Below are 63154 nucleotides of genomic sequence, written 5' to 3'. Positions count from 1 at the left end.
CCGAGACGGGGACGTAAACAACGGAAGTCCAAAGATTTGTCTTTCAAAATAACCTCCCTCTTTTCTCCCTAACACGTCAGGGTAACGTATACTCATTTAGGTGATGTTTATTTTGAAATGTGACTCCGGAAGTGTCCAGTTGAGCCCTGGCTGCCTTCACACTTGTTGAGGCATCTCAGCGCAGCTTTATCCCAACTTATCGTGAAGGCTATCGCGCACGGAGAAGGGCTAAATTAAATAAAACTTTTAGCGACATGTATAAAAGCCTATTTAAATATAAACTGGAAATTATTGAAAACGTCTACCTTGCTAAACACAGACGGGGTGGTGAGCTCGAGACCGGTTGTCTGCCGCTCCAGTCGTGGTCAGTGGTGTGGGTAGCACTGTCCCGGGACGGGCTGCGTGTCCCGGCTCTGCCAGCCGGTAGGCACAGCCTCTCATCCGCCCTCTGATTGGTCGGCTGTGCGCGAGCCTCTGGCTAATTACACGTCACGACGCAGCCAGGGGCCACAGCACTTTGAGAGGGCATCACTGTGACCCTGAACAGACATCACTGACACATGTGCACAGGAGCTTACTGCACTGTTTTTAATGCACACAGAGAGTTAGACTGAGTCTGTGGTGGAGAGTTTTATATTAACCTCATCATCCCTGTTTCACAGCAGGACAGTGATACTTGTGCATGCAGTGTCCCTTTACACTCTGGGCCTGTTTTTTTTTTTTTTTTTTTTCATGACAGAGGAAAAACTCCACATGAGCTTTGGATTAACTAAAAGACTCAAAAACTTAATTTTGGCACAGAAAAACTACTTTTATTAACATTTGAAACCTCAAATATGGACATTATCATCATTAGACAGGGAAATGTGTGCTCTATATCTATTAAACAATTACACAAGCATCTAGAAAATAACAGTAATCAACACAAGCTGGGTGATATGAGCGAAATTAATTAATATTGCTGTAATCAAAAGAAATTATTTAAGTATTGCTATGTAGATAGAGCTGAAATGCAAAGTCACACTTTATATAATCAAACTGATGTGCAACACACCAAATTGCAGGGAAATTACATCGAAAATATGATAACACAAACATTTTCTAATAATATTCCCTAATTGGTGTCAGATCTTGTTTTATGGAAAAAATTTTAATTAGCTTTTGCATTTCATTCATTCATTAAGACAACAAAATAGTGCACCACAGTAAGTCAGTGTCAGTATTTCATCACTATATGATTCTCCTGAAAGACAAGAAACAATATCAAATTATGGCTCAGCCTTAATGACATTAATATTACTTTTCAGCAAAACATGTTAAAGATACATTATTTAAAAGATAGGCTTAAAAAAAGTTTTGCATTTCATTCATTCATTAAGACAACAGAATAGTACACCACAGTAAGTCAGTGTCAGTATTTCATCACTATATGATTCTCCTGAAAGACAAGAAACAATATCAAATTATGGCTCAGCCTTAATGACATTAGTACTACTTTTCAGCAAAACATGTTAAAGATACATTATTTGAAAAATAGGCTAAAAAAAACTCCTATTATTTGGTATTAACATTGTGTTGCAATTAACAGGTGTATTGTGAAAAGTAGCACAAGAGGTTTTATTCTCTCAAGAACAGGACAAACAGCACAAGAGGCAGCATGGGAGACTTTATCCCAAACTGTCGTCACAGATGTGGGGGAGATGAAGTCCACAGTGGAGCGGTCTGTGTGAAATGAAAGCTCGCGCAAAATGAAAGTACAGCTGTCTGAGTTTACAGCCTTGGAGTCCAACATGACATCAGCTGTGCAGACTTGCGGCCCGTCCCGCCCACATTTCTAACATATTTCTGCTTCCTGACTGCAGAGTCTCCACAACCAGATGGATTAGTGATCTTTGTGGAGACGGAGACAGTGCACCTTTAAACATGTAGGCATTATTTCTTACAATTTTAAACACTTTTTTGTAGATGGCTCTGGAAACTAATACAACTGAATAAAGTTCTGACAAACTCTGAAAATCCCCTCTACCTCTGTTTCCTTGGCTCTTGCTTTGTTTCTTTGTGAACTTCTCTCCTTCACAGCCATTTCATGGTCACAGGAATATTATTGAGTCAAGTTTAGATTTTTTTTCTTGTATCCTAACTGTATGTATAGTTTTTATCTGAAATATTTTGTGTTCCCTTCTTTATGCTTGGCTGTTTTGTAATAAGCTTACACTCTGAGCTACATATGAACTATCCAATTTTAAGATGCGTATGACCTTATTAGTCAATGCCAAACCAAGAGCCAACACATAACAGATGCATGCAAAAATGTATTTATCTTTAAAGAGCATATTTTTTCACAAAACATACAATGTACCTTTGTTTAATAGCTTAAATTTTATCATTATGACAAAATCTGGTGTCTGTGGCAAATTTTCAAATTATGTCAAATTACAAAGTCTAATGTTAAGACCACATTTCACATCAACTCACTTTTTAAAATAGAGATATTAGAGGTTTACACAAATTGTGTAAACCTTGTATGAGGTTTACTCTGTACTAACATATCTGAAATGGGAATAAACAATTACTGGTGACTGAATTGTATTGTTTATCAGCTGCATGCCAATCAGTCATTTTTTTTGTATATGTGTGTGCTTTTTTTTTTTTTTTTTTTTAAACTTAAGCTTATCATAACCAACTTAATTAATGTTGTGATCTACTTCATTAGTCTTATTAAAGACATCAAACTGAAGTATATTAGTATGATTAAATGTCATTTTTCAAAATTCAGCTCAAACATGGAGCTATCCAAGTTTATTTTGTTTATAAAGTGGCCTTATTACCAAGTCTTCATTACATTAATATGTAATGAAGTATGTATGTATTTTTGGAGTGTTTTTTTTCACATGGGCTGCTAAAGAAATTATTATGCGTAAGTGAAATGAACATTATTCTAGGTTTTAATTTAAATATTTAAAAATAAATGTTCTGGTACATTCTGTAACTTGCTCTATCTGGCAGCTCAGTCTTTTGTTTACCAGTGGAAAAATAAATGGAGCGTTTTGCCTTACCGGAAGTGACCGTAGCAAAAGCGGAAGTGGTCGTGGGTGTTCTCTTAAAGGTTTGCTCCTCTCTGCTGACCCCCGGCAGTGCCAGGCGGCTAAACGGTTTTTCATCCAGGACACTGTTAGTCGACACTTCTGGGACCAAACTGTATTTTAGGAAACGTACTGTCGTGTATGCCAGGTAAGTGACAGAAGCCGTTAGCTAAACGTTAGCTACCTTCAGCTGCCACTGACTTTAGCTTACCTGCTAGCTAAAATCATAAACCTACTTAGCAAACCGCTGTTAGCTAACGCTGTCCAGCTTCTCCTGATGTAGCGTTCAGTAAAATGTGAAATATTTTAAAGTACGTTTGTCCATATCACATTCTTGAATGCCACTCGGGATTACAATGCGATAATAACCTTGCACAAGTTAATGTAAGTGACTTAAGGCTATTAGCAAGCTAGCTGTTAAGTTGCTACAATAACGTCAGTCACCTGGTATTGTTTTGATTGTTTGGAGTTGTGTTTGCTCAGGTTTTGGATTCTTTTATATGACAAGGAGTACATATGATTTGTTACTGGGTGGAGATTCTCTAGCTAATACACTCCTAGATACTTGTGACATTATTGAGTATATTTATAGATTGACGTGTCAGTCCAATGACAGGTGCCACATAACGTTAGCTAGCTAGAAAATGACAGGTACAGTGAAAATGTCCAGGTGAAGGCATAGTCTGCTACTAGCTCTTCGGTTTTACTAGGTGAAGTATCAAGCGAAATGCCGTTTTGTCCCTGTGATAATCACATCCAGAGGTGTGAAAAGCATAACACAACCAGACATGACATAACCCTCCCCGTCCCCCCCAACCCACCCATTCAACACAGCCAGGATGTTTGCTGCTGCATCACTGGGATCCTCCCCAGAGATCACATTCACTTTGTGTCCTGCTCCTCCCTCTCTCAGAAGGAGGGATGTGGAAGTAGAGAAACATTTACTCTAGAAGCACTTTAGTATCTCTATACTGGAGGTGTAACCAACTTAACTAGTAGTTATGGCGGCAAACAGGCGCATGTCTAATACCCCCCGGGTGAGTAGCAAGGACATTCAGTGTTAAAGTTAAATAGTTCTGTTTTACTTGACTTAATATGTTAATGCTCACCCTTGATCGGTTTGTTCAGAGGGAGTGATTAATTCATGATAAAAATGAAAGGATGGTGTTACTCACCATGTAGAGGATGTAAGATTCGCCTTGTAGCATTGTTCTGTGTACTTCATCAGATCACCATTTGTAACTGGTAAGACTGTAAGGAGGCTAACTCTAGATTACCTTGAAGATACCATGTTTAAACTATGCATACTGTTGTGCCCACTAATCCTAGATGGCATTGATTTTCCTGCAAAATTATCCTTCACTTTCACTGAAAGTAGGTAAGTCCAGTGTTATTGCGTTCATCGTAGAGCGGTGATCGGGCTAGTCTGGAAGCTTTTCTGCCCTGTGGATTAAACCCGGGCGCGGTGAAGTTCACATGCCCCTACAGCGCTGTAAAAGAATTATGTTCTGCTGCAGTCCCGGTTCATCCTGAATGAGCATCTTTGTATGAGCGAGACGGTATGATGACTTGCTTATAAGGATATCTGTTGTGGCCCGGGCCATATGACTGGGTGTGTGAGTGTGTTTATGTGCTCTGTGTGCAGCCTGAGGCCTCTCCTATCACTGATGATTGTTGACTCCAAATCCTGCTCATGATGGAGCAGGAGGAATTATGGGGTATGGCACCCAAAGCTGTCCACTTAAAAAAAAAAACAAAAACTCTTTTGCCACAGTGTTGTTTTTTCATGTCAGTAACAACAAATTGCTGTTTGTTTGGGTTTTCTTTAGGACTGCTGCTCATTTCTGAAAATATTTTGTCATGACATTTACCAGCTATGTTTCTCGTACATTCTTTTCCATACCGTTTCTTCCCCCTTTCTTTGTCTCCCTCCAGCTGAGCAGCCCAGCGGTCAGCAAAATGAGCAGCGGAGGAGCTGGGGAGGGTGGTAAACCTGCCAAGGTACACATTTAGGTACTTTCAGGAAACATCCAAAGGTAGATGAACGCCTGTCATCTTGTATCGAATGGCTGACGTCCTACTTCTCCTCTCCTAGGTTGGCTCTATAGTGGAGGTGATAGGAAAAGGTCAGCGTGGGACTGTTGCATACGTGGGTGCCACCCTCTTTGCCACGGGGAAATGGGTGGGTGTCATTCTGGATGAGGCCAAGGGCAAGAACGATGGCACCGTGCAGGGCAAGCGCTACTTCACCTGCGAGGAAAACCATGGGATATTTGTCAGGCAGTCGCAGGTAGGTGAAATAAAATAAACAAATAATAAATTAAACATATATGTGGATACACACTAAGGTTGAGTGATAGTGTACAGAGTTGTGATCAAATGACAACCTATCATTTAATTGGATTGTCATTGCACAAACCAGCATTTTAAACACAGTATACTGATATAATGTGGTGCAACTACTAGTTAACTTTACTCACGATGTGATGCTAGCCTCCAAAATGTTATGCAATGACAACAATTGCATATATTTTTGGAATGTTTAGGGTTTAACAGCCAAAGCGGGGTGTTTTCCTGCCAGGCATTGCTGGAAATCCTTTGTGTCATGCACAAGGGTATTTTTTAAATGATCATTTTCCTGACTACATCCTCTCTCTCTCTCTCTCTCTCTCTCTCTCTCTCTCTGTGTACAGCTCCAAGTGGTGGAAGAGGGCTCCAGTGCCACCTCACCAGACACTCCCGAGTCCGGCACAGCCAAAGTTCCCAAGCAGAAAGGTGGGATAGATTTATTCATGTCTGGAATTCCTGCTTTTGAGCAACATATGCTAGTACCATACATACCCAAGCATAGATGAATCTAGTTCCAGTTCAAGTTTCCATGTTTTCTGATATTCTTGTTCACGCTTGGTTTGAGTGAATAAATGAAATCAGTAAGGGCAACACTTAAGACTGAATAAGCCTTGCACTCAAACAGACATAATGCATTTTTGAAATTACTAATTAATAATGCATTATTCATTTCTCCTCAGACATTCCTGAGACTCCAAAAACAAGCAAACAGGTAAGCAAGCACAAACTGCAGCCTGTTGTTTTTTGTTATCTGACAGTAGAGTGAATGGTTGGATTCTCTTGGGTATGTGGGTGATGATGTTTCATTGTTTTTAATGTGCATATTTACCTTTAGACCTTTAGAGATGCTCTTTTATTGGTTTACTTTTGTCTCCATGGAAAGAGAAATGGGAATAGTATACCCTTTGTGGTGCAGCTGAATTGGTTTAATAGAGCTAGTCAGTCCAAGAAAAGTGGCTAAATTGATTTCATAGTAGTAATATGACGCTGTCAGTCTTTTCATCTTTTTTCTTTGCTCTGTGTCCATGAGCAGAAGTCCTTTGTTCCGATTACTCCTCTTTAATGCCTCTGATTCTCAGTTTCTTTCCTCTCCTCTCTCGTTTCTGTCCTCATTCTCCTTCTCCTTACAGTACGTGACAAACTAACTCTGTTCCTCTTTAGCTTCTCACCTTTTGATCTGTATTCTCATTTTTGTTCTTCTGAATACATTTTGCAGACACCTGTGACTCTAAAGAAGGTACAGCCATTGAAATCCAGCACAGTAGCCTTTGCTTTGGTTGTTGTTCATCACTTTTGAGTTGCATCTTTTTGTATTTAAGTGACAGGTCATTTACTTTTGCACGGGACATTTTGCACTTGTGTCACATTGATAGATGTAATTTTTACCGTAATGTCCTTTCTGTTTATCTTTAGTGAAATATCATTTTCCACTATTGACATTTTTTTTTGTTTTGTTGTTGTTTATGTTTTGTCACACTATTTATTTATTTATTTTTAATTTTTTGTTTGTTTTGTTTATTTCTTTTTGGTGAAGTCATCAGGCATGCTCACATTTAGAGGTAAAACTGGCATTGTGATGGTGTTTGAGTCATGTACAGTTTATCCACTGTAATGTTCTTGTAATTGCATGAGTTCACATTTTCAAGAATTGCTTAAGTCCTGCTGTTTATTCAGATGGTGGTTATTGTGACCACAGTCCATACAGCCCTTAAAGCTGTGATCAGTGGATGTAGACTAACAGTGAAAATGTTTCTTGTGCACTGCTAACCTCTTCCCTTGCTTCTCCACTGGACACGTGTGTGTGTGTATGTCTGTTTATTTGTGTGTGTGTGTGTGAATATGTTTGTGTATGTCAACGTCCCTTTGTCCTTTCTGCAACTCATCCCTCCTCCTCTCCTCCAGTCCTCTACCCGCCGCTCTGCCAAGGTGAGCTTGTCTACTGCAGACAGACCTGCAGGGCAGTCAGAGAGCAACAAGCAGACTGGGGCAAAACATCAGTTTTCTTTGAAAGTTTTCCCCTAGCTTTTAACCCTCTCCCCCCAGTATTGCGAAACCCCAGAAAACTTAGCAACAAGTTTAATGTGATATTGATGTTTCAAGTTTTAAAGAGAGTTGAAGTGTTTGGCAAGTGAACACGAGGCCACCTCTTTAAATGTTTAAAATCTTATCAAAGGTTACGCATTTTTCAGCACATACTTGAAATGCTCACTTGTGAGCTCACCATATCATCTGTCATCAGTCTTGTTCTACTGAACAAGACTAATGAACAGTAGAACAGTAGAACAAAGATTACAGACTAGCTGCAGCAGACACAAGAATGTGACAGAACAAGAAATTAGTGCTGATACAGTTTATCCTCTCTACAAGTTTTAATCTGTGGAGTACAGGATGTATACACATAAAATTCATCACATTATAATGCCATTCTATGTTGTTTTTTATGTGCTGTTAAACAAGACTAAAGATGTCTATAGGGACATGTTATTTTAGAGAGTTTATAACATTATCATAGAGATTGTAATCAAATTACATGAAAACTGCAATTAGTATGTTAAGAACTGCCAAAAATTCAGTGTATGACAAATTGATTATTATTTGCAATATTTAAAAACAAATATTTTGTCATGGAAAAATGATTTGATATTTACCATCTGAATATAGCAGGTGGTATTTTTTTTTTTTTACTATTAAGTTTGTGTTCATTAATTTCGTACAGAATGTGCATATTATCAAAAGAGGGTGTTGGGTAAAAATAACCTGGGAATTGTCTTTTATGAATAAGAAAACACTCTTGCACAGTGATTTCATTCCATAATGTCAAGCTAACCCTGCTGGTGAGTTTTATAACTAACCCCTGACTAACTGAGTCCTGCGTTCACACTGTGACAGTGGAGCACACCAGGCCGTCTTGTCTCTGCCACCTCCCTCCCTTCCCTCTTGATACGCTCTGCCTGCCGCTCCCCCTCGTTGCCCATGGTATGCTCTGTCTACTGACAGCACTTCATCTGTCCTGTCTTCACTGGGAGTGGTGAAATGTTTGGGCACTGAAAAGCGGGCAAGCTCTTGTCCTTCATGGCACAGATGCAGTGTTGTTCACATAAACTATGCTAAAGTAATAAACAGGGACAGTGGTGGTGTGATGTTTGGTCTTGGTGGTGCATGAACTTAGGAGAATCATTGTGTTCTTACCACATAAACAACTGCAGGTTTGCAAAGTTGATTTAGTAGCACAGCCTAGCTCTGAATTTTCATTCTTTTTCTGGGTTCAATGGAGTTGCGTGTTCACTGTGGGAGACGTTGTTCTGACAAATGGGTTGCATGTTGGCATTCCCGATGCTGGGTACTCCATGAAGTGGCAAGGACGCCTGTTTAATTTTCTTAGTGAGCTATGAGGAGTTTACTTCTTTATTTCTCACTTGTTTATTTCCCTCCCATCTCCTCCCTCTTTCTTATCCCTTCTTACCTCTCGACTACCCTCCCATTATTTCCTTGCCTCTTCCCCTCTGTTATCCCTCATCTTCTCCTTTTCTTTTCCATCCTGCACATTCCTTCCTCTGTGAGCAGACGCCCAAGAGCAGCCTTGCCTCCTCTCTGTCTGGTGATGTCAGCGAGGCGGGCCTGTCCTCCCAGGGTGCGCTGGCGGCTCCTGTTGTGCCCCAGCCGAGCGGGTCGCCTGCGGCACCTGCAACCCCAGCCCCCGCCACACCAAGCAAGGTGTGTTATACCAGTCTATATTTTACAGTGTTTTCAGCTGCACAGTGCATTTTAAAGCCTCCTTAGTGCAGTAAATCCATGACTTTGTGTTTGCTGAGCGCACTGTGTGACATTCAGAAGGTGATGGATGATCCTGGCTGTTCTGCTTTACTTTTGCTTCATCATGTTAAAAAAAAGTCTACAAATACCTAATGAAAGGTTGTTCTTTTGTCTCAATGTGAAATCCTTATTACACAGTATACCGGTTAATAGTCCTCAAGACCATTTTGTTTTATTTTTGTGTACACCATTTCATTATCAGTTTGTTTTTATTTCTCATTATGTGTATTTTCTTAATGAACCTATCCCATTCCATCCATGTTGTAACTGTGTGACCAGGTGGAACCTGCCATGTCCAAGCAGGTAGTGTTATCATCTAATGGCTGCACGTATGCTGATGGCATCTGGCATGAGTTTACTAATCACAGAGGCCACAAATGATGTCTTGTGCTACTCCTCAGCACTATGTTATGGTTTTGCAGTGCTCACACTGTGCTTCATGTTCTTGAAATTTATAGTCAGGATGCATGGTTTAACTTTTTGAGACAGTGGATATGGGAAATTCTGGGTGTGTGTGTGTGTGTGTGTGTGCAGGAAATGGATTATATTGCCTTCACTGCTACATTGCCCTTTTTTCTGGTCAGAGTGTGCTGTTGAGGCCCTCTATTTTCATCTGGGTAACTCAAAAGTTTAATCCTCATAACTGAGTCAATTATTGACAAATGATGGAAACTAAAATTCACACATTAATCACCTTATTCTGTGTTTTTGGTGGTGGGTTCAGATTGATGTGTGATATGCAGCCATGCTTGGGGAACAAATGACCTCAAACAAATCTGTTTAAGCCAGCCTATTTAGGCCGAGGTGCTGTGTCTCATGTTGTTAAGTTGTACCAACTGGCTGCCTCTTTCTGCTCTCCATCTTTACCCCCATTCCTCCTTCTCAGGAGGAGGAGTCACTGCGGGCCCAGGTGAAGGATCTGGATGAGAAACTCGAAACGTTGAAAATGAAGCGGACGGAAGACAAGGCCAAGCTGAAGGAGCTGGAGAAACACAAAATCCAGCTGGAGCAGCTCCAGGAGTGGAAGACCAAAATGCAGGAGCAGCAAGCTGACGTGCAGAAACAACTCAAAGAGGCCAAGAAGGTACATGAAGATCTATGGAAGATTGATGGTTGGTCTGAAGGACAGAGAGAAAGTTGAAAGAAAAGTCAATGAGGGTAAACAACAGGAAGCTGACTGGCTTTTAATGTAATACAGAAATGCGCCAGGGCATTAAGATGAGATGAAATTCATATGATCCCCATCTGGACACTTGGACTAAATATGAGGTATTAGAATGAATGCAACTGACAATTTCCATGTCATATTAAGTAAAAATGTATAAATGAAGTGTATTACATATGGAGACAGTATAAATTATAGCCTTTTGAAAGGGTTTTAAAACTGTAGCCGTACATCCCACTGAAATAAAGAAAATTAATTAAAATATGTACACTATAAAAAAAAAAAATCCAAATCAAAATGTATTCTGAAAGAAATGGGTGGAAAATTAAGAAAAAACAACAACAAAAAAAAAACACCTTACTGTGTATGCAATATATACATATAAATGGAAAGTAATTTGGGAGTATGTTGAGGGCAAATAACCTAATAACCGTAAAAATAACCTTGACAAACAGTGATTCAGGTTTTTCAGTCATACACTGTGTCCTCACTATGCCTGAGCAGCAGGCATAGAGCTGCTAACTTTGCTTGTTTCAGTCCGTTTAGAGGTGAAATGCCTCATTTAGAATTATTTTGTATCTCGCCCTCCCAGGAAGCTCGTGAGGCTCAGGAGGCTAAGGACCGCTACATGGAAGAGATGTCAGACACAGCGGATGCCATAGAGATGGCGACACTGGACAAGGAGATGGCTGAGGAGCGGGCAGAGTCGTTGCAGGTGGAGGTGGACTCGCTGAAGGAGAAAGTGGAGGAGTTGTCCATGGATCTGGAGATCTTGAAGCATGAAATCGAAGAGAAAGGTAAGTAAGACAGCCAAGACAGGGAGATTGCATCCTTCATGCATCTATAATTTCTCACAGTTTCGGTATATCTCTTTCCCTCTATTTCTCTGTGCTGTTCTCCTTCACCATGCCACTGACTCCCTGTCCCTCCTTCAGGCTCAGATGGAGCTGCCTCAAGTTACCATGTCAAACAGCTGGAGGAGCAGAACAGCAGGCTGAAAGAGGCCCTGGTCAGGTCAGTGAAACGTCTTTGTCTTAGACACAGGCCAAGAACGAGTTGTAGCCCCCCCTTTTTTTCCTCATTGTTTTCACACAAGAAAAGTAGCAGTACTTCTTGGCAGAGTTGCAGGAAGAGGGATTATTCTTATTAGTACATCAGGAAATTAACACTGGCTTTTTGTTTGAAGTGTAAAAAACACATTGAATACATAATATTTGTTTAAACTTTAAATGTGACACTTGATTTAAACCACACTGATGACCCAATTAGAAAAGAAGCCTGTGGAGGAATGTAGCCTAATTTTTGTTTCTCACTTTTTAATCACCACTCTCTGCTGTCATTTTGAGGGTACCATTTCAGATTCCTTTAGTGTACTTTTAGGAGCTAAGTGCTACAACATAAATTGCAGCACTTAATGGATAGATAACACAGCCTCCTAAAAGGGCTCCATGAACAATGGAAAAAAAATGAGGATTCATAGAATGGAGTTGATAGAAGTTGCATGTCAGATATTCTAAAAATATATTAGTTGCACCGCAGTGGACTAAAACAAAGTCCTCTTTAAACTCACCTGTCCTTCTTCAGGATGCGTGACTTGTCTGCATCGGAGAAACAGGAGCACGTGAAGCTGCAGAAGCAAATGGAGAAGAAGAACACAGAGCTGGAGACTCTGAGGAGTCAGAGAGAGAAGCTGCAGGAGGAGATGAAGCAGGCTGAGGTCACCATCGATGAGCTGAAAGAACAGGTAATGTCTGAGAGATGAGAGATAGAAGAGGTTTGTTGCGTGGGGCATCTTTCTAATGAGAGTAATGGGTGATAAAAGATTTGAATGAGATTCTGATCCTGTTTTCACCACACTACACTATCTTGGTATCAAAAAAACAAAACCTAGTAATAAAAGTTCAAGTGTAGCCTTTGACCCAACAGATTTAGATAACTTTGTTGTCATAATTGAGGTGTATTCACGTAGTGTTTGTGTGTGTGTGTGTGTGTGTGTGTTTGTACCAGGTGGATGCTGCGCTGGGGTCAGAGGAGATGGTGGAGACCTTGACAGAGAGGAACCTGGATCTCGAGGAGAAAGTCAGAGAGCTAAGAGAGACTGTCACTGATCTGGTGGGTGGACCAAAATTTTGTATGTCCTTTCATGATTCTTTATCTGTCTCTGTAGTGAACAATTACCAAAACTGAATGCAAAAGTTTAGTGAAAATGCTGTATCTTTAAGACAAACATCTGCTAAGTTTCTGTATCCTAAACAATACAAAGTATTTTCAGAAAGTGCTGGTATTTACAGTGAAGAGTGCAAAGGTCAGAGCTTTGTTGCTCCAACAACATTCTTGTGATTATATTACCACCGTGTAAGGTAGAAATGCTGGGAAAAGAAATGCAGTTACAGCTAAAAAGAGCAAGAGTTGATATTTTTTTTAAGTAAAACACCTCCCTTTAATTGGCATCTCAGTGTTCCGTGACCCCCCCTTTCTTCCTCCACCAATAGGAAGCCATCAACGAGATGAATGACGAGCTTCAGGAGAACGCCAGGGAGACGGAGATGGAGCTGAGGGAGCAGCTGGACCTGAGTGGAGCCAAGTGCAGAGAAGCCCAGAAGAGAGTAGAGGCCGCTCAGGAGACCATGGCCGACTACCAGCAGACCATCAACAAGTACAGGGAGCTCACCTCCAGGCTGCAGGTGGGTCGACACATGGAAACTCATACATACTCAAGGAAAGGATTGAAGGATGTACAAGAGACTACAAATCCTGGAAAAGTCTTCAGATATATTTTATAAACTCAAGGCATTAAAAGGTGCTGAGTACAGTGAAGTAAAGTATTTTGAGTCCTAAATGTAGCCTTAAAAGTCTGATAGTGGTTCGGTCTCTGGGTGCACCGTTTTTCTTTTGAGAAATCAGACCAGTCTGACACTAACATTGTTGGTTTATAATTTCTCTCACTGGGCAAATTGGTCTTGTGCTTCATTATTACTGACACTAAAAGTTCTTAAAGGCTTGAATTTAATTTGACTGAACTTGCTGATAAATGTGTTTATGCTTTTCTCTGTCCATTAGGAGGACAACAGAGAGCTGACCAGCCAGCAAAACGCCAACGCTGAGCAAGTTCAACAGCCTCCCGCAGAGCTCTTTGACTTCAAGATCAAGTTTGCAGAGACCAAAGCCTATGCCAAGGTGGGAGACAAGACATTCACCATCATGCTGAGTTGTTATTCAATGACAAATTCTTAACTTGTCATGGAATGAGGAGGGAAAGGGCCATACCTGGCTAAGAAACTGACTTAGTGTCAAATTACTTTTGAGCCTCTGAAAATGGGGTGACAGTGTATAAAATTGGCTGTAATTCCTAAATGCCATATTTTTGCTCAGCCCCTTAAATTAAAGCTGAAAGTCTGCACTTCAGTCACATCTTGATTACTCCATTTCAAATCCACTGTGGTGGTGTACAAGGGCAAAGTTATGAATATTGTTGTGAATACTGTCCAAATACTTATGGACCAAACTCTCTATATATGTATGGCCTGCCACTTTGGATCATTATTGTGATTGTCTGATTGGATTGGGTGTAATCTGTGTCTCCAGGCCATTGAGATGGAACTGAGGAAGATGGAGGTGGCTCAGGCAAACAGACAGGTGTCCCTCCTCACCTCCTTCATGCCTGACTCCTTCCTCCGCCACGGGGGAGATCACGATTGCATCCTGGTGCTTCTGCTCATCCCCAGGCTCATCTGTAAGGTATGAGTGGGTAGTAAGAATCCTCAAATCTGTTTTCGTCATCCAAATTACTTGTGTTGTACTTCATCAACTCTGTGCCTGTTGTGTCTGTGTATGTCTTTCTCACGCCTGCAGGCTGAGCTGATCAGTAAGCAGGCGCAGGAGAAGTTTGACCTGAACGGGAACCCAGTCCAGGGGACGGGGATGAGAGGACCTCCTGGAGAACAGCTCAGCTTCGCCTCAGGACTGGTCTACTCCCTCACCCTGCTGCAGGCCACCCTGCACAAATATGAACAGTAAGGACCTTGATCACTGATGTATCTGCACGAGACCGGAGCACAACAGAGATTCATTAACACTGGTGTTGGATATTAGGCTGGCACAAGGCTAAAATAGGGTATTGGTATCAGAAAATTTTTGAAAATTTGTTTAGAGTTGTGTGTAAGTCATGTGATTATCTTTATTTTTCACTCAGAAAAATATTTGATCTCTAATGAAAAACAGATTTTATTATGACATTGTATTTATTAAATGACATGAACTAATGATCTAAATTTGAGTCTTTAATATAAGTAATTAATTAGATTAAGTAGATGCTACAATTTTTAATCTGTGTTGATGTCTCTCCATCAGTATTTTCCCTCTGTAGGAATTACATACTTAAGTAGGGATTTTTAATTTAAAAAAAAAAACAAGAAATCTTGTAAATTTCAGGTACTTCACTGACATAATTATGGTGGAAATGTCAGCAAGTAATACATTTATCACATGCAAATTCTGAAAACCTAAAAAAAAGATACTTTACACTGTTTTTCCTTTTGCTTTTTTTCCCCCACCTATAATCAGATGTAACATAATTACCCATAAACCCTTAACCAAGATTAGGTAGCAGGTTCACTAGAGCGGGAGAATCTGATGTTTTAAATTCTTATACATTTCATTTACTGTGTAATGAAATGTGTGTGTCTGTTCATTCCACTCTTCCTTTGTGTGCCTGTAGGGCTCTCAACAGCTGTAGCGTGGAGGTGTTTAAGCGCATGGGGACATTGTACTCAGAGATGAGTGTCCACGAGCGCTCTCTGGATTATTTCATCGACCTGCTGCACAAAGACCAGCTGGACGAGACTGTTCAGGTGGAGCCGCTTACCAAGGCCATCAAGTACTACCAGGTAAACCAAGAAGCGGTTCTACAAATGGTGTATTGGCGTCTTATCTGTCTGCTAAAAACACATTTGTTACACACAGAGGTATACATACATAAAGTCAAGTCACCGGCATGCCTTGAGGTCTGATGTAGAGACCAGCCAGACTTAAGGTTTACAGTTATTTGCACTTGCTGATGTTACCAAGCACAATCAAATAAAACGTACACCCTTGAATTTACATATGCATGTACAGTACTCGGGGTCAAAATCACATCTTCCTCCCAGTCAGAGTACATAACATTAAAACACAGAAATGTAGCTATAACTCTCTGCTGATCTGTCTTCCAGCAACTGTACAGCGTCCATCTGTCAGAGCTCACTGAGGACTGCACGGTTCAGCTGGCCGACCACATCAAGGTACTTACAGCATTTACAGCAATTTGGTTTTCCACGTTTCCGTTTAATAGCAGGATTTTGAACACAGCACTCCCAGGAATTTGCTGATGGAGCCTCACTTATTCTTCATTTTCTCCTGCACTTTTCTGGTGTGTATCCCTATTTCCCACTCCAAATTACAATACAAACAGGTGAACATTAGTTTCTTTGCAGTTTTCATATTTTATCAAAATAAAGTTATACAATAGTCATGCAGGAATTCCCAACAGCGTGACCACTTTGAAGCTATCTGAAGCTTTGAAGCTATGAAGCTGAGAGTTTTAGTACATAACGAATCTTGTATACCAAATAATACATTTATATGGAAAAAAGCAGATCAGTTATTACCTCATAGTAATGGATTGACTTTTTTTTCTTGCCCATTTAACCTCCAGTTTATCCAGAGTGCGCTGGACTGTATGGGAGCGGAGGTGACCCGTCTGCGGGCCTTCTTGGCTCCAGGTCAGGAGAGCTCTGGCCTCTTTGTCCTCCTGAAGGACCTGGACACTTCCTGCTCTGATATCAGACAGTTCTGTAAGAAGATCCGACGCCGCATGCCTGGAACAGATGTGCTTGGAGTTCCTGCCGCTCTGAATTTTGGACCACAGGTGTGGCACACATTAACACACACACACACGTACTGCATTTATATGTGTTAGCAATCAATAAATAATCAATGATAAAACTACAGACATGGGATAGAATAGAATTAGGGCCACCGTGAACATGTTGTCCACATTAATGATGGATATGTTTTACTCACATGTGGTCTCACCAACGGCAGGTGTCAGAGACGCTGACAGAGTGCAGGCGGCAGCTGACCCGAGTGGTCGCTGTGCTGCAGGAAGTGGCTGCAGCCGGAGCTCAGATGGTCGCTCCAATGGCTGAGCATGAGGGACTCAATGCTCTCAAACTAGAGGACATCGCTTTCAAGGCTACGGAGCAGGTAGCCAGCAAGAAAAAGCTCCTCTCAAAAACACAGACACCAATGGGAGGAGGAAGGGAAAGATCCTAGAGAGAGGGAAGCGCCCTCCAGGCCACCAGGAGTGCAGTGGATGCCAAGTGGAAAATTATTAGCTCTAATGAAATACAGCCAAATAGTTAAATGAAAACAAAGCAAACTAATCCAATTAAAACCGAACAAACAATTACATGCACAGAATAATCACTAAAACATGGCTGTTGTAATTGTAATTGCAAATTTGTGGGTTGTATTCTCCTACACAGTTGAACCAACCACTTGACACGTACATAAGTGGCCACTTAGCTTTAATGTTCAAACGTTTTCACTCTCAGACTTTCTGTGTTTGCAGAATTGAGATTTGAAATGGTGTGCATTTCACAGTGGTCAATTGGCAGCATTACCAAACTATGACTAATGATAATAAATATTTCTTAGCATTTGTTTTAATCTCAATGTTGGATGGGGTTTACTGTGCCAAGAGAATTACCATTGTTTCACACTGTGCGTGACAGAGCATTACACTGAATACATTTTTATATAGTTTCTTTGACTGCTAAGGATGTGGCACTCACTGTATTTAGCAGACCACAATGACCTGGCACCAAAATAGGATAAAACTAGTTCAGTTGCAGCTGGTGATCGCTGATGCACGGTCCAGCTCCCCACTTAGTAACTAATGGCTGAAACAGTCATCAGTATGGATGCACAAATTGATTTGTTTTGTTAAGTGGGCACAGAGTTATCTTGTTTCAGATTGTGGTTCAGTCAATTGCCCTGTTGCACCATCTCCTGAGCCTTGTTATTTAACAGTGTGCATTTTTTTTGCTCCACCAAGATTTACGGCTCTCAGGGCCTGAATGCCCAGGAGTGTCTGCGTCAGTCCTGCAGCTCTGTCATTGCCACCATGAACAAGATGGCAACTGCCATGCAGGAGGGAGAGTATGACGCTGACAAACCACAGGGCAAGGTAATCATACTCTGTAGCTTTTTCATATTGCTGGATCACAGAATCTGGACCTGTATAATGTTTACAAAATATCCAAAAAAAGTAGGAACATCGGTGAAGCCTTTTATTCTGTTTTACAGATCTTTATCTTTTTGCCTTTCATCGCCCCCCTCTCTCTCCTCAGATTCCTCCAGTTGAGAGTCGAGCGGCTGCCATCAGGGCAGAGATGACTGATGCCGAGGGTCTGGGAGTAAAGCTTGAGGACAGAGAGACTGTAATCAAGGAGCTCAAGAAGTCCCTCAAGATTAAGGTATTGCATTCAGTTGAAGTGCTCTAGTTTTAAATCTGCCAGTTTGAAATGGAAAGAACCACAAGAGGCTGAAATAAACAGTCACTACTGATGTTGCTTTAAAAGCAGCATATTGAATTTTCCGGCCTGGCCAAAGTTCTTTGTTAGCCGTTTTATATTGACATGCCACAGAAAGGGATCTAACTATGGTCTGTTAAACAAAAATTACATCCCATCTACTCTCCTCTCCCTTCTCCCTCCCTCCAACTCGTCCCTCTCTCCCAGGGTGAGGAGTTGAGTGAGGCCAATGTCCGTCTGAGCCTCCTGGAGAAAAAGCTGGACACCTCTACCAAAGATGCTGATGAGCGGGTGGAGAAGATTCAGACCAAACTGGATGAAACCAACACACTGCTTAAGAAGAAAGAGAAGTAAGAGTTGTAAATGCAAGCAGAGAAGAGATGAGCAGGTTCACACATTTGTAGGCAGATTGTGGGCAGCTGGCTTGTGAAATATTTGTCAATTTATTTACCTTTCTTGTCCCTTCTTCTCCTCTTCAGGGAGTTTGAGGAGACGATGGACGCTCTACAGGCCGACATTGATCAGTTGGAGGCTGAGAAGGCAGAGCTGAAACAGCGCCTCAGCAACCAGTCGAAGATGACCATCGAGGGTCTCAGAGGCCCACCTGCCTCTGGAATCGCCTCCATCGTCCAGGGAGCCGCTGGAGGCAAGTTTGCTTGTTGTTTCTTTCTTGTGACCAGACTTGGAAAAAAAATTACATCCCAAGACAAACTCCTGCCATGGGAGTAGCAGATGGAGCAATTTGTTGCTGTGTCTCAGATTTAATACAAAAGTCCTTTATTGCCTCCAGCAGCTCTTCCTCCAGCCATGCCCGGGGTGACACAGATAGTGGACTCCCCTCTGCTCAGACAGCAGGTGGAGGCTCAGAGACTGGGCATCAAACACCTCAAGAACGAAAACAACAGACTAAAGGTACATATTTAGTCATAAACTAGTTTAACTTAGCTTCTGGACCTTCTTAGGTAATTTTCATCTATAACATCTTTTCTCTCCAGGCTGAGAAGATAAGAGCCCAGCTGGCCTCGCTGCCTCCGCTCCACCTGCCCAAACTGCCACAGATATCCAGAGAAAGCTCCTCACCTCCAGAGGGACTCAACACAGGCATCTACCGCAGGACTGATGAGCTGCTGGCCACACTGCTCAAACTCAGTGCCCAGGTTAAAGTGGTGGACATCACCGGCAAGACAGCAGGTGTGTGTGTGTTTATAGATTCAAACCCAAACCCAAACCCTTGCTGCTGTTCTCAGTCGTATGAAATAGTTGATGTTCTCGCTTTCTTGTGTTTCCTGTAGTCAGTGCCAGTGCGCAGCTGCTGGAGCAGACAGCTCGACTGCAGAACTTCAGCAACGCTCTGGACAAACTCAAGGTAACAAGTCTCTCACTCTCCTTTCTTTCACATGTCCCAGTCATCTTCAAGGAATTTTTGTAAACACTGCAAAATAACTCCCACTTAAGAAGTGGGAGTTAGTCGCGGAAAGTGGAAAAAACTGCCAGTGGGATGAGAGATATTTTCAGGACTTTTTAAAACTTTGGGAACAAGTATAAATATGTTGAAACAAGCTAGATAAGATAATCTGTTTATTGTCCACATATGGAAATTTGCCTTGGTAGATTAAGGCACATCAGTCCACTAGGATCACGAAGAGTCAAGGAAACTGTGGAAATAGGGATTTTCGCACCCCACCGGCAGATTTTAGTTTATTCTAAAAATCCTGAAGACCAGTAAAATGTCCTTCCTTGTCCATATTTTTTCCCCAGGTTTTCTGAGTGCTTTCCCACATTTTGCACATTATTGCTATTTTGCAAATGTACTATATTTTGATCTTTGCTACTTTTTGCTTTTCTTTTTCAGAATGAAGTAGCTGAACATGTAGTATCATATCAGCCAGGAGCAAAGGCCTCGTCTGACTTCGCCACCTTCCCTGTCTCCACCTTTGTTAAGGTAATACAATTTGTGAATAGGTAATTTGTGAATTTCCTTTGGGATGAATAAAGTATCTATCTATCTATCCACACACACACAGAAAAACTATTACAAGTGTTTTTACCTCAAATTTTCAAGACTTATCAAAGAAAATGTACTTTTCTCCTTGTAAAAGGGTGAGGTGACAGGTAACTGAAGCTGTCAGTGTGGAGATCAGTTTTAGTCTTAACTGCCGCCCCTGTTGTTTGTCTCGTCAGGCCAAGGAAGAGAAGCAAGGAGGAACCGTGTATGTGGGTCGTGTTGCCATCCCCTGCACCCGTGGACAGGAACAAGTCCACCGCCTTGTCCTATCACAGCAGCAGCTTCAAAAAGTGCACCGCCTTCTCATGGCCTGAAACGGCACGCCATTGGCCCATGTTGATGATTAACAGGGTGCCAGTAAAACACAGCACAATTTTTGTCCCCTTCCTCCTTCTTCCAACTTCTATTTCACTACAGCAATCTCCTCTGTTCTCCCTAGTGGTCTTCAATTTCTCTCAGGAAATTTTGTCCACCATTCGTGTCATTGTAACTGTAGCTGTTATGAACTCCATGCCAAAGAGACACAGCGGAGTGCTCTCATTCAGTACAACATTGGTCTAATCAGAATGCTGTTTGATAATTTCAAAGTTTCCAGAGTGATCTGACTCCTGAATGTCACGTCCTGTATGTCAAGTATACATTGTACAACAGTTGATTTGTGGAAGTCCAAATTTTGATAACTTTTTGAAAACAGAAAAAACAGAACAGAAAACCAACACCAAGTGGGTTTTTCGTGCACAAGTTGCCCTTTTTGTCTTCAAGCATATTTTTAAAATTGTAGATGATTTAGACATATGCAAGAAAGAACGGTTTCATAAGACATGTTAACTGTCAATGAGGAAATCTGCAAGCAGTGGTCAATTAGGAATGCTACAGCAATTTATATATGTAGGCTTTTGAGTATTTTAATTACATTCCTACCCAATTTTCAGTGACCTTATACCTTGTAGTACTGTTTAATAGTGTTTCTGAACTTAAGTGACATGCAACAGACAGTACACTTACTGATATTTTCCATATTTATCTGTATTGTGTACAAGCTGGCTCAGTTTACTGTTGTGCAAAAAACAAATGAATCTGGCATCTGCTACATTATGTCAGCATCTCCAAAAATCAGCAACTGTACTGTAACTTGTAGCAGTAGGGAAAAGGTCTCCAAAAACTCCCAAAGCCATAAGTTTGTAAACCAGAGGGCTACGTGTGAGTGTATATCATTTGTTTTATCGTCTTTATGCTTGATACACACTATCAAGACCTACAAATAAAGTTTTCTTCCCAAACTGTTGACTGCCTTCACTTTAAAATCTTATAGTAACATTGTTTTTGTTGAGAAATGGCAAAATTCTACATTTCATAAAAATAACGTGGACAAGCGCAAAAACTGATTTATAGTGATTTTCTTTAAGACTACATTCAACCATTTTGATGTTTTCTGTGAATTTACACTCATGATTTATGTCAAGTGGATACTCTACTCTGCAAATGACTGTAAACAGATGGCACACATCAAATTGGAACTTACCACTTTACTTTGTCAATGCAGGAAAAAATGCTGAGGGTAAAAAACAACAACAACAGTTTGTTATGGGTCTCCCATGACAAGGCACCACAATGAAACGCAAGTTAGAACTTTACTGTTTGGCTGATGTTAAAAGGAGTTACAAATTCAATAACAGTTGCAAACAAATCCTGGCATCCACATTAACAGAACACATGACAAGTACAGATAAAAAAAAAAAAGTCCAGTGACTCAAGACAAATCCTTTCAAATAAAAAAATAAAAATGTTAAATTAGAAAAGCTGAAAATCCAAACAAGCAAACTGTACCACCGGAGGATCTCTGAAGGTATCAGCCGAGTAAACCAACAAATTTAAGATTAAGTTAACTGCTTGGGTAATCTCTAAACTATCAAGAAACAAGAGATTAGCAAAGTGACACTAGTAGATAACATGAGTAGTCACGTCACAGCAGCTCATCAAACTAGTGCAACAAATGAGCTGTGAATCAGATAAATCGGAACAATTTTAATGCTGGACCAGAAACAGCAGTAAGAACTGAGGAATACATTAAATCCCTATGTAAGAGAAAGATTTACAGGCAGTCACGTCAAATAAACTTCACCTATGAGAGAACCCTGCTGGGAAGAAGGGAGGTAGCGATTGTCATCACAGGCTCATGATGAAGAACTTCAAAGGCCTTGCCGTGCTACGCTTAGAGCTGTTAAATCACTTTCTACCGTTCATTACATACCTAGTTTAGCTTTCATCTGCTCTACCACCTCATTACTCCCTTATTTTCATCTGAAAGCTGTTAAAAAATGTCACCTGGGTATCTGCTACCTTCACTTGCCTGCACAGTGGCAAATCAGTACACATGAACATGTATAGCTGAAGAACAAATATCTGTTGACCATTTTTCAGTCTTCAGCTGAGTGGCAGTGGATCTAGTAGTAGTGCCTACGGGCTGAGTGCTGTCTGGGTCTGTGGTATGAGTATGGAGGATAGTGGAGGTTGGAACATCGGGTCCTCGTCATGTACTGATGGTGCCCTGAAGGAGCGGGGTACGGCTGGAAGCGGTGGGATGATGTGTAGCCGGCACCTGCAGGAGACAAAAAACAGAGGGCGCAAGAGGCACCGAGCTCAGCTTCACAGCCTATTTTCCTGGAAGGGACACTGCATGTGTGTGTTCTGAAAGCAAAACACCCCGAATGTAAAGATAACAGCTCCTGAGCCCACTGGCATGAAAAGCAGTGATACTGATTCAGTTCCAAAAACATCTTTAGGTTTATTATACTCACACAGCAGGGTTACTTTTGCTTTTTACCCATGGTAGCTACAGGTTGTTTTTGTTTTTTTAACATTGAACGCTTTTGACTGCTTTGAGAATTGAATTTCATCCTAATTTAAAAGCCAAAATAAAGAAGCAAAGTCTAAGTGTTACAGCTTTTGGAACTTGTGAAAACTTAATTAGCCAGAATAACATAAAAAAGACACCAGTTGTGTTTAGCAAACAAACAGGATGCAAACTGTCCAGCTGTATTAAACTGGACATGCAGTGTAAATACATCTGTCAAGACCAAACCTAACAACTGGATTTAAAACATTTTAATACTTTACAGACTTACATTTAGATGATGCAATTGCCTTTAAGCACAAAAGCAACTCAGACTAGTCATTAACCCTTGATTTAGACTCTAATCCAGTATCTGTAACAAATTTTGTCTTAATGCAGTGATACTTCATCAATTCCTGTAAGCAAATTCTGCTCTCTTGCTCCCATCCACAGGAAGGTCAGAGGTCAGGCACAGCTACACAGGAGCAGCCCTGTTCTGGCCACGATGCAGCCTGCTCACTTACCATTCCTGACCTGACCACGTCCATGTCGTTCCCTTTGGACTCGGTTATCCTGCTTTGTGTTAGGATGAACGTTCTCCTCGAAGCTGGTGTAGCCCTGCAGGGCTTTCTCAGATGTGGGAAGGTAATCCCTGGAGAATTCCTTGTCAAAGCCGCTGTTATATCCCGACTTTGACAAGCACAGCTCTGCCAAAGATATAAAACAGCGGGCAGACAGTGAGGGGAGGGAGGAGAGACAGGAGGAGGGAAAAGAAGACAAAATGATGAGGTTGGAATGACAGAAAGGGAAGTTGGTAGAAATAGGAGAAAATGTGAAGGAAGTGCTGAAATCTAACTGGGCATGTTAGGTATTCAGACTCCAGATGCACTCATTTATCACTGGCTTGTGATGTTCGGCTCTACAAAGAAGCTTTTTGTCTTTGATTCTGGGTGACTGATAACAAAATGTTTACCACTTAAATTTTAGATTGCTCTAATAGCACGGCACTGAAAATCTCCACGTGACATCATGTTGTCTATATCTGGCCAGTTACTCATAGGAATAAGAAAAAACACCAAACAAAATGAACCCAGAAATGTTAAGTACATTACCAGTATTGTTTCTTATTAATGACAAAGTGTTCTGGAGTGGACATTTCCCTTCAAATATAAATCAAGGATACAGCATGTAGTTAGAGGTGCTGAACCCAATCCACTCAAAGTGAATAAAGACTGAGAAGCCTCTCTGCATGATGATGACGACTGTATCCACAAGTCTTACCTGTGTTGGAAGAAAAGTAGTTGGCAGGAGGAGGGTAGGAATTTCCAGAGTAACCACTTGCTCTGGCTGCAAAACAAAACACAAATCAGCACATAGCAACAAAACAGACACAACATCACTGAAGGAAATATTTAAATTTATGAGCATTACAATAGTACTGTCCAACAGGAGTCACTGACAGTTGCTAACCTCCAAATATACCTATCATTAGGGAATGATGAGTATAAAAACTGCAAATTATAATGATGTTGAATATCAATGGGTCACTAAAAATAATCCTCAGACGTCTTACCTGCATTTTTGGAAGAAATGTCAGGGACTTGCAGTGGCAACACATGCTCTATAAAAGGGACAGGCTCATATCAAGCTAACCGATCTGAACTGAATATAATGGTATGGATAAGTAATAAGTGTGTCCTGTGTGTACAATCTCACTCCAAGATGAGTGTTTGTGTGGATAAAAAGCTCTCCTCCTCACCAAGAGTAATCTGTGGACAGACCATGATGACGCCCCAGGCCTGCGCAACGTGCTGCAGCACCAGTGAGGTGATCCTGCGATGTGCAATGGCGTTCCAGTGGACGCCGTCCTTCATGCGATGCCGCAGGGAGAAGCGGAACTGGTAGTGGAGGTCCAGCACGTCCATCCCATAGGCGTTCGCCAGAGTCCCGCTATAGAAGTTGGCCTCCACAACATCGTAACGCAGGTGGGCTGACTTGTGCTCAATCTGAAGGGTAGCAGAAAGAGATGGTAGAGCTGTGTGCATGTCAGCAGTCGCCTAAAAGGTAAGGTTTCCCTGCCTTCAGGTAGAAAGTAAAAAAAAATTACTATATTAAAAGGTGCAAATGCAGTCAATGGGATGAAGGAAATGAAAAGAGATCGATGAAACTTCATTCTTGGCAGTGCCAAACGAGGCCAAACAGCATTGACTTGAGTAGTCAACTTGAGCAAAAAATTAAAACACAGTAAAAGGAATGCTAATTGGGCATTTAATAAAAATTTCCTTCCATCTAGTATTTACTGCAGGAAAAAAGTTCATTGTGTCTATGTGACATTAACATTAATGAGGGACAAAAACCAGCAACATCAAGTTTTAATCTTGCATGACTGGTGATGAGGCACCTCGGGCACCAGGAAGCCACCAATGATCCTCTTGCCAAGTGGCATGGTGAGGTTCCACATGACCAGGGTGTTCTCTGGCAGAATCTCCTTCAGCTCCGTGAAGAACTTGTGTAGGTTCTCCTTGTAGTCGTCCACCCACTCATGACTGTATCTGGAAAACCCAACACATACAACACAAACATGAAGACCAAATTTAACATGCACAACAAACGATTAAAGCGAGGCCTTTCAGCCAACTTCAACTGGAAGAAGGAAAGAAAGAGTTTTAAAGCCAATGCATTAGTGCCACTGGATGCAGTTCCTCTAATGTCTGCTAGAGGCTGACACCAAAAACACTCCAAATTCAGCTCAACTTTTGGGGATCAGCACCAAACTTCTTGCTAAAAATACAAAGTTAACATATTTTCTTCAAAAGAAGTTGTGGTTTCAAAAGCAAATTTCACTGCTGTGTTTTCTTTTGAGACTGTAATACAGCAGATTGCCTATCAAGTTGTGAATGAGGAAAGGTGTTGGGTCTTTGAGGCAGGAAAGATGTTGCTTACAGCCCCTTTAAGATGAAATGACAAGTGAAGGGAGAAGACAGATCTCAAAAAAGACCAAGGTGTGCTTGTGTATGTGTATAAATCCCGCCCAAACCCTTTACTACTCCAAAAACAATCACCTAGAAATATCCCAGACGCAGGAGTTCATGATGACCACGTCAGGTTTGAGGCCTTTGCGCAGGTCTTCCAGGACACTCTTCATGTAGGATGAGTAGATGCATGTCACAAAGTAGAAGCGGACCAGGTGGTGGTCAGACTTGAACTGCCGCACTTCCCGGTACCCTGTCCCATTGTGCATTTGGCCCAAACAACCGCCCTCCACCAGGCAGTCCTGCTCAAAGCTCATCTCACCCTACAAGAAAAAGAAGGGAGAGCAGGAGGAAAAGAGGAACAGATGCTTACGGACAGAGAGAGGGGGAGAGGCACACACTCGGAGAATAGTAGCTACTTGACCACACAGATACTGGAATTAAATTTCTCCTGAGTCGCTGGGAAACATAACAACAAATGGGATAACATGACAGGATGAGGTAGGTCTACCAAGAAAAGAGGATAAAAAAAAGAAATAAAGCTTGAGGTTGCTACATGTGTTTCCCCTATATTCATTATGCACCAGTGACCCACCACTGCTAGAGAAAACGTGAAATGAAATTAGCAATGTATTTCGGTTTTGCCATCATCTAAGTTGTCCAGTCCAAAACAATTTATTACCCCAACAACAACTTGAAATATACCTCAGACCCACACAGTATCAGATATAGGACATAACAACAAGTGCCCCCTGACCCTTCAAAGCTACACAAAAGGAACTACTAACAGTTGTGGTTATAAGATGGAATAATGGTGATAAGAAAAAACAGAAATTATTCCATAAATCTCTGTGTTTTGACTTGGTCCAGTTAGGCAACTGTTTTATGATCCATCTATCTAGTTCCTTCTTTGGATCCCTGTGATCCCCCATGTGTTAGTCCTCTAATAATCATTTACCTTGCTCCTCAGTTGTTTCGAGGACAGGAATTGCTCTTTCTGCAGCAGGAGAACGAGGTCTTTGTACACCGCCCGCTGAACTGAGAAGCAGAGACAACAGTGCTAGCAAAATGGTCAGTAAAGAGGAATAATGTGACCTAGGGCTTCATACAAGTTGAAGTGCACTGCTGATCCATGTTGAAAAACCAAAGCAATTCAGGATTACTACAGATTTTCCAACAAATATGGTGATGATGGCTGGGTGATTTGACTGTCAACAGGGCCATGCACACTCTATTGCTTAAAATGATTTGCCAGATATCTAAACAGTACAGGTGAAACTCAGAAAATTAGAATATCGTGCAAAAGTTCATTTATTTAAGTAATTCAACTTAAAAGGTGAAACTAATATATTATATAGACTCATAACATGCAAAGCAAGATATTTCAAGACTTTATTTGTTATAATTTTGATGATTATGGCTTACAGCTTATGAAAACCCCAAAATCAAAATCTCAGAAAATTAGATTACATGAAATCAATAAAAAAAGGATTTTAAATAAATGAAATGTCAGCCATCTGAAAAGTATAATCATTCATATGTCCTCAGTACTTGGTTGGGCCCCCTTTTGCATGAATTACTGCCTCAATGCGACATGGCATGGATGCTATCAGCCTGTGGCACTGCTGAGGTGTTATGGAAGACCAGGATGCTTCAATAGCGGCCTTCAGCTCTTCTGCATTGTTCGGTCTCATGTCTCTCACCTTTCTCTTGGCAATGCCCCATATATTCTCGATGGGGTTCAGGTCAGGTGAGTTTGCTGGCCAATCAAGCACAGTAATCCCATGGTCATTGAACCAGGTTTTGGTACTTTTGGCACTGTGGGCAGGTGCCAAGTCCTGTTGGAAAATGAAATCTGCATCTCCATAAAGCTGGTCTGCTGAAGGAAGCATGAAGTGCTCTAAAATTTCCTGGTAGCCGGCTGCGTTGACTCTGGACTTGACAAAGCACAATGGACCAACACCAGCAGATGACATGGCTCCCCAAATCAACACAGCCTGTGGAAACTTCACACTGGACTTCAAGCATCTTGGATTGTGAACCTCTCCTTTCTTCCTCCAGACTCTGGGACCTTGGTTTCCAAATGAGATGCAGAATTTGCTCTCATCAGAAAACAGGACTTTGGACCACTGACCAACAGACCAGTTTTTTTTTTCTTTAGCCCAGGTAAGATGTTGTTGATGTTGTTTTTTGTTCAGGAGCGGTTTGACCAGAGGAAAATACCTGCCTCAGTCCACTCCTTGTGAATCTCCCCCACACTTTTGAATGGCCTTTTCCTGATGATCCTCTCTAGGCAGCGGTCATCCCTGCTGCTCGTGCACCTTTTTCGTCCACACTTTTCCCTTCCACTTAACTTTCTGTTAATGTGCTTTGATACAGCACTCTGGGAACATCCAACTTGTTTTGCAATTACCTTTGAGGCTTTCCTTCCTTGTGGAGGGTGTCAGTGATGGCTTTCTGCACAACTGTCAGGTCAGCAGTCTTCCCCATGATTGTGAACTCTACTGAACCAGACTGAGAGAGCTTTTAAAGGCTCAGGAACCCTTTGCAGGTGTTTTGGATTAATTAGCTGATTAGAGTGTGACACTTTGAGCTACAATATTGAACCTTTTCACAATATTCTAATTTTCTGAGATTCTGAATTTGGGGTTTTCATAAGCTGTAAGCCATAATCATCAAAATTATAACAAATAAAGTCTTGAAATATCTTGCTTTGCATGTTATGAGTCTATATAATATATTAGTTTCACCTTTTAAGTTGAATTACTTAAATAAATGAACTTTTGCACGACATTCTAATTTTCTGAGTTTCACCTGTATGTGAAAGGCCTCTTGGTCTATAACAGCATAAAACATGCAGTTACGTATGCACCTGGGTGGAACAATAATTTTTAACCCTCATCTATTTCCCCACAAAAGTTATCCTATACTTCTAGATATGGATATATATATTCTTGGCATGTATATGTAGTGAACCAAAATGTTCGAACCCCAAATGGGTCACATTCTAGTTTGTGCAGGTCCAAAATAACAGCAGATTTTTTCTTCATAAGAGAAGGACAGGCTTGACAGGAAAGGTGAAACTTTATAGGTCCTACTCACTGGAGTCTCCCAGAACCACAACAAACTTGTTACAGAGCAGCTGGCTGGCCTGCTGGTGGCTCACACACTTCATTACCTCCCTCTGTTCACCAAAAAGCCACAAAGACTGGTTAAGTGCGGGAAAACACAACAGAGATATCCCTGTGCAACAAGTGGAACAGTTGGTGGGGAATTCATGGAGGCAGTGATTAGAATGGGAAAACGTGATGGCGGAAAATTAATTCAGGTTACCTTAGCTACAGACGTCAGGCAGTTAAGACTAGCTAACATTAACTTACATTTTAAGGACAAAAATAATAAGTCAGATACTCACCATTGTTAATTAGGGATGGCTTCTTGACTTATGTAACGCTACTTATCGTTATCACCGTTGGTTGTTATTATTCCCTAACCGACGGCCAGCTAGCGTTTTAAACCTGCTGGAGGGAGCCGCGGCTCACTGAGGCCGTGTGGCCCAGCCAGGCGACCCAAACCCCGGAGCTTTGCCCGCCCAGCCGTCTCCAGGCTCAGTCAACTCAAAACTGGCACAAATGAAAATTTAGCAAGCTAGCAACATTGCCAGTTTGTTTAGCGTCGACATGTCTCGGCTTGTTTGTATGAACACTGGAATTAGAAGAAAAGATTCGGGTCTTTAGCTAGTTACTTTGAGGGAAATGCCCAACAAAGTTTCAATGACAAGCAATGAAGTGGCAAATTATGCAGGCATGAGCTCGTAAATGTATGTATTTTTAAGCCCTTAAATTTTCCCCGCAATTTTTAAATTTTATAAAACATCGAACTGACAAATATTTAAAACATTTACACTAAAGTTAGAAACTCAAGAAGACAAAACGTCTAACAGAGCAGAGAGTTTGAGTTGCCTGGATGGCCCTGCTGTATCCAGCAGCGTCGATTCTGATGCGGCTTTTACGTGCTTCAGAAAATTACCAGCTTTCCGTTCTCAGCCTTTGAACAACGGAAGCCGCGGGCATTTTCATGAGTTTCTGTCATGTGTCGTTCTCACCTTTTCACTTACAGTAATATTACAACCAACAAATCATCATAATTTTCATTTTTGTTACAGTGTACATTTTGTATTTTTGGCGGCAAAAGCATTTGAGTATGACACCAGCCACTGACGACGTCCGCAGCTAAAGAACCGTCCGAGTTATATTTGAACACAGCATCTATGGTACCGTTACCACTGGTCTAAGTCGTCCAGCAGAGGTCAGTGTTTAACTGTAGCAGCTGAAAAGGACCAGACTCACAAAAAATAACATATTTTTACTTTTACTTCATCCAAATTGTGACATCAAAAGTGTTGTTTGAGAAACATCAGGTTTTACTGCAGACTTACTGCCTGCAAATGAGCTATTTTAAGATTTTAAGAGTTACAATAAAGTTTTCCATTAAACTTTTTGATGTCCTCTTTTGGATTGCTCAGTTTAAAATGGACAAGTCCTTATACTGTGACAAACAAGGGCAAAATATCTGCTACTACAAGGAGACAACATGCTTATGCCCAAACTATTCCCATTTTTAAAAAATCATTGATAACTGACACAGTGAAAAACAAAGACCCCATGTCAAATCCCCAGTCTTAACAAAGGATCAAAATCAGAATTTTATCAGCATTTTATGAATTTATGAGGGAATACCTCATGGAATGATTGAAAACCTTTATTCCTTTGCTTATCTCAGGCTTGGTGGGAGAAAAAGAGGTAGAAAGAATGGGTAGAAATGTGAGTGGTGTGTAACCTACTGATATGTGAAAGATACTGTGATGTTCCTGGGCATTACAGATAAAAAATATTAAATATGAACTAAATGTAGGCTACTAGGAAAGATGTTGTCAGGAAGATATATAGTATGATGAGGTTATCACAGCAAAGCAGCGACAAGTGCTCACCTAGAGGAGTGCAATTTAGCTGGAAAAAACTGGACACCTTAAAAAAAATCAGTAAAGACACCTGAAACATCAGCCTTTCAGAAAACAATTCTTTATTCAATTCTTTTTGGGAACAGTGCAAGATAAAAAAAAAAAAACAACAACAACAAAAAAACAACTATGGAAAATTATGGAATTAGTGAAGGTTTTGGTAATCGGTCAATGGTTGGACAAGTAAGTATAATTACAGTACTAAAAAAACATGTTTTACTTGTTAAATCTCTTTCAGAGGGACTCAGTGTCATCATCATCTGTCACCATTTGCATCTTCTTTTTCCTCCTCTCTTCCTCCTCCTCCTGCTCCTCTTCTTCCTCTTCCTCCTCCTCCTCCTCCTCCTCCTCCTCTTCCTCCTCCTCCTGCTTCTCGTCCTCATCCTTCTCCTTTTCGTCATCAGTTTCTTCTTTTTTCTTGCGCTCTTTTTTGGGGCGAAACTCCCTGTATATTCCAGTCAGAGCTTTCGCTGCTTCCAGAGACACTTTGAGCTGGCCAATCACCTCTTGGTCTTCATCCACGCTCACGACTAAAGAAAGACACAAAGACAGGCATGAACACATACTGCAAGACACTTCCGTATGTGGGCTTCTAAAATCTGCAGTTGAAGGAGGCCATTGTGAAATGTAGGTCAATAGCAAATAAATACTATTGTGCAAAATCCTTATCTCAATATATTGGCTTTTTGCCCACCGACTTATGTGTGGTGAGATGCTTTGTGCTTTGTAGCAGGTACACCTCTGTTTGTCCACTCTTTATGTAGATATTATTTTGTTTTTTCTTTTGCAGAAAAGACGAGAAGCATTGCACAAAGCCAACACTCACTGTCAATCTGTTTTTCGAAGACATCGTTTCCTGTGAGCAGCAGCTCCTGCAGGTTCAGGAAGGCGTGTCCGACGTCCACACACTCCTCGTCATCATCCATCGGCTCGCTGACCACAGTGAACTTTAACCTTCCGTGACACACACACACACACACACACACACACACACACAAACACAGGTTTAAAGTTTGTGGGTTGTATGCGTGCTCACATAGACAAAAATGATGAATTCATGCTTATGTTTCAGCTTTACCTGCCCTGGCTGGGATCAGTGCCCTCCAACATGGTGTAAAGATACTGCCTAAGTGGACCTGACTCTGAACCATCCACATATATCACTGAGAGAGAGAGAGAGAGAGAGAGAGAGAGAGAGAGCAATAGTAAGGGTGAAACAATGATTTGCAACATAAACACAGACTTATACACAAAGCTCATCTGCGTCTCACCTCGAGTGAAGTTGTAGTGAATCTCTTCTCCCTTGGTCGGTTTGCGCAGGGACATGGGCGTCTCCGTCGTCTCCATCGGGACGCCCAGCAGCCGATACTCCACGTAAACCTGCTGCACCGATTTGTCCTTCGCCACGTGGGACGACGGGCCAAACGTCAGGGACAGAATCTCAACTCTCAGCTTGTCTCCCTGAAACACAGCAAAGGTCAACTCAGGTCAGCAGCAGCAATCAGAGAAACACGCAGCAACACCAAGGTATACATTCATTCATGCAAGTGTTTCCCCTGTGAGTGAGGGTCAAAAACATCAACCGATGTGATAAAACACAGGAAATCCCTCTGCTTCACCCATTCTCCCCCTCAAATTCACTCACTCAATCAGTTTGTACCTTTCTGATTTTTCGTTTTGGTGGAACGATGATAATATCGCTGTGCACTGAGCTTGACTCGGCAGACTCCCGCGCGCCACTGTCTCCTGCAGCACGTAATGAAATGCAGAAAGCAAATTAACATGATCTCAGATAATTTTTGGTACCAATGCCAGTAAAATTGCATAATATCATGTACAGGTATAGCATTTTTGAGAATAAATGTCATCAAGCAATTTGTGAAAACATATCACAGCTTTCCATGTTTTTCACACATATTTTCTATATTTACTTTAATGATTTAATGACACCCATATACTTCAAGTGTTTATGCTATAACATGAAATGCTACTAATAGGAACCGAACCAGTGGATGTGCAGAGGTGAAAATGGTATTGAACATCTTGTCTCAGCCTGGGCAAGTTGGAAAAAGGCTATTCTGCCCAGAGTGTTTGAGTATTTCTGTCAAAGTCAGTTTGTATGAAGAAATCAGTTTTGCATCAGTCAGTTTCCCCAGATTGTTAAAGCAGATGGCAGAAACCCGAGGCAGGTCCTGAGGCCCATTGTGCCTGTAGGGAATATGAATAGTTACCGCTGTCACTCCTCTCCTCTTCATCCATGGACACGTGATCCACTGGGGAAACGTTCTGAGAAGGAGAGAGGACATATGAGACCCTTTGTTGCACCATTTAATCCTCAATCCATTTCTTTTTGTTTCTATATGTGTATAAAATATTATTTTTAATCTCTCCTAGGTGATCAGATTAGAAAATGAGCTCCTACCCGAGTCCTGACATCACTGGCTGAGCTCCTCCTCGACAGTGGGGTAGGCGACCGTCTTGGAGAAGCTCTGTCTGAAGATCTTAAATGACATTAAATGACATTTCTTGAATTAGTTTTTTCTTCAAAATAACTATTTATCCTCAACACGATCATTGACAATGCAGACGAATTTCCTTGATTCAGTGTTTTACATATATATATATATGTGTGGGATGTTTTCCATTCATTCATTCGTTCATTCAAACCTTTATGAGCCAGAAACTTTTGACTCTTTTTTCCTACTGGAACAAATCATAATTATATGAATGTACAACAGGTGCCAGCACTTACACAGACACAGACCGGGCAGGAGTGGCGCGGCCTGGCTCAGGCGTCAGATGACGTCTGCCCTGGTAAACGTCAGTCGGCCTCTTGGTGGATCTCCTCCCCTCCGGGGACTGGAGCGGCGTGGCTGGTGATTTCACATCCCGCGATCTCCTCTGTTTGATAGGTAGAGGTTGAGGCTTGGGCTACAGATGAATTAATATACATACTACAAATTCTTGGTATTTAATAGTTCTTTCAGAAACACTTTGTTGCTTTACCTGGGCTTTTGTCTCTTTCTGCACTGGTTTGGTTTCTCTTGACTCAAATAGCTGAGTCTGTGGTGACAGGATAAAAAAGGAGTTATTTAAGCTATTACTGACTGAATGGAATGTTTGCACAGTTTCTTAAATGAAGCTATATATTCAAAACTCGAGTTTGTGACATGTCAGAGAAGAAAATAAACTCACCTTCACTCTTGGCTTGGCTATGGGCCTCTGCAACTGCTCAGCCTCCTGTCTCCTCCTCTTCTCCCTCTCAAGACTTTCCATGGGTCTGTCCTGTCTCTCTGCTTCCCTGCTCTGTTTCTCCATCCCTCTCTCTGCTCTGTCCTTCTCCCTCCGTCCCCGGGACTCCACTGGTGGTTGGAAAGGGTACCTCCATTTTATCTGCACCCTGACCAGGCCCCGCGGTCCACCAGCAGGATCCCTGAGCACATAGTCACCTGGCAGCACAGGAAAAACAATAAAAGATATTACAGAGACAATCAAGTGTCTGGACTGCTCACACTGATTAAGAAAGGCTGTATCAGATCCATTATATTAATAAATGTGTGCACATGGCCAGTGGGTGAATCTACTTTCTTGTATAAACCCAGTGCTGCAACCAAACCTGACAAAAACCCTGACGTTTCTCAAAGCAAATCCAGTTTTTCAATCTTCTTTCTGTCTCACCTCTGATCTCCCTGCCTGTAGCCAGGGATCGGAGTGGGATGGGGGTCTTGGCCAGGTAGGCTGGTGGTATCTGGTCGTCACTATCATCAAACACGTACACCCACAGATTGCCAGACCTGGAATTAGAGTTGAAAATTGTCAGTACTCTGCAAAGCACACTTCATCTATAAAAAGTTAACTTTAGAAACTGAGAACAAATTTGTAAGCTTCTTTAGGATACATTTGAAATTCAGCCAGACACTTTATAATACCATCTCAATGCTGTGCCTGAGAGTGAGGAACATCAATACACATTTTACATGTAAGGGACTATTTATCAAACAATTAGCTAATAAAAATAGAAATTAAATCATAAAATTTACATATTTCCATACCTTATCGAACATATATTGCAGTAATATTCTTATATAGATATGTAGAGAGTGTGTCATATTTCATATATATTTGAGACTCCTATGGTATCATTCTAACATTCCTGTAATGTTCTTATTGATACTATGCTGTGATACGTATGTAGCAGCCTTTTTCAATTTATTATAAGCTTTGTGCAGCTCTGGGTCGAGTGTGGTGTCACTTCATACCTCAGGTAGTGCAACACGTCAGCTGTTACTGCCAGCGGGTAGCTGACGGTGTCGTTGAACACCGGGTCAGTGGTGCATTGGACCGTTGGAGAGACGTGAGGCGCCAGATCGTAGAACCTGTAGGACAGGTACGCGTCAGGAAGTAGTCCCGGCCAGCGCGTGCTGAGGCCCACACAGCGCTCCATTAATACCACCAGCTCATTGGGTATCCCTCCGCCAAAGTCATGTAGCTTCTCCTGCGAGAGAAAAATAACCGTAAACAACAAATTCCTCATATAAGCAAATTATAGCATAAGTGACATACATTACTTAATTTATGGTGAGGTAAATGGGTGCTTCAGCTATCTTCTTCACTTAATGTGCTGACAGTACACACATACATACAAAATGGAACAGAGAAATGCTGGTTATTTGTAGTGTATTTAGTGCATTTATATGCAAATGTATAGTATATAGTCTACTTTATTTTCAGTTAATATCCCAAGACAGATAGGAAAAATGCATATGATTTCACCAGCCTGGACCAAAGGAAATAAATACAATTGCTTATTTGTGTACCAGGCTAAAATTATTTTGGAATCTCTGGGCTGAAATGAAATATTTCTTTTTTTTTTAGACTAGATCTACATAGGCTGTATATTTAACCTCGTGACCAGTGTCCTGCCAGCCGAAAAAGGGCTGCACAGGACTCCTCAGTGTCGCTGCCCTCCTGTCAGCTCCTCTCCCAGCTTGGGTGTCCATGGGCTCCGCAGGGGGGAAGAGACGCACCCAGAAATCCACAATGCCAATGACGTCACCCGCAGAGCCTTGGAGAGACGAGAGGGAGAAGGCGAGAAAGGAAATCAAAAGGGAAAAAGAGGGGTAAATAGATTTCAATGGTAGGTTTTAGCAGCGTGCATTGTAAATGTTTTGCTGCTCCAAAACATTTATAGTGAGTAACACGTGTTTTGACCTCGGTTGGTTGTTCCTTTTGGTTTGCGCACCTGACAAAACCAACAGAGGTTGAAACGTTTGTTACTCATAATCAGTGTTTTGGAGCAGCATGCTGTATTAGGCATATTGCACATTTATCAGTTCCTCACTTAATTTGCATAGTGCACCTTTAAACCATTGTTAAAGCATAGTGAGAACTCTTGAGAAAGTCAGTATAACACAATCTTTTTCCTCCACACCTGTGATATTGAAACATCCACCGATGCGTTCTCCTTTTCTCTCCATGGCTGCTGCAAGGGACATCTGTCCCCTTCCATGGGTCAGAAACTTCACCCCTCCAATTGCCTGGTGGAGCTCCACTCTGACCTTTGACCCTTGACCTCCCAGTCGGCCTAGGTCGCGGGCCGTGAGAGCGTAGCGGGATGTGAAGCCATAGTTGGGTTGACTTCCTGACACCAGAGGCGTGGAGTGCACCTCAAAGTCCAGGAGGGAGTACGTGCAGAATGTCACGATGTCCCCACCTACGTCCACCCCTGTTCGAATGCCAGCCATGGTCCGCAGCCCTCCTGGGGTGAAGGTGGCGGCCTTGAGGAGCAAAAGAGAAGTGAAACTAGATTAAAAAGCAAATCAAAACACGCAAAAAATATGTCCACTGTTTATATATGCATGAGTGCATGTATGTGTGGCTTTTCAGGGACCTTGAGGTGAATCTCCAGCAGCGCCTCCCCAGCCCTGAGCTGAGAGAAAGACATGTCATCCTCGATGGGCTGGGCCACGTCCTGGTCTCCACCTGGCCAGGTGTACTGGATTGGAATGGTTCGTTTGTAGTTCCTGGGGTTGTATGCTAACTCCTTCAGTTGGGCTTTAGAAGAAAAATGGAAAAATGAAGATATAGTTGAACAGATTTTTTGTTATTGGATGCTCTACCCGAACATGCTCTTAATACCTTGTAAAGTGTTGTTCTGAAGAGCCCTCTTGGATAAAAGTTTTTCTTTCTCTGCCATCATCCTCCTGGTCTCCTCCTTCTCTCTCTCTAATCTCTGGTTCACTGTGTTTAACTCCTCCTTGGGGGGGAAAGAGAGTTTGAGTTGCAGTGGATAGAAGATACGTAAAGATGGAAAGAAGACAGGGTGTTGAGAGAGAGAGCAAAGCATGGAATTCACAAGAGCACTGATTACACTTTATGATGTCACATTGTCAGATTTCTGTGTGTGTGTGTGTGTGTGTGTGTGTCTGTGTGTGTGCGTGCGTGCGTGTGTGTGTGTGTACCTGCAGGTCTTTACTGATGCGGTGCTCCAGCATTAACAGATTTCTGGTTTTCTGTAATTCCAAGACAGTCTCAGCGAGCGACGCCTGGACGTCTGCCAGCTCACGGGGCGAGTCCTCCACCTTCATCACAGACCCTAAGAAATGCAGGCCCTCCCTGCTTTCCTGCTGCTGCCTGAATGCCTGTAGAGAATATGACAAGTTTCTTTATAAAATTAATCCTCCAATAAAACACTCTTTTGAAGCAAATCCCAAAGGAAATGCGAACGTTTTCTTTGAGAGGAGAGTCTGTTCATAAGGCCGGAGGTGGGAACTGCCACATCATTATCATAAATGGAGAGGGACTCTTGTTTTTTTTTTTTTTTTTTTTTTTTTTTTTAAACATTGAAAATATGTCCAGCATGGATAATAGAGGTACAAGAGAGTACTAACCTTGATCTGCATGAGGGTTTCACTGAGCTCCTCAGTGCTCATGTCAAACTCCTAGAAGAAGACATGGATATGGGGTAAAATAAGATTCAACACACAGGACTTGTGAAGTAACAATTTCATGGGAATGGTCTTTACTTCCCATCTTCCCTCACCTTCGTGACAGCGTCCAGTCTGGCCTGCAGAGTCGCCACTCGTTCTTTGTAGTGGTGAAGCTCCCGCTCCAGGTGGCCCGACTTTTCTCTCTTCAAGCCAGATGAGTCAGGAAGCGCTGCTAAATTAATGGGATTGTAAACTGAGCAAATGTTCAATTCTGTTTCCATACAATCATTTTGTGAAGACTTACATTGTTTCTCAGGCGTTATGCAATTTCATTGTTATATGAAATTAAAATTAAAAGTCTTGTAGAAGAAAAAATAATATACAAAATACTTCTGGAGAAGCAAAGAAATACTATTAACAGTTCTGTACTGCCTGAATTGTTTCTAATGCTTCCCTCTGAAAATCTAGAGCTAGAAAAATGGCTGTTTTTTGTGGTTTGTTCCATGTCAGCAACTCTGTTATTCACCTCTTGCTACTCTGTAAAACTTGCTATAGCAAAGGTAAAGTAAAACATGCTTCCCACTGCTACCTGATGTAAAAATCTGACTTTTCTGTGACACTTTATATCTATGTTGGAGAGCTTCAATTTTCAAAGCTCTATATATTCCAGAAATTCAAGGAGACATATGATAAAAAGAAAGGATTTTGCTCATTGTCTAACTCCGGTTGCATTTGATTTTTCTCAGTGCTAACCAGCTGAGGCGGGATGCCCTACCTCTTTCTCTCTCTCTCTGCTCCACCAGCATCTCTTTCTCCCGTCTCAGCCTCTCTTTCTCCTCCTCCACCTTCCCCCTCTCCTTCTTCTCTGCCTGCAGCATCTCCTCCAGTCTCTGGATGCGATTCCTCCAGACTGCATCGCTCTCTCTCTCCCTCTGCTGGCCCGCACGGCGCTCTTTATCTGTCCGGACATCAGGGACGCTTCTGGAGGACAAGGTACTGAGAGGACGAGATGTAAACAGACATGCTGGTTTTCCCTCTCACATACAGAAAAGGTTTCAGACCAAAACAAACTTTTCCTAAAATCACTGATAAATATCCAGAATGCATGAGTGGAAATAAAATACATTTTATCAGTTCATGGCTGGATAAAAACTAGATAATTAATAAACCTTTTTAGGCTGACCTAAATCTCAATGATATGAAATTCAGACTACTTGTATCATAATAAGTTGTACCAAAATGATATAACTTATGTAAGGGCCTCTAAAAGAAAAACTATAAATGTATATTTATTGTTGTGTGCCTTATGATGATCACCACTAGAGGTTGTATTTTATCCATGTTTTCATACTGTTACATAATTATTGGCAGCTTCTCCTTCATGCTGTCCTGATATCAGTTTCCAAACCCTCTTATCAGTGTGTTGCATCGTATTTTTGGGATTCAAGGTGTTTTGTTTTCCAGAGTTGGGGTTGATATACGTTTTGATGAACACGCGGCAAAAGGCTTAATCTCTCACCTCTCCAGTAGAGTGTCATGGCTTTGTTTCAGCAAAGCCTTCTCTCCCTCCAAGTGTGATATCCTCTCCTGGAGCTGAAAGAGGAAGAAAAGGCTAATCCGTTACCAACTAACCCTAACCCTAACCCTAACCCTAACCTTGACCCTATCCTTGCCACTTGTGATTACCTGCTGTGTAATGTCAAATGGCTGCTGTGAAAAAGGTCCATGGTGTAAAATCAGGAAATACAGTGTGATGATCCAAACAAATGACCCTCTACTTAGATGCATTCTGGTGTTACACATGCCCATCTTATAGATAGTCTGGGTGTATGTGTGTGTGTGTGTGTGCAGAGCTGCAGCACCTCCTCCAGGGTGCGATGAGACAGGGTGGTGCTCGTGAGCCGTCCCTCCAATGTCAGTGCTCTCTGTCTCTCCTGCTTTAGCTGTTCACTCAGCTCCTCCACCTTCTCCAGCAGAGCTCCCTGGCTTTTCTTCAGTGACCTCTGATTCTGGGGTGAACACAAACACGCGCAACATGAACACACACACACACACACATAAACCCACCAAAGGACTATGAGCAGTGAAGCCGGTGAGGGTTTGGAGCACTTGTTTGAAATGCTGTAATGTGTTAATGAGCTTTGTGTGTGTGCCAGGGCATTTACCTCTTCTAGCTGTTTCTCATATGCCTGGGAAAGGATAATAAACATGAGAGAGCATGTGAAAGAGAGAGAAAAATTATTCAAAAACACTGACACCAGTCACAGATCACTGAACTGGTGTCCTCGAGTTGAAAATGACTCAACTATGAAACTCGAATTATTGACCCAGTGCCTACAAACTGCCCTAAAATAAGAAAGAATAATGGATTGACTAAATAAATGACAAAGATCACCTGACCTCTTGCAGGTCTTTTAGTTTCTCCTGGGTGATTCTCAGGGCGGTGCTCTTGTCTGAAAGCTGCTTTTGCATACGGATCAGATCCACATTCTCTCTGATGGTCAGTCTGAAAAAAGAAATATGTACAGTTGGGCTCTAATCTATTTTACAAATATTATAGCTGTGATAGTACTTTTAATAACATTAGTGGTAGTAGTGGTGCCGGTAGAGTTAGTGGCATTTGTAGAAGTAATAATAGCAGTAGTAGTAGTTGTGTTGTAAGAGTAGCAGTTACAGATGAGTCGGTCCAAAACAGAGAAGTAATACTTAGTAAAATACTTAGCAACTATAAAAGATGTATGGGCAAGTGAGATAGAGGATATCTTCACATATCTTCTGTAGCTACCTGTGTCCCTCTGCCTGTTGCTTCCTCATCTCTCTCATAGTTCCTTCTAGCTCTTTCTCTTTCTCTTTCAGAGTGTCTCGGAGCGCCTGGGCAGCCAGCTCCACCTCCGCTGCCCTCACCTGCTGGGTGTCAACCATACTGGACCGGCTGGGAGGGAGAGAGGTAGAGGAGTGGAGGGCAGACAGAACGGTGGGATGGTTGTAGATTAGGGGGAAAAAAGGGAAGGGTAAGATGGTGGGAGGGAAAGGAGGTGAGGGTGGTGAGTGATGTGGTTAGGGTAAGAGAGGGAAGGAGAGAGGATGAGGACAGACAGAGAGAGAAGGAAGGATGACAAAGGAAATGAATGCAGTGACAGTGGTAAAGTGACAAGAGGAATCGTGGGGAGAAGGATGAAAAAAACATAGAATTCAAGAAATAAATAAATAGAGACAGAGCAAGGGCAGAAATAGCAAAGATTCAATAGCTTCAGTGCAGCATCCTAATGCAATGCCAGTTATAACAGACATTATATGATCAGGAAGGCTATGAGACTTCATGTCTGTTGTAAGTGTCAGGCATGGAGGCAGGAGTCTATATTTACCAATCATAAAGTGCAAAGCAATAAATAAAAATAAAACTATACTGACAAATCAATTCAAATCAGTTGCTGACATTTGGAAGATAGGAGGCTAGGTAGGACATGGCTGATATGAGAAAGCAGCGTTCAGTACTCAAGTGAACTCCGTCAACTATTTCAGCTCTTATCCCAACAATGTGAGCATCTACTCTAATGATCTGCAGGCAGGTATTCACTCACAGACCTGAGCAGAGACTGTCTGTTTGGGGAAAAAGGGGTGGGAGAGAACAAAGTTGAATGGATGTCACTGCTTATCAGTACGACATGCATAAACACACATAAGCACATGAATAGTCCTGCACAACTTACATCCACGCACAGTGGACACTTACAATCTCTCGATCATTCCCCTGGTGTCCTCCAGTGTGGTGCCGCAGCGGGGCGGAGCTGTCTGAGCCGCCCTCCTGACTCCGCCCTCCCCATCCATGCTTTTCCCTGAACACAGAATGAGGAAGAAAAGGAGGAAGGAACTGTTGTCACTGTGTTACCTCCATTTATCAGAAATAAGAATTTCCTTGAGAGAAATTTCCTTGAGTCGAGAGATATCTATTGTGAATTTGCATTTATTCACAGAAACAGACGCACACACACACGCATGCACACATGCTAAGTAAGAAGAATTAACCTGTTACAATAATAAGATCCAACACATTGAAACACACCCATCCACACAGACACACCTTTGCTGAACCTGTGGTGTGTGCGTCCCCCGAGATCCAAAATGTGCTGCCTGGCCAGGCTGAGTTTGTTCTGCAGCAGCCCCTTCTGGCTCTCCAGTGAAGTCACACGGGCCTCCAGCTCCTGTATGGTGTCCTCCATGTCTTGCTCCCTGACCCCCTCTGACGCGGGACGGGCCTGTCGGAGACGCGCCAGCCGGGTGGACATCCTGGAGGAGCAACAAGGAAGGCGCATTTTCTTAATCACTGCATGGGAGAGACTGGGATAAGTGTGGGAAAGGCCACTCCACCATGTGCAGTGTGTGTGTGTCACCTGCGTAGCCTCTGTTCCTGTGTGCGTGTGTGATGTCTCAGTGTGTTGTTCTCCTCCAGCAGCCGGAGACACTGGTCCTCCAGCTGCTCCCTGGGAACCCGAAACAGATGCTGACGATCTGAGAGAGAGAGCGTAAGATCCTGGTAACTATGGGCTCAAGTTACCTACTAGTTTGGTTATGAATGGGTTTATATAGGTATGAAATGGGCTGTAGGTTCAGACTCTCAGTATTCATGTCTCAGCCTTTTTGTGTATGCTCACCTAAGGGGACCAAATGTCAGCACTGAGAGTGGCTCCCCATTCATGGCAATGTTCATGCAAACCATAAGAACAGCTGAAAAATTCCCTGTCTGTGCTTTTTTTTATTTTATTTTTGTCTTGCTTCCATAGAAAACATTCACAGTGTGTTATATTCAAAAGGAATCTTCAACAGTATACCATTCAAATTACCGTGTATGGAATAACAATACCATATCTAATACGAAGTGCACTGACTAATAATGTTACATCATCAATCGTTATGTCATTCAGTATATTTTATGTTTCTGTTGAACCTCTTGTGAGTGTCAAATGGGTATGAACTCATAGTAGTGTAATAGTGTATTAATAGTGTTTTTAAATGGTGGACATCACGTTTTAGATTGGATGTCTACAAATGGAAAATTTGAAAGGATGGATTTTGCAAACTACCCTCACCTTTTAACTTCATGACTTGGGGTTTCTTCCATGACTTCACGTTGCGTACATTATCTAAGAAGAATAAAATACAGCCAGCTTTAGTCCACAGAACCAGGCGCACAACATACCTATGTATCTATATCTACATCCATTTTCACAAATATACACATATCCATGCACTTACATGGACCTGGGGCAGTGGGCATCAGTCCGCCCCGCATCAGTCCCACATCTCTGACCGGGAGGTCCCCGGCCGTCTCGTCCGCCACTGGTGACATCACGCCGATCCTCTCAGACTCGGCCAATCAGACAACTCTCAGGTGTCAAAATAGCACCAGGGATGCCATGCAGCTGGTTCAGTGGCTGAAACTGATAAGCCTGCACTTCTTATCCTTGCTGATAACAGCATGACCATAACTTGTGACATTTATAAATCCTCAAGGACATAGACATACAGTGTTGTCAGCTGGGGAGGTAATCTAGCTTTTGGTTGACAGGGAAAAACATTTCTTCTATCCGCTGGGTGTAATCTGCCCAAGCCGGAAGGGGCTGCCAGCCCCCCCAACAACCTGCTTGAGCTCTGTTGTCTATTTCAAATGAAATCATCTGCCAGAAATCCAATTTAACAAAAATGCTACCTTTTTGGTAATGTGAAATGTAAACCGTCCATAAAGCAGCAACACTATTTGCAGCTGAAATAGGACTGATGTTGTTATTGTTAAATCTGCATACATACTGCACAGTCAGATGAGGGATTACTTGCTTGCTGATATCAATTTTTGCCTAAGATTTGTCTACAGTGCTTTCAAGGTACAAAAATATCAAACAGCAGGAGCACTGCTGTGCTGACAGTGGGTTACAGCGTCAATTTCTCTCCCATATTAGTCAAAAATACAAACACAGAAAGATATATTGGTCAAATAATGGACTTACCCTTGCCCGGTGCCCGTCTAAACAAATATCAAGTGTGTAATGTCTTCATGCAGTGTCCTGCTGACACGTCCAACCTGTAAACCCTCGAGGGAGTGTCTCCAATCAGAACTACCATATCAGTTTTAATCCCTCTTCATCCCTCCTTCTTTCTTCCCTTCTCAACACCGCTTTCGTCTTGTCTCCTGACTGAAATTTGCTCAAGGGGAAGACTTCTGCTATAGTATTAAATGATCATGTTTAAGTGTAAATAAGTGTCTATGTGAATGCCTGTGAGAGTGTGTGTCTGTGTGTGTGGGTGTGTGTGTGTGTGTATTGCTTTCTCCCACACCTCAAACCTGTAGTCTGCCTCCCCATCTGCCATCAAACTAATCCCATCTCTGTGCTAATCTGATTAGCAGGCTGTGCTTTCTAAACAGTGGTCCGCACACAGTTTTGTACTTCAGCCTGTAATGGTTGAAGGTAGTTACTAACAACGTGAGGCTGATTTATATCTGTACTCAAACTGTCATTTCTTACAGGAGAGGTGAAGATTGAAGAGAACAAGAAGAAGGGCAGGAAAAAGGAGGAAGTTTAGAGAATACAGTGGTTTAAAGGGTTATGCGGGAGGGAAGTAAATAACTGTGAGGAGTTCTGTGCGTTTAATATGTCAAACTGTCCCTCACATAAAGGAAACACCAAACAGTAGGTTTCCTCCTTTAATAAAAACATGAAATTGATAATATCTCTGCAGTGAGGTTTTGCATATGTGTTAAACAAATGCTGGCAGGAAAGTAAAGCAAAGGATGGTTCAAGTTATGAATCATCTAAAGACCTTTGCTTGCAGAAGTAGTTTTGTTTGGAGAGAGATTCGTTTTTATTTGTGAAATATAAATTCCTTGTCAAGTTTTAATGCAGGATGTCAAGCTCAGCCACACGGAGAGTGTTGGGCTGGAGGAGTCTTCATCACAGCTACTCAGGAGTCTGAAGCTCTTCCAAGATTTATACAGAATTAGAGGCTATATTCAGGACAAAAATGACCTTTAATTGGGACAAACTCCTCAAACTTATCATCAACAAATACTTTAAATACCTATCTGGAATACTGAGTGTAGCCGCTAAAAATAGAATTACCAAAAAAAAAAAAAAAAAAAAGTCTTAGACTGGGCACATCATCAATAGAGAATAGAATAATAAGAATCAGAATCAAAATAATCAAAATCAGAAATACTATTTATTGATCCCTGAGGGGAAATTGGGTCAGTTTCAGTTGCTCACATTCACAAGAGAATAATTAAATTATAAGAAATAGAAAGACATACAAAATATAAAAAAAAATATGTGCCTTACAAATTGTAGAAAGTATGTGCATTACGTATAGAGGACATATTTATGAAATGTTTGTAATGGTGAAAAAAATCATCTTCTCCATGAGACTGCAGCAAATTAAATTTGAGGAAATTAGGGAGGAAACAAAACGCCCTTTTTGGATTTTTTTTCTCTCAGTATTTTTTTGTTCTGTAATTATACTGGAAAATACTGAACAGATGGATCACTCTCTAAAAATCATAACTAATGATGATTATATAAACTGCTGCTCTAATGCTGTATGAATCCAAGTAAAGAAAATAAAATTTAAAAAATGAATTCCAGGTGACAAATTTTGCTCTGTAAAAAACATTCATGGGATTCATACAGAGAACAACATTTTTACTATATAGCCTGCAGACTTAACTCTTCTCCAGTTTCTTCTTTTTAAATGTGTGTTATGTGTGTTAAGTAAACATGGTATCTATCTATCTGTCTATCTATCTATCAAAGTCATATTGTAATGTCGTCCAAGTCCCTGTCACTGGTGAGAGGAAGGATAATGAGTGGTGATTTGTTGATGCCTTTTTCGATCATGTCCGGGTTAAAAAGAGGGAACATGGTCTCAGTGAAGTGGAAATTGGTAAAGGAATAGATGTGAGACCTGGCCTCCGCATCATAGAACGACACCGTCCCGTCCTCATAATCCACAAACACCCCAACAACCTGCGGCCTCTGGGAGAGACACAGCATCACCGCCTGGCCAGCACAAGCCCGGTACTCGCTTCCCTTCCTCAAACAAATGGCCCAGTAGCCGTCCTCGGGGCTCAGCGTGACCAGGCCCTTCCTGTTGACTGACTGGCGAGCCACGCCCAAGTCCCACGCTGTCTTGTCTCCCACATAAACCTCCCAGTAGTGCCTCCCTGTGGAGAAACCCTGCACAGCAAGAAGTGAGGAGGTCACGGCGAGCGACGCTGTTAACTTCTGAAAGCTAAAATCCCTTTTGCTTTGGTTCACTTTAAAATCAGTCTCTGATTTGATGTTAACTAAATATCTAATTTCTCAAGATCTAGGCCTATTTGCACACACATTGTTTTATGACACAAAACATGAAGAGGGTGATGTTCTTCCAGAAAAAAATGCAGTCAACGTTTTTGGAGTTTGGCAGATGGTAGAATGAGTTTGATGGAACAATCACTTCCAACATGTTTATCCATCAACCAGTGTCCATGGGAAATTTTGGCTTAAATTTAGACCGTAAAATTTTCAGCAATGTTGCACTTTTGACCGTAAAGTTTTCAGGAATGTTGCACTTTTGGCCCCAGCCAGTCGGTGAACCTGCTTTGACAGCACTGACTGGGTGTGTGGCCAGAGGTGTAACATGTCTGAAAGTTACAACCTCTAAAGGGCAGTTTAGTAATTTCTGCCTTATGTGATTTAGTGGAGTTCCTCCATAAGAAACAACAACATTAAGAGGCTGCGAATCATAGATAGATAGATAGATAGATTTATTGTCCTTTTTCAGGATATTTGGTTTCACTTTCCATACATCCACGAGTTACATAAACAACTTTACAAGAAACGCCGTCAATACCACAAACGTATACTTGTCACCATACATATACATTTCACCACAGTTACAATCTTTTCATTTTCTTGTTTAGTTCAGTTATAGCATATGGGATAAAGCTTGACCATGAGTCCTTTGAATAAGGTATAATAATTAATTTGACCATGATGTTATGATGCTGAGAATACTTCACATACCTCTCTGTAAGGTACATTATGCAAAATGACTGACAGTGGAATAATCACTGCATTTGATGGTTAAGTTTACAGTATATTGTTGTTATTGTTAGTCCAAATCAGCTTATACCACAGATTTTGTCAGTTGAGGCTAAAAGGTCCACACTTTAATTGACCCATTGTAATTTTGCAAAATGCACCTTTAATTTACTTTTTGGTGTGGCAGGGCCCTTCACCATGAGGTCTTTTTAAATAAAACACTGGCAGATATCCAAGCCTACTACCCTGTATCTAAGCCTGATCTTTGACCCCTTGTGGAGGGAGCAAGTGAAAAGGAACAAGAGGATAAATATAGCAGCATATTTTTATTTACCTTGGTGGCGAGGACGCACGGTGCTGTGTCGAAACGCTGTGGCAAATCCAGCAGCTTCTGCTCAGCCTCTCCATCCCACACCTGTCTGCCATCCTCTGATAGTAACAGCCAGGGGTTGGCTGTCCAGGGATCCAGATGAACATCAGCTGGTAAACAGACATCTGTCACCTCATTTTCCTTTTGCTCTCCTCACATTAAATGTTGCTTTTTTTTTTTTTTTTTTTTAAGATTATTTAAGAGTTGCTATTTAGCCTGAGAGAAGTCTAAGAACTTTTTGAATCTGGAATGCATGTGGACATAATCACTGTCAAGCTGGGATAGTTTTGAGAAAATTGTAATACCTGCATATTGCTGCATCTTCTCATGCTCTGTCAATTGAGTTAAAAACATTCAATCAGTCAATAGAATGGTATCAAATAGTTCTTTTGTATTGTATAGGTGAGTTGCTACTAAAGAATCTTTGGCGATTCGGACCTCGGATGGAAACCTGTTTCAGAGCCGCTTGCAGCAGCTCTTCAACGTGGGCGACTGCTCTCCTTACAGTCCCCACACACGTATCTGGATGGACAAGCTTGTCAGAGAAGTCTTTGGTGGATGGAAGAGAACTCAGAGATGGAAAGGTCTGACACAAAAAATAAGCAAATTTCACAGATAAGTCAGTGCTTATTTAATAGTCATTAGAACTGAGTCTGTCCTCAGCTTAATGGCAATGTTGCTCCTCTCTCCTGCTTGATGTAAGACAACTACCGACCTGTAGAAGATGGAGACTGTCCTCAGTGTCAGAAAGCTGTGCCACTTTGCTTCTATGTCTCTCCAGGTTGATGATCTCCTGCTCCAGCTCTGCGATGAGCCCCTTTGCCCTCTTCTCTGCTGCTTTCTGCTGCTTCTGGATCACCTCGATGAGCTCAGCCTGGCTCCTCTCAATGGAGCACAGCAAAGTGGAGAAGACCGTCCTGCTGTCTTCTATATCCTGCTTTGAGTTTTTCTGGTGACATTGAACAATGATTAAAAAAAGCATTGTCAAATACAAAATATCTCATTTTACTGATTGCTTGTATGTGCATTTACATTTATATGTGCATAGTAGTGTCTTTTTATGTTAATATTATTATTAATACTAGTAATAGTGGTAGTGTTCCTAGTCATAGTAGTTGTAGCAGTAGTAGTAAACATATGTATATTCCAAAATAATAATGCCTTTGCAGATGTTTATTGTTTTATGTAACTGCACCCATATTTATGCTATTTTGTACAGTCTCTGAATGTTGTAATCTCCTCCTGTTTTATATGTCCCTCTTTTGCTATATATTTTCTTTGCTTTGCTGTTGTGTACCCTGTTACTTTGTGCTGCTATAATGGCTCAGTTTCCTCACAGGGATCATTACACACTACTGGATACTTGGCCTAATTTCATGCGAAACGCTCTCAGCAGGAAGTGTCAGTAAAGTCGGTGTACTTTTTTGAAAGTACATTGTCATAGGATGTACAGAACAGCTACAGTGTTTATACCTTTGTTCTCTGCAATTTCTAATATTATTTTCAGGCATTCAAAATAAGTTGGAGTGAGTAAATGATACAAAATATTTACAAAATAAAAATATATAGCTGGCAGGTGAAGTACTCTTTTATAATGTCATCTTCTCTAATGACAACTCACTTTGCTGAGCTCAACAGACTGCTTGATCTCCTCCACCTTCTCCAGTCTGTCCTGGATCATCTGCTGCACCTCTGCCTCTATACTTTTCACCTGAGCCTGAATATCACGACAGGAATTCGAAACCAGAGTCAGAGTCTAAAGTCCAGAGTTTAAGTGTAAGTAAAATAAGATTCAAGTCCTTTTTAACAGCATGATGAATTATAAGAGGAGGAAGACAAGGAAGGGGAGGGGAATTGGACATCACCTTCTTGTCCCTGCTCTCCCTCTCCACTGGGACGGTGTCATGGCAGCGGTGGTCGGTCTCGGTGCACAGAACACACACACACCTCTGATCGCTCCTGCAGAACAGCTCCATCAGCCGTTGGTGCAGCTTGCAGATCCTGTCCTCCAGGTTTGCCACAGGCTCCATCAGCCTGTGGATCTTCAAGGTGGCAACTCTGAAGTGAGGCTCCAGGTGAGCCTCACAGTACGAGGTGAGACACACCGGGCAGGACTTCAGGGCCTCCATCTTACTCCCGACACATACATCACAATACACACATGCGGATTTCCCCGTCACTGTCTGCCCTCCGTTTTGCATTCTCGCTCGGATCTGTTCAGCCATTTCCTTGGCAAAGGAGTTCTTGCAAAGCTCTGGCCGGCCTTGAAAGACCCTGTTACATCTGGGGCAGTTGATTTCATGGCTGCTGTCCCAGTGTGTTGTTATGCAGGCTGAGCAGAAGCTGTGTCCGCACGGGATGGAGACGGGCTCAGAGAAAACGTCCTGACAAATGCAACAGTGAAACTGCTCCTCTGACAGGAAAACACTGGGGAAGGCCATGGCTTCAGATGGAAGAGGGTTATATCAATTAGTTGTGAATTTAAAATGGATGGATTTGAAGAAAGAAGAAATTTCATCTGATAGCAATAAATTTACTCTGAATCGCAAATATATCACCAACATAATACACATGTAGGACCCATTAGACACAGCTGAGCACTTCTGTAGTTTCCTTATCAGTTACTTTAAACAATTCAAAGCTGCCCAGTGACCAAAGTCCATGTTAGCACACTAACATGATTCAGTCGTGTTAAACTGGCTGCATAATTTAATGAACTCCTCACATAAAAAGCTTCACAATGTATGCATGTTACTTTCAACAATGTATGACTCATAATGCCATGCTGCACAAGCAAATATTTTGATGTAACATCCCCCCACAATCACTTACAGGGGCAAGACTAGTTGTTACAGCTATCTGACTTGAAATGCAGTGACGATTGCGTTTCCTGGTACACGATGGCCTCAAAAATGAAAACATCACTGAATTTTTTCCAGCATTTTTGAAACACATCCAGCCACTATTCTGCCGTTGTCTTACCTTGTTGCCCAACATGAAACTTGATCTCTGAGATAGCAAAGCCACCAATGCTCAGGCACTGCTGTCTTAAAGCCAAGCTCCTCCCTTTGTCTGGATACCACTCCCTCTGCTCAGGCCACTGTCACACTGTTACTTTTTAATCTCTTTTTAACAGACATGTTGCTCCAGGCTCAGTTAAAGCTATGTCAGATGACCGATTTCTGTTTTTTTTCCCTGCAAAAAACAGAAAGACAAGGGCGCCAAATCACATACACTATGCCCAAAATATCAAGTTACACCACTCTTATCCATCACAGATAAACTTTTACCTCAGACAGGACAGTGTCATTCACCAGGGAAAATACTCCTTGACAGAGGTTGACGAACAAAAAAATACATTTATTTATATCACCGTGCACAAGTAACAAATCCCAAAAAATCATAGGCTCACCATCAGCGTCATGTCTCACAAATGTAACACACCTCATTTTATAAGTAGGAAATCGAACACAGGCATATATCATCACAGGTTGATGAAAACCTTGTATATCCAGCGATTTTAGCTTAATTGGGGTATTTACATGCTCCTTTATGGGTTCATCAAGTTCTACAGCCCTTGGCGCAAGACCATTGTACTTAGTTTCTGAAAAGTTGATATCATGGAAATACAAGGTTTGGGTTGGACAGCAGTGATATATGGATATACAATACAATACACAGAAGAATAATGAATAGAAATACAAACCATAGAAGAACAATATAAAACAAATACACAGAGAAAATATATTACAAAAATAGCTACTAAGTCTCATGTATGGTCAGTATCTCACATACAGCCCATACCAAAGTAAACTATTGCATGTACTGCACATGCAATAGCGTACCTTGGTACACTAAACACTAGATATGACAGTCAAATATGCTTGACTTTCCCACAAATATCACAGTGTAGCAGCAAAACAACAAACATGAAGAACAATGTGATGAATAAAAATTGCCACAGGTGCCAGAATGTGCTTTTTATATTCCACTGAAGGCACTGTAGTGCCATCAGTGTAAAAGATACTATATAATGTCCAGCAGCCTGTTGCAGCAGCTGGACTTTGGATGCTTTAAATTATGTTGAAACATGTTTGTTTAACTCTACAGGTGCAGCCTCACTCAGTTCATCTTAGTGTTCATATTAGTGGAATGTAAAGGGACCACTAACCAAACCATAACTATTTTGGTCAGTAGCATTTTCACCTTAAATAGATGGAAACATGTATAGCAAAACTAGTTACCACAATTAAGTTAACATTCACTAACTTAGTAAAAACCTGCATTATTTTAACATCAGCAAACATCAACAAATAGATACTTAAATACAAAATATGAATGTTATTTGCTGTTTTCCACAGCCAAAGACAATGTATACAACCTATGTATACAACAAGAGAAAAACAATACAGAAAGCAAAAGTGAGCTCAAATAGTGAAACTGCCAACTGTGTAAAATCTATTGTTAGGGCTAACTGTGCCATTTATTGCATTAGATAACTAAATTGTAACTGCATTCTTCAGTTTGGTGATATCATTTCATTTTACTGACGTTGTTCCTTCTTTGGTTTGTGCTGCTATGACTTTACCTGGTGCAACAGGTTTGCTTGCATTGCAAGTATAGCATGATGTGTGCTGTGATGTACAAAAGCATCGTCTGTCACAGTTTAATAAAATGTCCCTCTTGAGGATTGTGTGATTTAAAAAAACAAAAAACAAAAAAACCCCAAAAACGAATAAGGATCATTTCACTTGTTTTTTTTTTTCAGTTTTTCTTGAATCGCGTGACAGTAATAGAGTGAATCACCATATTTCAAAGCATTATCGCTTTTTTCGTGTTTCAAGAAAATTGTAAAAACAGGTGAAACTATATTGGAGAACCGGTAGATCCTGTTCCGATCACACATCGGTTGGGTTTTCTGCTTGTTTTAAGGAAGACAGTTCAACACATGATGCTAGCACATGAGGGAAGATGGATCATCTGTCAGCCCTCCCCCATCAACTTCCATCACTTACGGTAACAGACTGTACATTCACAGTGGCGGATGATGAGAGGTTGGAATTTGATCTGAGAAACTGCATCAAGACACGCACACACATACACACGCACACACATACACACACACACACACACACACACACACACACACACACACACACACACACAGAAATCAGTGAATTGAATTAACAGTGAAAGCCGTGCTGGTATTGATACAGCATGAATTTTACTACATAACAAACAGCAGGGATTGTTACCTCCTCCAGGAGACCCTCGATGTCTGAGTGTGACAGCTGCATTGCTGACTGCAATCTGACCCTCAATCCAACAACATAATCTGTTGACAAAAATAATACTTAGGTGCACAAAATAATACAGATATTTTTCCTAATAATGATAGCAACAACAAGAACAATAGCACTACTACTGCTACTACTACCACCACCAATAATAATGATGATGATGATGTGGATAAGTGAAAAATGCTACACCACTTTGTTTCTGTTTATAGCTGTTTTTCTCTTTTGTTTTCCCTCTCTAAATATTTGGTTTAATACAATCAAATCCTGAGTTGCATACAGTGCATTCAGAAAGTATTCAGACCCACAGGTGTACTCTAATCAAGGTGTAGAAACATCTCAGAAACCATCAAGAGAAATGGGAGGCAAATTTCAAGTGTTGCTGCAAAGGGTCTGAATACATAGGTCAATGTGATATTTGATTTTTTTCTTTTGAATAACTTTACAAAACTTTCTACAATTCTGTTTTCAGTTTGTCATTATGGGGTAGAGAGTGTAGATTAATGAGAAAAAAAATAATAATTTAAATGATTGTAGCATCAGGCTGTAACATAACAAAAGTGAAAAAGTGAGGGGGGTCTAAATACTTATTGCAATCATGATCAAAGTTTCAGAATCAGCAGCTGTTAAGAATGGCATGAAAACAGATGACAAGTTTCAGCTATTACTTCCATTTAAATAAAAACCAAAAACACAGACTTACAAGGTCCTTTTGGAGTTGTTTGGGAGTTATGTTTGGGAAGATGTGTTCATTTGCATTGAAAGAAAAACAAGATGCATTAATGTCCGTTCATTGTAAACAAATGCAATTTCAATAAAGGTATGTGTGACATTACAGTGGTGGAAAAAAGTTTTCGGACACCCTTAAAATTTTACACATCTCAAATATTATCATGAAATATTTGTGGAAAAATCTTTTTTGTGTTTCAAAAGGTGTGGCTGCATTTGACAAATACAATCAAATACAAATTATATTTTTTTGTTTATTGTTTACAAGAAAAACTAACAAAACTAATGTGCGTACCCTCACATTAGTAGGAGGAAGATAAAGTTGGAAACTGGACTCATCTGACCACAGAATCTTCTTCCAATTCCTGGCTGTCCAGTTCTTGTGTGCCTGGGCCCAACGACGCCGGGCTAACCTCTGTCTCTCATTGATCAGGGGCTTCTTGATAGCCTTGTAGGACCTTAAGCCATGATCTAAAAGTCGGCCACGTACAGTGCGGGTGGAACACTGGACACCAGTTTGGTTTGACCACTGCTGCTGAAGCTCCTGTGATGTCATTAGGCAGTTTTGCCTGCACATGCGGATTAGGATGCGGTCATTTCTTACTGAAGAAACCCTTGGACGCCCAGATCTTGGTTTGTCTTCCAAGCTGTTGGTTCGTCTGTATTTCTGCAGAGTGTATCCAACTGCTGAAGGACTGCATCTGCACTTCCTGGCTATCTGGCGGCAGCTGTACCCTTCCTGGCTGAGAATCTTTATCTTCAGGCATGTTTCTTGCGTTAGGTTCCTTGTTTTAATCATTTTTGTGTCTGAAGAACTTTCAAATGTGCTGGCTTTATATAGACACGAAGCTTGGCAACAAAAATTGTGTCTTTTAATAAAAAGAACGACCTTCATCACTAGTACCAAAATGACCCAATACTCAACATTTCTTATGTATTTTTATGAAACCACTAAATTTTAAGTTTTTAATGGCTTTTTTAGGATTTGTTTAGTATTTTGGTTGTGACTGTACTAAAAGAAATTGCACTTGAAGACCTAAGAGTGATTTTTAATGTAATATTTCATAAATGCATGGGGTGTCCGAAAACTTTTTTCCACCAAGGTATATTAAAAATAAAAAGAATCATGGATTCTGATCATATGCGGTATGTTTAATATTTGTCAGAAGGAAAATTCATTCAGACAAAAAAAATACAAGTGCTTACCAGTGATTGCAGTAATGTTGACTCCACTGCTCCTGATGCTCTCAAACACAGTGAAGAGAGTGAATGTGTACTGAGTCCCAGCAGTGAGCGATGACACTGTGTGAGTGACTGATCCATTTCCATTTGCAGTGATGTTAGTTTCTGTGCCATCAAACTGGAGAATATAGCTGCTGATGCTGCTCACTGGATTCCACTGCAGAGTGATACTAGTCTCATTTTGTCCTGATAATCTGAAGTCATGTGCATTGTTGGGAACTGAGACAGAAAAAATGAAAATGAATTTGAATATTGAAATATCTCAACACTGACTGCAATGACATGATTGAGGGGTTCAGTCTTGCATTGTACATAAAATTAATGAGTGTTCCCGTCGGCAGTTTGAATTGCTCCATTTTGCATCCCCTCATGACTAAAACATAATGTTCACTGGCATTAGTGCAACAGGTGAAAAAATTTTTTCATTACATGGAATGTAATGAAATGTATAATTTCATAATTAATAATGTCACGCTGTATGGACTGCAGGGGTTGTCAGAAGTGGATTTTAAAGTTTTAGCCACAAAAAACCCCCCAAATCATTAACTAGAGAACATAATGCTCAGGAGTCATATTCTTTGTTTCATTTGGAAAATCTTAACACATCTGATGGCCTGTGAAGTTAATACAGTGCACAAAAATGTGCAGCCAAACCTCTTACCAGTGACTGCAGTAATGTTGACTCCACTGCTCCTGATGCTCTCAAGCACAGTGAAGAGAGTGAATGTGTATTGAGTCCCGGCAGTGAGCGATGACACTGTGTGAGTGACTGATCCATTTCCATTTGCAGTGATGTTTGTTTCTGTGCCATCAAAGTGGAGAATATAGCTGCTGATGCTGCTCACTGGATTCCACTGCAGAGTGATACTCGTCTCATTTTGTCCTGTTGATCTGAAGCCTTGTGCATTAGGAGGAGCTGAAAAAGGGATCAGAAAATCAGTCAAGACAACTTAAAAACATGGGACATACTGTTTTGTGATGAGGAATGATGGGAGTAGTTTGTCACAAGTCATGCTCCTCCATCAAAGGGACTGTGTAAATTTGATGCCAGTAGACAAATCTAGGATTTTGGCTGTTGCAAAAATCTTTTGACATTACGCTTGTACATAGTAAAGTGGGACATTCAGTAAGAAAATATTACACTTGATGAATCAATTTAGCTTTCACAATGGTGTATCTCAATTTAAAGTATAGCCAGCTGAGTAATAGCTATACATTCAGTGGAGAAAAAAATCTTACCAGTGACTGCAGTAATGGTGACTCCACTGCTTCTGACGCTCTCAAACACAGTGAAGAGAGTGAATGTGTATTGAGTCCCGGCAGTGAGCGATGACACTGAGTGAGTGACTGATCCATTTCCATTTGCAGTGATGTTTGTTTCGGTGCCATCAAACTGGAGAATATAGCTGCTGATGCTCCTCACCGGATTCCACTGCAGAGTGACACTAGTCTCATTTTGTCCTGCTGATCTGAAGTGTTGTGCATTGTTGGGAACTGAGACAGAAAAAAAGAAAAGGAATTTGAATATTGAAATATCTCAACACCGATTGCAATTACATGGTTGAGGGGTTCAGTCTTGCATTGTACATAAAATTAATGAGTGTTCCTGTCGGCAGTTTGAATTGCTCCATTTTGCATCCCCTCATGACTGAAACATAATGATCACTGGCATTAGTGCAACAGGTGAAAAAAATATTTTCATTACATGGAATGTAGGGGTGGAAAAGGTGAAAAAAATGTTTCTATTAGGAGGAATGTTGTTCTGATTTGTATAATTTCATGATTAATAATGTCACACTGTATGGACTGCAGGGGTTGTTATCAGTGGATTTGAAACTTTTACCCACAAAAAAGAAAACATTAACGAGAGAATATTATGCCCAGCAGTCATATGCTATGTTTCATGTGGAACATCTTAACACATTTGATAGCTTGCAAAGTCACTACAGTGCACAAAAAAAAAAAAAAAAAAAAGCCAAACCTCTTACCAGTGACTACCGTAATGTTGACTCCACTGCTTCTGACGCTCGCAAACACAGTGAAGAGAGTGAATGTGTATTGAGTCCCAGCAGTGAGAGATGACACTGTGTGAGTGACTGATCCATTTCCATTTGCAGTGATGTTTCTTTCTGTGCCATTAAAGTGGAGAATATAGCTGCTGATGCTGCTCACTGGATTCCACTGCAGAGTGATACTAGACTCACTTAGTCCTGATGATCTGAAGTCATGTGCATTGTTGGGAACTGAGACAGAAAAAGAAAAGGAATTTGAATATTGAAATATCTCAACACCAACTGCAATTACATGATTGAAGGGTTCAGTCTTGCATTGTACATAAAATTAATGAGTGATCTCGTCGGTAGTTTGAATTGCTCAATTTTGCATCCCCTCATGACTGAAACATAATGTTCACTGGCATTAGTGCAACAGGTGAAAAAAATATTTTCATTACATGGAATGTAGGGGTGCAAAAGGTGAAAAAAGTCTTTCTATTAGGAGGAATGTTGTTCTGTTCTGTATAATTTCATGATTAATAATGTCACACTGTATGGACTGCAGGGGTTGTTATCAGTGGATTTTAAACTTTCAGCCACAAAAAAAAAAAAAAAAAAAAAAAGAACCATTAACGAGAGAAAATTATGCCCGGCCGTCATATGCTACGTTTCATGTGGAACATCTTAACACATTTGATGGCCTGCAAAGTCACTACAGTGCTGAAAAAAAAATGAAACCAAACCTCTTACCAGTGACTGCCGTAATGTTGACTCCACTGCTTCTGACGCTCGCAAACACAGTGAAGAGAGTGAATGTGTATTGAGTCCCAGCAGTGAGCGATGACACTGTGTGAGTGACTGATCCATTTCCATTTGCAGTGATGTTTGTTTCGGTGCCATCAAACTGGAGAATATAGCTGCTGATGCTGCTCACTGGATTCCACTGCAGAGTGATACTAGTCTCATTTTGTCCTGTTGATGTGAAGTCTTGTGCATTGAGAGGAACTGAGACAGAAAAAAGCAAAGAAATTAGTTGAAGAAAAAAACTATTACCACTGACTGTGATAGTATTACTGAGTAGTTCAGTTAAGCATTACATATGAAAATGAATCAATGTTCCTGCTGGAAATTTGGATTGCTCCATTTTGCATCCCCTCCTGTAAGAAACCTAGTGCTCTCTAGACTGGACAAAACTCGTAACAGAAATGGTTCTGTAAGGAAGAATGATGCTGTAAATTCTGCTTTTTCGTATCTGTTTGTCTTTACATATAGTGAAAAAGATAACACTCTGTTCACAGCAAGTGTGAGCAGGAGATTTGATCCTTCTGTTTGTTTCGATATATTCATTCTTTGTAACCAAAATATACATTGCAGATAATGGCATCCGTTGAGAGAAAGTACAGGTTAACATTCTATTGATCATGGTAATGTACATTGTGCACTGAAATATCACTACAGTGCACAAAAAAGAGAAGCCAAAAATCTTACTGGTGACTGAAGTAATGTTGACTCCACTGCTTCTGACGCTCGCAAACACAGTGAAGAGAGTGAATGTGTATTGAGTCCCAGCAGTGAGCGATGACACTGTGTGAGTGACTGATCCATTTCCATTTGCAGTGATGTTTGTTTCGGTGCCAGTAAACTGGAGTGTATAGCTGCTGATGCTGTTCACTGGATTCCACTGCAGAGTAATACTAGTCTCATTTTGTCCTGTTGATCTGAAGCCATGTGCATTGTTGGGAACTGAGACAGAAAAAAAGAAAAGGAATTTGAATAATGAAATATCTCAACACTGACTGCAATTACATGATTGAAGGGTTCAGTCTTGCATTGTACATAAAATTAATGAGTGATCTCGTCGGTAGTTTGAATTGCTCAATTTTGTATCCCCTCATGACTGAAACATAATGTTCACTGGCATTAGTGCAACAGGTGAAAAAAATATTTTCATTACATGGAATGTAGGGGTGGAAAAGGTGAAAAAAATGTTTCTATTAGGAGGAATGTTGTTCTGATTTGTATAATTTCATGATTAATAATGTCACACTGTATGGACTGCAGGGGTTGTTATCAGTGGATTTGAAACTTTTACCCACAAAAAAGAAAACATTAACGAGAGAATATTATGCCCAGCGGTCATATGCTATGTTTCATGTGGAACATCTTAACACATTTGATAGCTTGCAAAGTCACTACAGTGCACAAAAAAAAAAAAAAAAAAAAGCCAAACCTCTTACCAGTGACTACCGTAATGTTGACTCCACTGCTTCTGACGCTCGCAAACACAGTGAAGAGAGTGAATGTGTATTGAGTCCCAGCAGTGAGAGATGACACTGTGTGAGTGACTGATCCATTTCCATTTGCAGTGATGTTTCTTTCTGTGCCATTAAAGTGGAGAATATAGCTGCTGATGCTGCTCACTGGATTCCACTGCAGAGTGATACTAGACTCACTTAGTCCTGATGATCTGAAGTCATGTGCATTGTTGGGAACTGAGACAGAAAAAGAAAAGGAATTTGAATATTGAAATATCTCAACACCAACTGCAATTACATGATTGAAGGGTTCAGTCTTGCATTGTACATAAAATTAATGAGTGATCTCGTCGGTAGTTTGAATTGCTCAATTTTGCATCCCCTCATGACTGAAACATAATGTTCACTGGCATTAGTGCAACAGGTGAAAAAAATATTTTCATTACATGGAATGTAGGGGTGCAAAAGGTGAAAAAACTCTTTCTATTAGGAGGAATGTTGTTCTGTTCTGTATAATTTCATGATTAATAATGTCACACTGTATGGACTGCAGGGGTTGTTATCAGTGGATTTTAAACTTTCAGCCACAAAAAAAAAAAAAAAAAAAAAAAAAAACCATTAACGAGAGAAAATTATGCCCGGCCGTCATATGCTACGTTTCATGTGGAACATCTTAACACATTTGATGGCCTGCAAAGTCACTACAGTGCTGAAAAAAAAATGAAACCAAACCTCTTACCAGTGACTGCCGTAATGTTGACTCCACTGCTTCTGACGCTCGCAAACACAGTGAAGAGAGTGAATGTGTATTGAGTCCCAGCAGTGAGCGATGACACTGTGTGAGTGACTGATCCATTTCCATTTGCAGTGATGTTTGTTTCGGTGCCATCAAACTGGAGAATATAGCTGCTGATGCTGCTCACTGGATTCCACTGCAGAGTGATACTAGTCTCATTTTGTCCTGTTGATGTTAAGTCTTGTGCATTGAGAGGAACTGAGACAGAAAAAAGCAAAGAAATTAGTTGAAGAAAAAAACTATTACCACTGACTGTGATAGTATTACTGAGTAGTTCAGTTAAGCATTACATATGAAAATGAATCAATGTTCCTGCTGGAAATTTGGATTGCTCCATTTTGCATCCCCTCCTGTAAGAAACCTAGTGCTCTCTAGACTGGACAAAACTCGTAACAGAAATGGTTCTGTAAGGAAGAATGATGCTGTAAATTCTGCTTTTTCGTATCTGTTTGTCTTTACATATAGTGAAAAAGATAACACTCTGTTCACAGCAAGTGTGAGCAGGAGATTTGATCCTTCTGTTTGTTTCGATATATTCATTCTTTGTAACCAAAATATACATTGCAGATAATGGCATCCGTTGAGAGAAAGTACAGGTTAACATTCTATTGATCATGGTAATGTACATTGTGCACTGAAATATCACTACAGTGCACAAAAAAGAGAAGCCAAAAATCTTACTGGTGACTGAAGTAATGTTGACTCCACTGCTTCTGACGCTCGCAAACACAGTGAAGAGAGTGAATGTGTATTGAGTCCCAGCAGTGAGCGATGACACTGTGTGAGTGACTGATCCATTTCCATTTGCAGTGATGTTTGTTTCGGTGCCAGTAAACTGGAGTGTATAGCTGCTGATGCTGTTCACTGGATTCCACTGCAGAGTAATACTAGTCTCATTTTGTCCTGTTGATCTGAAGCCATGTGCATTGTTGGGAACTGAGACAGAAAAAAAGAAAAGGAATTTGAATAATGAAATATCTCAACACTGACTGCAATTACATGATTGAAGGGTTCAGTCTTGCATTGTACATAAAATTAATGAGTGATCTCGTCGGTAGTTTGAATTGCTCAATTTTGTATCCCCTCATGACTGAAACATAATGTTCACTGGCATTAGTGCAACAGGTGAAAAAATATTTTCATTACATGGAATGTAGGGGTGGAAAAGGTGAAAAAAATGTTTCTATTAGGAGGAATGTTGTTCTGATTTGTATAATTTCATGATTAATAATGTCACACTGTATGGACTGCAGGGGTTGTTATCAGTGGATTTGAAACTTTTACCCACAAAAAAGAAAACATGAACGAGAGAATATTATGCCCAGCAGTCATATGCTATGTTTCATGTGGAACATCTTAACACATTTGATAGCTTGCAAAGTCACTACAGTGCACAAAAAAAAAAGAAAAAAAAAAAGCCAAACCTCTTACCAGTGACTACCGTAATGTTGACTCCACTGCTTCTGATGCTCACAAACACAGTGAAGAGAGTGAATGTGTATTGAGTCCCAGCAGTGAGAGATGACACTGTGTGAGTGACTGATCCATTTCCATTTGCAGTGATGTTTCTTTCTGTGCCATCAAAGTGGAGAATATAGCTGCTGATGCTGCTCACTGGATTCCACTGCAGAGTGATACTAGACTCACTTTGTCCTGATGATCTGAAGTCATGTGCATTGTTGGGAACTGAGACAGAAAAAGAAAAGGAATTTGAATATTGAAATATCTCAACACCAACTGCAATTACATGATTGAAGGGTTCAGTCTTGCATTGTACATAAAATTAATGAGTGATCTCGTCGGTAGTTTGAATTGCTCAATTTTGCATCCCCTCATGACTAAAACATAATGTTCACTGGCATTAGTGCAACAGGTGAAAAAAATATTTTCTTTACATGGAATGTAGGTGTGCAAAAGGTGAAAAAACTCTTTCTATTAGGAGGAATGTTGTTCTGTTTTGTATAATTTCATGATTAATAATGTCACACTGTATGGACTGCAGGGGTTGTTATCAGTGGATTTTAAACTTTCAGCCACAAAAAAAAAAAAAAAAAACCATTAACGAGAGAAAATTATGCCCGGCCGTCATATGCTACGTTTCATGTGGAACATCTTAACACATTTGATGGCCTGCAAAGTCACTACAGTGCTGAAAAAAAATGAAACCAAACCTCTTACCAGTGACTGCCGTAATGTTGACTCCACTGCTTCTGACGCTCGCAAACACAGTGAAGAGAGTGAATGTGTATTGAGTCCCAGCAGTGAGCGATGACACTGTGTGAGTGACTGATCCATTTCCATTTGCAGTGATGTTTGTTTCGGTGCCATCAAACTGGAGAATATAGCTGCTGATGCTGCTCACTGGATTCCACTGCAGAGTGATACTAGTCTCATTTTGTCCTGTTGATGTGAAGTCTTGTGCATTGAGAGGAACTGAGACAGAAAAAAGCAAAGAAATTAGTTGAAGAAAAAAACTATTACCACTGACTGTGATAGTATTACTGAGTAGTTCAGTTTAGCATTACATATGAAAATGAATCAATGTTCCTGCTGGAAATTTGGATTGCTCCATTTTGCATCCCCTCCTGTAAGAAACCTAGTGCTCTCTAGACTGGACAAAACTCGTAACAGAAATGGTTCTGTAAGGAAGAATGATGCTGTAAATTCTGCTTTTTTGTATCTGTTTGTCTTTAGATATAGTGAAAAAGATAACACTCTGTTCACAGCAAGTGTGAGCAGGAGATTTGATCCTTCTGTTTGTTTCGATATATTCATTCTTTGTAACCAAAATATACATTGCAGATAATGGCATCCGTTGAGAGAAAGTACAGGTTAACATTCTATTGATCATGGTAATGTACATTGTGCACTGAAATATCACTACAGTGCACAAAAAAGAGAAGCCAAAAATCTTACTGGTGACTGAAGTAATGTTGACTCCACTGCTTCTGACGCTCGCAAACACAGTGAAGAGAGTGAATGTGTATTGAGTCCCAGCAGTGAGCGATGACACTGTGTGAGTGACTGATCCATTTCCATTTGCAGTGATGTTTGTTTCGGTGCCAGTAAACTGGAGTGTATAGCTGCTGATGCTGTTCACTGGATTCCACTGCAGAGTAATACTAGTCTCATTTTGTCCTGTTGATCTGAAGCCATGTGCATTGTTGGGAACTGAGACAGAAAAAAAGAAAAGGAATTTGAATAATGAAATATCTCAACACTGACTGCAATTACATGATTGAAGGGTTCAGTCTTGCATTGTACATAAAATTAATGAGTGATCTCGTCGGTAGTTTGAATTGCTCAATTTTGTATCCCCTCATGACTGAAACATAATGTTCACTGGCATTAGTGCAACAGGTGAAAAAATATTTTCATTACATGGAATGTAGGGGTGGAAAAGGTGAAAAAAATGTTTCTATTAGGAGGAATGTTGTTCTGATTTGTATAATTTCATGATTAATAATGTCACACTGTATGGACTGCAGGGGTTGTTATCAGTGGATTTGAAACTTTTACCCACAAAAAAGAAAACATGAACGAGAGAATATTATGCCCAGCGGTCATATGCTATGTTTCATGTGGAACATCTTAACACATTTGATAGCTTGCAAAGTCACTACAGTGCACAAAAAAAAAAAAAGAAAAAAAAAAGCC

The 63154-nt window shown here is 41.0% G+C and overlaps 4 protein-coding genes across 9 annotated transcripts; 1 reads left to right on the top strand and 3 right to left on the bottom strand.

Annotated features, from left to right (window-relative positions):
- Window positions 1-3077: 3077 nt before the first annotated feature.
- Window positions 3078-21269, top strand: LOC115376336 (dynactin subunit 1-like). Of its 4 annotated transcripts, none has more exons than XM_030075841.1 (32): window positions 3078-3231; window positions 5019-5084; window positions 5179-5373; window positions 5777-5858; window positions 6113-6144; window positions 6649-6669; window positions 7335-7358; window positions 8322-8408; window positions 8997-9146; window positions 9525-9548; window positions 10132-10329; window positions 11003-11207; window positions 11346-11424; window positions 11995-12154; window positions 12418-12522; window positions 12903-13094; window positions 13471-13587; window positions 13996-14148; window positions 14263-14423; window positions 15128-15296; window positions 15621-15689; window positions 16103-16315; window positions 16492-16653; window positions 17507-17638; window positions 17802-17927; window positions 18192-18334; window positions 18464-18630; window positions 18778-18896; window positions 18980-19175; window positions 19277-19350; window positions 19837-19926; window positions 20166-21269. In XM_030075841.1, exons 2-32 carry the CDS (start codon window positions 5043-5045, stop codon window positions 20301-20303), a joined length of 3825 nt encoding a protein of 1274 aa, XP_029931701.1. In that variant the 5' UTR covers window positions 3078-3231; window positions 5019-5042; the 3' UTR covers window positions 20304-21269. The 4 variants fall into 4 exon arrangements, with proteins under 4 accessions (XP_029931701.1, XP_029931700.1, XP_029931702.1 ...); XM_030075840.1 differs by having other exon boundaries at window positions 18775-18896; XM_030075842.1 differs by lacking the exon at window positions 9525-9548 and having other exon boundaries at window positions 18775-18896.
- A 332-nt stretch (window positions 21270-21601) lies between these two features.
- On the bottom strand, window positions 21602-29818 carry LOC115376337 (PC-esterase domain-containing protein 1A-like). The gene is made up of 10 exons (XM_030075845.1): window positions 29210-29818; window positions 28897-28978; window positions 26753-26832; window positions 25885-26117; window positions 25224-25374; window positions 24582-24828; window positions 24396-24443; window positions 24104-24169; window positions 23347-23529; window positions 21602-22588 (listed from the first exon to the last, which is right to left on the bottom strand). Exons 1-10 carry the CDS (start codon window positions 29210-29212, stop codon window positions 22434-22436), a joined length of 1248 nt encoding a protein of 415 aa, XP_029931705.1. The 5' UTR covers window positions 29213-29818; the 3' UTR covers window positions 21602-22433.
- A 1038-nt stretch (window positions 29819-30856) lies between these two features.
- Window positions 30857-44079, bottom strand: rpgrip1 (RPGR interacting protein 1). Of its 3 annotated transcripts, none has more exons than XM_030076284.1 (32): window positions 43746-44079; window positions 42997-43181; window positions 42831-42884; window positions 42135-42252; window positions 41825-42030; window positions 41477-41579; window positions 41329-41343; window positions 40529-40675; window positions 40144-40249; window positions 39909-39932; window positions 39606-39752; window positions 39263-39336; window positions 38519-38739; window positions 37857-37975; window positions 37705-37755; window positions 37276-37455; window positions 36953-37070; window positions 36705-36868; window positions 36246-36591; window positions 35719-35879; window positions 35074-35309; window positions 34493-34608; window positions 34010-34263; window positions 33821-33877; window positions 33567-33715; window positions 33237-33315; window positions 33046-33100; window positions 32475-32560; window positions 32086-32275; window positions 31893-31977; window positions 31641-31768; window positions 30857-31344 (listed from the first exon to the last, which is right to left on the bottom strand). In XM_030076284.1, exons 2-32 carry the CDS (start codon window positions 43088-43090, stop codon window positions 31049-31051), a joined length of 4179 nt encoding a protein of 1392 aa, XP_029932144.1. In that variant the 5' UTR covers window positions 43091-43181; window positions 43746-44079; the 3' UTR covers window positions 30857-31048. The 3 variants fall into 3 exon arrangements, with proteins under 3 accessions (XP_029932144.1, XP_029932145.1, XP_029932146.1); XM_030076285.1 differs by having other exon boundaries at window positions 37857-37972; XM_030076286.1 differs by having other exon boundaries at window positions 43003-43181.
- Window positions 44080-45194: 1115 nt separating this feature from the next.
- Window positions 45195-49637, bottom strand: LOC115376789 (E3 ubiquitin-protein ligase TRIM39-like). The gene is made up of 7 exons (XM_030076558.1): window positions 49050-49637; window positions 48806-48901; window positions 47900-48133; window positions 47623-47770; window positions 47490-47516; window positions 47149-47294; window positions 45195-45965 (listed from the first exon to the last, which is right to left on the bottom strand). The coding sequence occupies exons 1-7, from the start codon at window positions 49623-49625 to the stop codon at window positions 45543-45545; spliced, it is 1650 nt and encodes a 549-aa protein (XP_029932418.1). The 5' UTR covers window positions 49626-49637; the 3' UTR covers window positions 45195-45542.
- Between the last annotated feature and the right edge of the window lie 13517 nt (window positions 49638-63154).

Source organism: Myripristis murdjan, chromosome 18 (genome assembly GCF_902150065.1).
Source record: "Myripristis murdjan chromosome 18, fMyrMur1.1, whole genome shotgun sequence".
Classification (NCBI taxonomy): Eukaryota; Metazoa; Chordata; class Actinopteri; order Holocentriformes; family Holocentridae; genus Myripristis; species Myripristis murdjan.
Note: the sequence above shows the minus strand (reverse complement) of the source record. Positions and strands in the feature narration are given on the sequence as shown.

What these genes read in the sequence shown, in the direction of transcription:
- LOC115376336 (XM_030075840.1), top strand. Translation starts at nt 5,043, where the DNA reads ATGAGCAGCGGAGGAGCTGGGGAGGGTGGTAAACCTGCCAAG. An exon ending in AGGGTGGTAAACCTGCCAAG is followed by an intron (nt 5,085 to 5,178) that starts GTACACATTTAG and finishes CTCCTCTCCTAG; the next exon opens with GTTGGCTCTATAGTGGAGGT. An exon ending in CTGTCTCCACCTTTGTTAAG is followed by an intron (nt 19,927 to 20,165) that starts GTAATACAATTT and finishes TTGTCTCGTCAG; the next exon opens with GCCAAGGAAGAGAAGCAAGG.
- LOC115376337 (XM_030075845.1), bottom strand. An exon ending in TGTGGTTCTGGGAGACTCCA is followed by an intron (nt 26,833 to 28,896) that starts GTGAGTAGGACC and finishes TCTGCTTCTCAG; the next exon opens with TTCAGCGGGCGGTGTACAAA. An exon ending in CTACTTTTCTTCCAACACAG is followed by an intron (nt 23,530 to 24,103) that starts GTAAGACTTGTG and finishes TATCTTTGGCAG; the next exon opens with AGCTGTGCTTGTCAAAGTCG.
- rpgrip1 (XM_030076284.1), bottom strand. Translation starts at nt 43,090, where the DNA reads ATGTCACCAGTGGCGGACGAGACGGCCGGGGACCTCCCGGTCAGAGAT. An exon ending in GGCAGGACACTGGTCACGAG is followed by an intron (nt 35,310 to 35,718) that starts GTTAAATATACA and finishes TTTCTCTCGCAG; the next exon opens with GAGAAGCTACATGACTTTGG. An exon ending in AGAGGAGAGGAGTGACAGCG is followed by an intron (nt 32,561 to 33,045) that starts GTAACTATTCAT and finishes TACGTGCTGCAG; the next exon opens with GAGACAGTGGCGCGCGGGAG.
- LOC115376789 (XM_030076558.1), bottom strand. Translation starts at nt 49,625, where the DNA reads ATGGCCTTCCCCAGTGTTTTCCTGTCAGAGGAGCAGTTTCACTGTTGC. An exon ending in ACAGTCTCCATCTTCTACAG is followed by an intron (nt 47,771 to 47,899) that starts GTCGGTAGTTGT and finishes TTTTTGTGTCAG; the next exon opens with ACCTTTCCATCTCTGAGTTC. An exon ending in GAAACAGGTTTCCATCCGAG is followed by an intron (nt 47,517 to 47,622) that starts GTCCGAATCGCC and finishes CTCAATTGACAG; the next exon opens with AGCATGAGAAGATGCAGCAA.